At 52.2% G+C, this 72,089-nt stretch overlaps 1 long non-coding RNA gene across 2 annotated transcripts; it reads left to right on the plus strand.

Moving 5' to 3' along the window:
* The first annotated feature begins 9,947 nt into the window (after positions 1–9,947).
* LOC140425559 (uncharacterized) lies at positions 9,948–38,904 on the plus strand. Of its 2 annotated transcripts, XR_011947886.1 has the most exons (4): positions 9,948–10,053; positions 12,600–12,766; positions 25,763–25,894; positions 38,720–38,904. It is a non-coding gene; the product is annotated as an uncharacterized lncRNA (long non-coding RNA). The 2 variants fall into 2 exon arrangements; XR_011947885.1 differs by lacking the exons at positions 25,763–25,894; positions 38,720–38,904 and adding an exon at positions 24,264–24,381.
* The last annotated feature ends 33,185 nt before the right edge of the window (positions 38,905–72,089 follow it).

Consider the following 72,089-nt stretch of genomic DNA (forward strand, 5'->3'; position numbering starts at 1 on the left):
CGAAGATGTAACTGTCCTGGTTCATTACCAAGTAGAAAATCCAATATTGCCTCCCCTCTGGTCGGACAATCTACGTACTGTGTTAGAAAAGCTTCCAGGACACACTGCACAAACACCACCCCCATCCAAACTATTTGATCTGAAGAGTTTCCACTCAATATTTGGGAAGTTGAAGTCACCCATGACTACTACCCTGTGACTTCTGCACCTTTCCAAAATCTGTTTCCCAATCTGTACCTCCACATCTCTGCTGCTATTGGGAGGCCTATAGAAAACTCCTAACAAGGTGACTGCTCCTTTCCTATTTCTGACTTCAACCCATACTACCTCAGTAGGCAGATCCTCCTCGAACTGCCTTTCTGCAGCTGTTATACTATTTCTGATTAACAATGCAACCCCCCCCCCCCCCCCCCACCTCTTTTACCACCCTTCGTAATCTTATTGAAACATCTATAACCAGGAACCTCCAACAACCATTTCTGCCCCTCTTCTAGCCAAGTTTCTGTGATGGCCACAACATCGTAGTCCCAAGTACCGATCCATGCCTTAAGTTTAGCCACCTTATTCCTGATGCTTCTTGCGTTGAAGTATACACACTTCAACCCATCTCCATGCCTGCAAGTACTCTTCTTTGTCAGTGTTCCCTTCCCCACTGCCTCATTACACGCTTTGGCGTCCTGAATATCGGCTAGCTTAGTTGCTGGACTACAAATCCGGCTCCCATTCCCCTGCCAAACTAGTTCAAACCCTCCCGAAGAGTACTAGAAAACCTCCCTCCCAGGATATTGGTGCCCCTCTGGTTCAGATGCAACCCGTCCTGCTTGTACAGGTCCCACCTTCCCCAGACTGCGCTCCAATTATCCAAATACCTGAAGCCCTCCCTCCTACACCATTCCTGCAGCCACGTGTTCAACTGCACTCTCTCCCTATTCCTAGCCTCGTTATCACGTTTATTTGGACTTTCATAACGCCTTCGACAAGGCCTCATGTAGCACATTACTATGTGTGGTGGTATGTATTAGGGGTATTAAGGTACCCTGTGATGCCGAGAGGCTATTGGTGGATAGAAGCTGGGTCCCGATTGGATCAGCCGCCTGCTGGCTCCACCCAGTAAGGCGGAGTATAAGAGCCCGGGTTCTCCCGGCAGCCGCATTCTGTAACTGCTGCTGGGGAACATGTCTGCGTAATAAAGCCATCGTTCAACTCCTTCTCATCTCGGCTCGTGAGTGATTGATTGTGCAACAATTTATTACGCAAACTTTAAAGGACATGGAGCTCCGAATCACTCCGGAGTGTCTGCGAATCAGCCCCCACGTGGCAAACGTAGCGGCCACTTTTAAACATTGGTTAGCGTGTTTTCAGGGATACCTCCAAACAGCCCCCGGCATACCGACAGAAGACCAGAAAATGCAGGTCCTGCATGCCAGGGTGAGCCCGGAAATCTACACGCTCATAGAGGATGCGGACGATTTCCAGGCGGTGCTCGCCATGCTGATAGGAATCTACGTTCGGCCCGTAAACCAGGTCTACGCACGCCACCAGCTCGCGACGAGACGGCAAATCCCCGGGGAATCGCTGGGCGAATTCTACAGTGCGCTGTTAATACTGGGGAGAAACTGCAACTGCCCATCGGTTGCGGCGAATGAACACACAGAGCTGTTGGTCCGAGATGCGTTCGTGGCAGGTATGCTTTCAACCCAAATTCGCCAGAGATAACTGAAGCGAGACACACTAGGCCTCAAAGAGGCATGGGCCCGTGCGGCCTCGTTCGATGTGGCATCGCAGAACGCCTGTGCCTACGCCCCCGACCACGCGGCAGCCCCTTGGGCACCGTGGACCCCCGTCGCGACCGAACCCCCGGGACCCCCTGCCCCGCTGCAGGCCTGCGCTGCCAGAGCAGCAGATCACCCGGATGGGCCCCGCTGCTACTTTTGTGGGCAAGGGGAACACCCCCGAATGTGCTGCCCGGCCCACTCGGCCCTCTGTAAAGGGTGCGGCAAAATGGGGCACTTTTTAGCAGTGTGCCAGGGCCGGGGGGTAGCCACAATCTCCGGGGGAGAACCCCAAACTCACCCCCCCCCCCCCAGCGATCCATGTGCGGCCAACGGGCGCCGCCATCTTGGGTCCCGGACTCCATTTGGGAGGGATGGGCGCCGCCATTTTGTGGTCCTCCGGTAACGTGCGACCCATGGGCGGCGCCATCTTGTCCACCCCCGACCGTGTGCGACCCGTGGATGCCGCCATCTTGGCTGACGGCTAAGGACTCCGGGATGGACGGCCCCATGGGGCCTGAAGAAAACACCCCGATGCAGCAACTACGACTGGCTTCTGTGACCCTGGACCAGTCGCGGCCCCGAACGCTCCAAACAGCAACAATAACAGCATTTATAAACGGGTACGAGACCTGCCTGATCGACTCTGGGAGCACGGAGAGTTTTATACACCCCGATACGGTAAGACGCTGTTCCCTTCCGATCCACCCGAGTAATCAAAACATTTTTGTGGCGGCAGGGTCCCATTTGGTAGAGATAAAAGGGTTCTGCATCGCCAACCTCACGGTGCAGGGGAGGGAGTTCAAGAACTACCGGCTGTAAGTCCTTCCCCAACTCTGCGCTGCCACACTCCTGGGATTGGATTTGCTGTGTAACCTCCAGAGTTTAACGTTTAAATTCGGCGGCCCTATACCCCCACTCACTTTCTGCAGCCCCGCGACCCTAAAGGTCGATCCGCCTTCCCTGTTCGCGAACCTCACCCCGGATTGCAAACCCGTCGCCACTAGGAGCAGACGGTACAGCGCCCAGGACCGATCTTTTATTCGGTCAGAGGTCCAGCGGCTGCTGAGGGAAGGCATAATCCAGGCCAGCAATAGTCCCTGGAGAGCTCAGGTGGTAGTTGTAAAGACCGGGGAGAAGCCAGAGGATGATCGTAGACTATAGTCAAACCATCAATAGGTACACGCAGCTGGATGCGTACCCTCTCCCCCGCATATCCGACATGGTTAATCGGATTGCACAGTACAAGGTCTTTTCCACGGTGGACCTTAAGTCCGCCTATCACCAGCTCCCCATCCGCCCGAGCGACCGCAAATACACTGCTTTTGAAGCAGATGGGCTGCTCTATCACTTTTTAAGGGTTCCGTTCAGCGTCACTAACGGGGTCTCGGTCTTCCAATGGGAGATGGACCGAATGGTTGACCGGTACGGTTTGCGGACCACGTTCCCGAACCTCGACAACGTCACCATCTGCGGCCACGACCAGCAGGACCACGACGCCAGCCTCCGCAAATTCCTCTAGACCGCGAACGCCCTGAATCTCACATACAACAGGGAGAAATGCGTGTTTAGCACCGACCGTCTCGCCATCCTCAGCTACGTAGTACAAAATGGAGTTATAGGCCCAGACCCTGAACGCATGCGCCGGACGCATGACCCGGAACTCATGGAGTTCCCCCTCCCTCACTGCTCCAAGGCCCTGAAATGCTGCCTGGGCTTTTTCTCTTAATACGCCCAGTGGGCCCCAACTACGCGGACAAGGCCCGTCCACTAATCCAGTCCACAGTTTTTCCCCTGTCGACAGAAGCCCGCCAGGCCTTCAGCCGCATCAAAGCGGATATCGCAAAGGCCACGATGCACGCGATCAACGAGTCCCTCCCTTTCCAAGTCGAGAGCGACGCGTCCGACGTAGCTCTGGCGGCCACCCTCAACCAAGCGGGCAGACCCGTGGCCTTTTTTTCACGCACCCTCCACGCTTCAGAAATCCGCCACTCCTCAGTGGAAAAGGAAGCCCAAGCCATAGTGGAAGCTGTGCGACATTGGAGGCATTGCCTGGACAGTAGGAGATACACTCTCCTCACTGACCAACGGTCGGTTGCCTTCATGTTCGATAATGCACAGCGGGGCAAGATCAAGAACGACAAGATCTTGCGGTGGAGGGTCGAACTCTCCACCTATAACTATGAGATCTTGTATCGTCCTGGAAAGCTGAACGAGCCTTCCGATGCCCTATCCCGCGGCACATGTGCCAACGCACAAGTGGACCGTCTCCGAACCCTCCACAAGGACCTCTGCCACCCGGGGGTCACTCGGTTCTATCACTTCGTAAAGACCCGCAACCTGCCCTACTCCATCGAGGAGGTCAGGGCCGCCACCAGGAACTGCCAAATCTGCGCAGAGTGCAAGCCGCATATCTACCGGCCTGATAAAGCGCACCTGATAAAGGCTTCCCGCCCCTTTGAGCGCCTCAGTCTGGACTTCAAAGGCCCCCTCCCCTCCACTGATCACAACACGTACTTCCTGAACATGATTGACGAATACTCCCGGTTCCCTTTCGCCATCCCCTGCCCCGACATGACCGCGGCCACGTTCATTAAAGTCCTCTGCACCATCTTTACACTGTTCGGTTGCCCCACCTACATACATAGCGATAGGGGGTCCTCCTTCATGAGCGACGAACTGCGTCAATTCCTGCTCAGCAAGGGCATCGCCTTGAGCAGGACGACCAGTTGCAACCCCCGGGGGAACGGTCAAGTAGAGAGGGAGAACGGTAAGGTCTGGAAGACCGTCCTGCTGGCCCTACGGTCCAGGGACCTCCCAGTTTCCCGCTGGCAGGAAGTCCTCCTGGACGCCCTCCACTCCACCCAGTCGCTGCTTTGTACAATAACGAATCAAACTCCTCACAAACGCCTCCTTGTCTTCCCTGGGAAGTCCTCCTCCGGAACGTCACTTCCGACCTGGCTGGCAGCCCAGGGACCCATCCTGCTCCGAAAGCATATGCGGACGCACAAATCGGACCCGTTGGTCGAGAGGGTTAATCTCCTCCATGCGAACCCTCAGTACACCTATGTGGTGTACCTGGCACCCGCCGGAGCTCCACCGCCCCCCCCCCAACACCAGTCACCCAGTCTGGAGCTCCACACTCCCCCCCCCCAACACCGATCACCCCCTCCCTCCCACCAGCGCACCCCACAGCCGCCCCCTTCCCGGGTGGATCGGTCCTTCCCCAGGCCCCCGCCCCCTTCCTGGGTAGATCGGTCCTTCCCCCGGCCCCGAATAGGGGTATTGGAGCGGGAAGAGGCATCGCAACGCTCCCAGAGACGACGGGGCCCGAACCAGCGCCTGCATCACCACCGGGGCTAAGACGATCGGCGAGGACGACCAGGGCACCCATTCGACTCATCAAATCAGTATAGTAAAGCAAGAAATGCCTCTGTAAATAATTTTTTGGGTTGCCCAGTAAAAGCAGCATTGTAAGTTGTACTAGTAGTTGATATCAGAGCATAGCCGCCGTGTTAGTGGCATCCTAGGTACCGACTCTGTAAACCCCTACCACCATACGGCCCACTACCCCGCCGGGTTCTTTTTTAACAAGGGGTGAATGTGGTGGTATGTATTAGGGGTATTAAGGTACCCTGTGATGCCGAGAGGCTATTGGTGGATAGAAGCTGGGTCCCGAATGGATCAGCCGCCTGCTGGCCCCACCCAGTAAGGCGGAGTATAAGAGCCCGGGTTTCCCCAGCAGCCGCATTCTGTAACTGTGCTGCTGGGGAACAAGTCTGCGTAATAAAACCATCGTTCGACTCCTTCTCATCCCGTCTCGTGAGTGATTGATTGTGCTACACTATGTAAAGTTAAAGTGCATGAGATTACAGGTCGTGTCTTGAGATGGATAGAAAGCTGGTTAGCAGACAGGAAGCAAAACTTGGAATAAATGGGTCTTTTTCTGATTGGCAGGCAGTGACTAGTGGGTTACTGCAGGGATCTGTGCTAGGACCCCAATTGTTCACATTATATATTAATGATTTGGACTAGGGAGCTAAGTGTATTATCCTCAAATTTGCACATGAAACAAAGTTGGGTGGGAGGGTGAGCTGTGAGGAGGATACAGAGCTGCTTCAGAGAGGACTTGAGTATAGGAATAGGGATGTTTTACTGTAATTGCAGAGGGCATTGGTGAGGCCACACCTGGAGTATTGTGTGCGGTTTTGGTGTCCTTATCTGAGGAAGGATGTTCTTGCTATGGAGGGAGAGCAGCGAAGGTTTACCAGGCTGATTCCTGGGATGACGGGACTGTCCTATGAGGAGAGACTAAGTTGGTTAGGATTATATTCATTGGAGTTTAGAAGAGTGAGAGGGGATCTCATAGAAACGTACAAAATTCTAACAGGATTAGACCGGGTAAATTCAGAAAGAATGTTCCTGATGGTGGGGGAGTCCAGAACTAGGGGTCATAGTTTGAGGATAAGGAGTAAACCTTTTAGGACATGGGTGAGGAGAAATGTCTTCACACCGAGAGTGGTGAATCTGTGGAATTTGCTACCACAGAAAGTAGTTGACGGCAAAATGTTGTGTAATTTTAAGAAGGAATTAAGTATAGCTCTTGGGGCTAAAGGGATCAGAGGCTATGGGGGAAAGGCAGGATCAGGGTATTGAACTTGAGGATCAGCCATGATCATAATGAATGGCAGAGTTGGCTCAATGGGCTGAATGGCTTTCTCCTGCTTCTACGGTCTATGTTTCTATGATCTTTCTACAGGACTCATAATTTAGAGGTTTGGCCCTTTACAACAAGAACTTACATTTGTATAGCACCATTAAGGTAAGAAAACATCCCGAGCCCTTCGCGGTAACATTATAAAATATATCATGGTAATTGCCGCATATTAGGTCAGATGACCAAAGATTTGGTCAGAGGTTGGCTTTAAAGAGTGTCTTAAAGGGATAAAGCGAGGTCGAGAGATGGAGAGGTGTCGGGAGGGTATTCCAGAGTTTGAGGTCCAGTTTGTGGCATGGTTAAGTTCGGGGATGCTCAACAGGTGAGAACTGGAGGAGAGTGGATATCTTGTGTGGAGGGGGGAGTGTGAGGGTGTATTTGAGGGGGGGGGTGGGGTGCTAGAAGAAATTTCGGAGATGTGGAGAGACAAAGGGATTTGAAACCAAGGATGATCGTTTTAAAATCAGGACATTGGGAGCTAATGCACGTCAGTGGACACGGAGGGGGTGATAGCGGTTCAGGGCCTGGTGTGAGTTTGGGCACGGGCAACTGTTGTATGTGACCTCAGATTTACTGTGGGTAGAATGTGGGGGAGCAGCCTGGAGAATGTTGGAATGGTCGAGTCTAGAGGTAGAAAGGCCTGGATAAGGGTTTTGACAGCAGATGAGCTGAGATGGGGACAAAGTCAGGCCATATTGTATCCATGGTGACAGACCTAGTGCTGGAAAATGGGATTGGAATAGATACGTGCTTGAGGGCCGACACAGACACCATGAGCCGAAGGGTGTTTTGCTGTGCTGTAAAATTCTATGACCCTAGATTACTGAGGTGGAAAAAGGCAGCCTTCACGACAGGAGGATTATTTCAGAAACAGTCACTATCCAATGACAATAAATGATTATCAAAGGTTTTGACCCAACGCCATGTTCTGCGAGTGCCACCTGGGTGTTCATATTTGGTAGTCACCTGGGAGTTGATGAGAGGTCAACATTTGGGCAAGGCTGTTGGAGAGGTCCGCCCAGAACCTCCGGACACCAACAGGATTTGCTAATCCCACTAGATGACCCACAAGGAGTTCCTGCCCCATCCATATTTCCAAAGATAAACCTGGTTGGCATGAAGTAGAACCAGAAATGGAGGCGATGCCGGGGACAGTCCAGGGTTTTGGGGAGACTTGACCATGTTTGATGATCAGCACTGCATTGTGGGACTCTTCCTCCTATTGCCGCCTCGTCTTGACTCCTACCTCAGACTCTCACAAGATTGGGGGACCTACCTTCCCACATTGTGCAAATACAAAGTGGTCCCATCTGCCCTCTCAAGTGAATGCTTTGTCTTTATTCATTCACGGGATGTGGGCGTCGCAGGCAAGACCACCATTTGTTGCCCATCCCTAATTGCCCTTGAACTGAGTGGCTAGCTTGGCCATTTCAGAGAGCAGTTAAGAGTCTACCACATTGCTGTGGGTCGGGAGTCACATGTAGACCAGACCAGATAAGGACGGCAGATTTCCTTCCCTAAAGGACATTTGGGAAGTGAACGAAGAAGATTCTATGGGGGCATAAAAGGAAGATGATCCCGTGGCAGCTATTCGAAGGAGAGAAGGAGTGATCTTCCCCCAGTGTCCTGGCCAATAATTATCCCTCCGCTAATGTCACCAAAAGATCTGGTCATTATTTAATTGCTATTTGTGCTGTGTACAAATTGGTTGCAGCATTTCCTGCACTACAATGGTGATTGCACTTCGGAAAGTACTTTGCCGGCTGCAAATCCCTGTGGGAATTTCCGAGGTTGTGAATGATGCTGTATCAATTCCATTTTTTTGGAGGGGAGTGGAAGTGACAAGAGACCTAAACCCCAGAAGAATGTTGACAAGGACTGAGGCGAACAACAGCACTTTGGTGGGGTGGGGAGAGTAGGCGGGGGGCACAGCACAGCAACACCATGGTGCAGGAGGTGGGGGGGCAGGGGCACAGAATTCCTGAGTGCTGCAGGAGGGTAGTGTTCCGGGAGAGGGTGCTGGGGAGGTTGGAGGAGTGGAGAGGGATAGGACAAGAGGGAAGGACAAACGGTCTGAGTGCGTGACCAGCTCAGTGAAGCAGGCAGGGAGTGAGCAGGCCAGTGTTACCGGGACACGAGCTAGTGGAGTAACAGTCCAAAGTTCAGGACAGGAGTAAAGGGCTTGCTTGACGTTTTGGGGGTGGATGGAAGAACGTCACAGGATTACAGGGTGTTGGAAGGGAAGTATCTTCTTGAACTCTGTGGGGGGATTAGAGACAAAGAGAGTGGGATTTTTGGAAGATCCCACTGGTGTTAGGACGGGGAAATCCCGCCCAGAATGTGAATGTAAACAATGAGAGACTGACGCTTGTGGAAGCTTTTATGGGAGAGGTGGACTTGTTAACTTTTTCAAAACCCAAATGGCTTCTTGGTTTTTCACTCCTCCTCAGCCCCGTTGATGCAGCCAGGGTTAAGTATGATACTTTGCTTCCTGAAGTCAATGACCAGCTCTTTAGTTTTGCTGGCATTGAGGGAGAGATTGTTGTCGCTGCACCACGCCACTAAGTTCTCTATCTCCCTCCTGTATTCTGACCTGTCGTTGTTTGAGATCCGACCCACGACGGTCGTGTCATCAGCAAACTTGTAGATGGAGTGGTGATGGGTGGTTCCAACACTTGTCACTAACAGCTAGTCAATTTGTTGTTGCCGATCTGGGCTGTCTGGATTTGGGACCTGTCTGGTCCAGTCCTGGGGGCAGGTATCCACTTGGCGTGTTGTAGTTCCGGGCCGTACTCGCTCACCTTGATGGAAAGAATATCTCTTGGACTTTGTTTCCCTTCTGGACATCTGGGCTAATTGGTTCCTTTTGACAATCTTGAGAGTTGCTTCAGGTGCTGGAGGAAAGATGTGGTTCAAACTGGTTTTACCAGCATGTCTCCCAGCGAATTCTGGGTTGTGACAAGATGTTTAGCACAGAGAAATGTGATGTCCTGGATTTTCAGAGGAAGAATGAGGAGGGGCAATATGTATAAATATATATATGTGTAGAATCATAGAATCCCTACAGTGCAGAAGGAGGCCATTTGGCCCATCAGGTGTGCACCAACTCTCTGAAAGAGCACTCGACCCAAGCCCATTCCCCCGCCCTATCCCAATAACCCTTTAACCTAACCTGCACATCTTTCTGACACTAGGAGGCAATTTGGCACGGCCAATCCACCTAACCCGCACATCTTTGGACTGTGGGAGGAAACCGGAGCACCCGGAGGAAACCCAGGCAGACACGGGGAGAACGTACAAACGCCACACAGATAGTCACCCGAGGTCTGAATTGAACCCGGGGCCCTGGCACTGTGAGGCAGCAGTGCTAACCACTGTTCCACCGTGCCGCCCTTGTATACGGAATGTTTATATATATATATTTATGAAATTGAACATGATTCTAAATTTATTTTTATTCCAGCACGATAACCTCTGCAAAGATAGAGGTTAATGGGGTTCACCTCCATTATCAACAAACAGGGAAAGGGGATCATCCACTATTGCTACTCCCTGGGGCTCTGGGTAAGTTTACAGTTTGTTCATTTTTATAATTTGGTTTTATTTAAAATGTTTATAATTACATGTCAACAACCATTCTTTCCTTTTTTCCCGCACTTTTGACATAATGGCCGGGATTCTCCATTCTGGAGATTAAGACCTCGCGGCAGTGGAGACTCCGGACTGCTCTCCACTGACGCTCGGAGCGCCAACCAAATGTGAGTCTCACTCCTGAACCGTGTAGATTTCTGAGTGGCGGAGAGATTGCCGGATTCCATCGGGATCCTGGTATCGGGCCGCCATCTTGCACGGGCGGCCCAATCACAAAGATGGATGGCAGGCCCCCCTTCCCCCGTAATGCAAATCCTGCAACCCCCTCCCCAACTGACATGGAGGGTTACCCCCCCCAACCCACCCCACCACAGGAATGATTGGTCACCATCCCCCTACCAACCACGTTCAAATGAGTGTGACTCGGCCTCCCCCACTTGACCCCTTTCAGCTACGCCCTTCAATCCCTGTCCCTGGCATTAGTGCCCTGCCCCCTGGCACCATGGCACCTACACCCTGCAGTGACACCCGCACATGGCATGGTGGAACCCAAGGCAGGTCAAGCCATAGGTCATATGCCCCTCTGCCCTTGCCAGACTGCAGAGGGCAGGTCCCCCAAATGTCCTGGGTGAGGCCTGTGGGTGAGGGGTTGACCCCGGGACTTCCTCCGGGATGGGGGTCCCGTGTCTTGTCTGCCCTTTCCAGCCCTGGGCAACCTGAAGATCACCGTTGGCATGGTGATCTCAGGCAGCTCTCTGCTCCACAGCATCCTCCTGGTCTGGCTTTTTAAATTCTGATGTGGCCTCCTCAGCCTGAACTGCTCTGCCTGACATCTGATGAGCTGTCCAGGCAGTTCAGTAAGAATCAATGTAGCAACACTTACCCTTTCCTGACATCTCCCTCAGACAAAAACTTTAAAACAGCAGCCATTCAATTTCACAGAGCAATACCTCACTAGCCTGGGATTGACAGTTACATGGTTTGGATACAGCTGCTTGGTTCATTGTTTATTTATCTTTCCCTTCATGCTTGAATGCATCTCAAGTACCCTGCATTGATGCTAACCACAATATTTATAAACAGTCTTGTTATGATTGACAGCCCCTTATCACGTCAAAGGAACGAAGTGGTATCACTTCCTCTTTTCTCGCAGCACAATGAACTTTGCATTTCAAAGGCTGTCAGGCGTTTTGAAGCTTTTTCAAGCATGTAATAATAACAATAATAATCGCTTATTGTCACAAGTAGGCTTCAGTGAAGTTACTGTGAAAAACCCCTAGTCACCACATTCCGGCGCCTGTTCGGGGAGGCCGGTACGGGAATTGAACCCGCGCTGCTGGCATTGTTCTGCATTACAAGCCAGCTATTGAAAGCTTTTGGGGAAGCTACTGACACTTGTAACAACTGCTGTTCTAAAGGCTTTTGTCTGAGGGAGTAGATATTAGGTGTGTTCCTCCACTCTTAAGATTGCTTTGTGCACATCTATGCTGGATCGTGTTGTTTGATGATCCCTTTGGTAATTTGCACTGCTGTCTCAGGTTTCCATTTGACTGGGGATAGTGTGGGGATGATGCACAGTGCTGAAATTCCCAATCATTCGTGAAGTGTCTGAACTCTTCGCTCATGAACTGAGGCCCGCTGTCACTTATTACATTGTTGGGAATTCCATGGCGAGTGGAGGGTGCTTTCAGCCATTCTATGGTCCCATTGGTAGTCACTGACTCTCAGTTGTGACTAGTAGTCAACAGTGATGAGATGGTCAGTTTCAATGAATGAAGAGATGTAATCAAAGGTTTAGCTGTGGTCAGTGTGTGATGACATGAGCGGTTCTTTGGCTTGCTATTCATTACAAGAACTGCACTGGCTGATGTGGTCCTTGATCTTATTGCTCATATTTGGCCGCGCTTCTCATGTCTTCCTCAGATGGCTTCCCAAAGGGGTGTGTGGAAAGTGTAGAGATCGGGTGGATAGCTCTCTGAAAGAGCTGTCATGAGTATGAGAGGCTGAATGGCCTCCTTCTGGGTATTATCATTCTATGATTCAGTGTGCCATCATTTATATAAATGGGTTGCTACAATTCAGTTTGTGCTGCTGGGGTGGAACCTCCCCAAATTTGTGCCTCTCTGTTCCGGAGCAGGATCTAATGAACCCGGCTGAATGTGGACTTAAACAGCTGATGGATGGAGCAGAGGACGAGTCCTGCTCAGAAATCCACTGGGAAACTGATTGAATAACTGAGAGACAGACAGTCTGGGCTGGTACCTGAGAAACAGGCCAGGGGACATAAATTACTGCCCCTGCAATAGGTGAATGAGAAAACTGAGGGCTATCCAGAGGGATAAAAATCTATTTTAATCATTGCCAAAGAGCGCTGTGTGGACAGCAGCAGTTGGAGTAGGTTTTGTCACATGTTGCTCCTCTGAGTGCTGTAGAGTAGTAAATGCAGCACTAACGGAAGCTGCCATTCTGAGTGGAATTTGAAGATTGGGCAGATTTACATTTCTGTTTTCCACTTCCAGGCAGCAGTCAGACTGATTTTGGACCTCAGCTGAAGTCTTTGAACAAGGAACGTTTCACAGTTGTTTCCTGGGACCCTCGGGGCTATGGGCGCTCCATCCCTCCGCAACGGGAGTATCCTTTGGATTTCTATCACATGGATGCACAGGATGCAGTGGATCTGATGAAGGTTTGTGTATCGGATAAATACCCTCACCTTCCGGCCACAGTGCTTTCTGTGGTCACAGTTAGGTTCGGCACAGGGCTTCAAATAGCAAACTGTGAATTTAGATGGAATTGGAAAAGTTGTAAAGTCGAGAGGCAGGGCAGAGCTGTTGTCCGTTATGTAACTGGGAGCATTTGGGAAATGTGCGACTCCAAACAGCATTTCCGGAAACATTTGTTCAGCTATTTTGTTTCCATTTACGCCTCGCTTTAAAATCGATATCATTCCAAAATTAAAGGAGTGAAATTCCAATAAGATGGAGTGAAAAAAGAGATGGAAAACGAAAGGTTTTTATTAGTTCAATAATGAAAGGAGAATTGTTATTTATGCTCAGCGACAGAGATTTACATTTTACATCTGAATTTAAAACCAGTAAGCAGCCAGAGAGTGATTAGAATCCAGAATGTTCTGTCTCAGAGGAGGTCGAGAGAGATTAGAAGCCGGAATGCACTAACGCTGGCCTATCTGCCAATAGGCTAATGGATGGAACTCCTCCGCAGGAGCTCCTTAAACATAGAGACACTATAAAGAAGGAGATTGTGGTTACAGATGTTTCGCCCCCTTCATGGAGGCGATAGAAAGAACAGAGGGGCCAGTGTAGGAGGTCGAGAAGGCAGCTACTGACCAAGGCGACCGCATCATCTCATTGGAAGCGGAGGTGGCCATGTTGCTGGTGACCCAGGGAACACTCAAGGGGAAGGAGGAGGACCAAGAGAACCGGTCTCGCTGTAGTAACCTCTGAATTGTGGCTATACCGAAGGGCACTGAGGGCAGAATCCCCACACAATATGTGGTACAAATGCTGGGTAAGCTGCTCAGGGGCGCAAGCTTCCGCAAACCCCCAAAAGTGGACAGGGCCCACAGGTCACTCTGGCAGAGGCCAAAATCAGGAGAACCACCGCGGGTCATCAGCGCCAAACTCCACTGCTTCCAGAACAAGGAGAAGATCCTGAACTGGGCAAGGCACAAACAATCTTGCAAATGGGAAGGGCATACGATCCACGTGTGCCAAGACATTGGGGCAGACCTAGCTGAGCGCCCGGCCAAACTCAATGGAGTCAAAAGCAGCTTTGTTTAAAAGCAAGGTGCGATTTAGGATGCTGTACCTGGCCAAACTGTGGGTGGCCTATCGGAACAGGGAACACTATTTCAGGCGGCATGGTGGCACAGTGGTTAGCATTGCTGCCTCACGGAGCTGAAGGCCCGGGTTCAATCCCAGCTCCGGGTCACTGTCCGTGTGGAGTTTGCCCATTCTCCCTGTGTCTGCGTGTGTTTCGCCCCCACAACCCAAAGATGTGCTGGTTAGGTGGTTTGGCCACGCTAAATTGACCCTTAATTGGAAATCGTTTTAATCAAGGAACACTATTTTACCACACTAGGTGAAGCGGAAGGGTTCATCCGCAAGAATAGGCCGGGAAGGCAACAGCAGTAATGGACACAAAAGAGCAATTGCACGGGATGATGATGCCTTGCTTCTACACGAATGTTAGTCCCAGGAGTGCAGGGGCCCGATCTAGAAGTGGTATTCTGTAAAGTAAGAAGGGATGGAGGCTAGGCCAGTTGCATGCTCCTCCTGTAGTATGTGGGTGGTGAGGGATACCATCGGCGTCCCTGCTGACTATACCTACGGGAAGTGCACCCAACTCCAGCTCCTCAAAGACCGTGTTAGGGAACTGGAGCTGAAGCTGGATGAAATCCGGATCATCCGTGAGGCAGAGGTGGTGATAGAGAAGAGTTACAGGGAGGTAACCGCACCCAAGGTACAGGACAAGAGTAGCTGGGTTACAGTCAGGGGAAATAAAACAAACAGGCAGACAGTGCAGGGATCCCTCGTGGCCGTTCCCCTTCAAAGCAAGTATACCATTTTGAATGCTGTTGGGGGGGATAGCGGCCAGGTCTCTGGCACTGAGTCTGGCTCTGGGGCTCAGAAGGGAAGGGGGGGGAGAATAGAAAAGCAATAGTAGCAGGAGATTCAATGGTTAGGGGAATAGATAGGAGATTCTGTGGTCGCGAGCGAGACTCCCGGAAGGTATGTTGCCTCCCGGGTGCCAGGGCCAGGGATGTCTTGGATCGTACCTTCAGGATCCTTAAGGGGGAGGGGGAGCAGCCAGAAGTCGTGGTGCACATTGGTACCAATGACGTAGGTAGGAAAAGGGGTGTGGAGGTAATAAACGAGTTTAGGGAGTTAGACTGGAAGTTAAAAGCCAGGACAGACAGAGTTGTCATCTCTGGTTTGTTGCCGGTGCCACGTGATAGCGAGGCTAGGAATAGGGAGAGAGTACAGCTGAACACGTGGCTGCAGAAATGGTGTAGGAGGGAGGGCTTCAGGTATTTGGATAATTGGACCGCATTCTGGGGAAGGTGGGACCTGTACAAGCAGGACGGGTTGCATCTGAACCAGAGGGGCACCAATATCCTGGGAGGGAGGTTTTCTAGTACTCTTCGGGAGGGTTTAAACTAATTTGGCAGGGGAATGGGAACCGGATTTGTAGTCCAGCAACTAAGCTAGCCGATATTCAGGACGCCAAAGCGTGTAGTGAGGCAGTGGGGAAGGGAACACTGACAAAGGAGAGTACTTGCAGGCACGGAGATGGGTTGAAGTGTGTATGCTTCAACGCAAGAAGCATCAGGAATAAGGTGGGTGAACTTAAGGCATGGAACGGTACTTGGGACTACGATGTGGTGGCCATCATGGAAACTTGGATAGAAGAGGGGCAGAAATGGTTGTTGGAGGTCCCTGGTTATAGATGTTTCAATAAGATTAGGGAGGGTGGTAAAAGAGGTGGGGGGGGGGGGCGGGGGTGGCATTGTTAATTAGAGATAGTATAACAGCTACAGAAAGGCAGTTCGAGGAGTATCTGCCTACTGAGGTAGTATGGATTGAAGTCAGAAATAGGAAAGGAGCAGTCACCTTGTTAGGAGTTTTCTATAGGCCCCCCCAATAGTAGCAGAGATGTGGAGGAACAGATTAGGAAACAGATTTTGGAAAGGTGCAGAAGTCACAGGGTAGTAGTCATGGGTGACTTTAACTTCCCAAACATTGAGTGGAAACTCTTTAGATCAAATAGTTTGGATGGGGTGGTGTTTGTGCAGTGTGTCCAGGAAGCTTTTCTAACACAGTATGTAGATTGTCCGACCAGAGGGGAGGCAATATTGGATTTGGTACTTGGTAATGAACCAGGGCAAGTGATAGATTTGTTAGTGGGGGAGCATTTTGGAGATAGTGACCACAATTCTGTGACTTTCACTTTAGTAATGGAGAGGGATAGGTGCGTGCAACAGGGCAAGGTTTACAATTGGGGGAAGGGTAAATACGATGTTGTCAGACAAGAATTGAAGTGCATAAGTTGGGAACATAGGCTGCCAGGGAAGGACACAAGTGAAACGAGGAACTTGTTCAAGGAACAGGTACTACGTGTCCTTGATATGTATGTCCCTGTCAGGCAGGGAAGAGATGGTCGAGTGAGGGAACCATGGTTGTCAAGAGAGGTTGAATGTCTTGTTATGAGGAAAAAGGAGACTTATGTAAGGCTGAGGAAACAAGGTTCAGACAGGGCATTGGAGGGATACAAGATAGCCAGGAGGGAACTGAAGAAAGGGATTAGGAGAGCTAAGAGAGGGCATGAACAATCTTTGGCGGGTAGGATCAAGGAAAACCCCAAGGCCTTTTACACATTTGTGAGAAATATGAGAATGACTAGAACGAGGGTAGGTCCGATGAAGGACAGTAGCGGGAGATTGTGTATTCAGTCTGAAGAGATAGGAGAGGTCTTGAACGAGTACTTTTCTTCTGTATTTACAAATGAGAGGGGCCATATTGTTGGAGAGGACAGTGTGAAACAGATTGGTAAGCTCAAGGAAATACTTGTTAGGAAGAAAGATGTGTTGGGCATTTTGAAAAACCTGAGGATAGACAAATTCCCCGGGCCTGACGGCATATATCCAAGGATTCTATGGGAAGCAAGAGATGAAATTGGCAATGATCTTTTTGTCCTCACTGTCAACAGGGGTGGTACCAGGGGATTAGAGAGTGACGAATGTTGTGCCCCTGTTCAAAAAAGGGACTAGGGATAACCCTGGGAATTACAGGCCAGTTAGTCTTACTTCGGTGGTAGGCAAAGTAATGGAAAGGGTACTGAAGGATAGGATTTCTGTACATCTGGAAAGACAATGCTTGATTAGGGATAGTCAGCACGGATTTGTGAGGGGTAGGTCTTGCCTTACAAGTCTTATTGAATTCTTTGAGGAGGTGACCAAGCATGTGGATGAAGGTAAAGCAGTGGATGTAGTGTACATGGATTTTAGTAAGGCATTTGATAAGGTTCCCCATGGTAGGCTTATGCAGAAAGTAAGGAGGCATGGGATAGTGGGAAATTTGGCCAGTTGGATAACGAACTGGCTAACCGATAGAAGTCAGAAAGTGGTGGTGGATGGCAAATATTCAGCCTGGATCCCAGTTACCAGTGATGTACCGCAAGGATCAGTTCTGGGTCCTCTGCTGTTTATGATTTTTATTAATGACTTGGATGAGGGAGTTGAAGGGTGGGTTAGTAAATTTGCAGACGATACAAAGATTGTTGGAGTTGTGGATAGTGAGGAGGGCTGTTGTCGGCTGCAAAGAGACATAGATAGGATGCAGAGCTGGGCTGAGAAGTGGCAGATGGAGTTTAACCCTGAAAAGTGTGAGGTTGTCCATTTTGGAAGGACAAATATGAATGCGGAATACACAGTTAACGGTAGGGTTCTTGGCATTGTGGAGGAGCAGAGAGATCTTGGGGTCTATGTTCATACATCTTTGAAAGTTGCCACTCAAGTGGATGGAGCTGTGAAGAAGGCCTATGGTGTGCTAGCGTTCATTAACAGAGGGATTGAATTTAAGAGCCGTGAGGTGATGATGCAGCTGTACAAAACTTTGGTAAGGCCACATTTGGAGTACTGTGTACAGTTCTGGTCGCCTCATTTTAGGAAGGATGTGGAAGCTTTGGAAAAGGTGCAAAGGAGATTTACCAGGATGTTGCCTGGAATGAAGAGTAGGTCTTACGAGGAAAGGTTGAGGGTGCTAGGCCTTTTCTCATTAGAACGGAGAAGGATGAGGGGCGACTTGATAGAGGTTTATAAGATGATCAGGGGAATAGATAGAGTAGACAGTCAGAGACTTTTTCCCCGGGTGGAACAAACCATTACAAGGTTTGTTAAATTTAAGGTGAATGGCGGAAGATATAGGGGGGATGTCAGAGGTAGGTTCTTTACCCAGAGAGTAGTGGGGGCATGGAATGCACTGCCTGTGGAAGTAGTTGAGTCGGAAACATTAGGGACCTTCAAGCAGCTATTAGATAGGTACATGAATTACGGTAGAATGATATAGTGTAGATTAATTTGTTCTTAAGAGCAGCACGGTAGCATTGTGGATAGCACAATTGCTTCACAGCTCCAGGGTTCCAGGTTCGATTCCGGCTTGGGTCACTGTGATAGACTTGTTAGTGGGGGAGCATTTTGGAGATAGTGACCACAATTCTGTGACTTTCACTTTAGTAATGGGGAGGGATAGGTGCGTGCAACAGGGCAAGGTTTACAATTGGGGGAAGGGTAAATATGATGTTGTCAGACAAGAATTGAAGTGCATAAGTTGGGAACATAGGCTCCCACATCCTCCCCGTGTGTGCGTGGGTTTCCTCCAGGTGCTCCGGTTTCCTCCCACAGTCCAAAGATGTGCAGGTTAGGTGGATTGGCCATGATATATTGCCCTTAGTGTCCAAAATAGCCCTTAGTGTTGGGTGGAGGTGTTGACCTTGGGTAGGGTGCTCTTTCCAAGAGCTGGTGCAGACTCAATGGGCCGAATGGCCTCCTTCTGCACTGTAAATTCTATGATAATCTAGGATTAATCTAGGACAAAGGTTCGGCACAACATCGTGGGCCGAAGGGCCTGTTCTGTGCTGTATTTTTCTATGTTCTAGAAGGGTACAAAAACAGGAAAAGAGAGGTGGGGTAGGGGTGGGGGGGTGGGGGGGGGGGGGGTGGTGGGGTGGGGTGGGGGCATTGGCAGGGGGGGCGGGGAGAAAGAAACACCAAGGGCAGGAAAAGGGGAAATCGCTCCCAGGGCGGTAGCCACCACATTAGTGAGCATGCTAGCGCGAGGAAGTAAGGAGAGATGGGGTGTCCGTGGCACGGCTCCCAACAGGGAGAGAGTGCCTGATAGAAGGGGGGCACAACACTTGGGTGGGGTGCAAGGAGGGGGGATGAGCAAGCGGGGTTGAATTTCGGGAAGGAGGGGACCCGAGGGGTAGAGCCGGGGGTGGGGGGTCAGGGGGTAGAGAGGGGGAGTAGTGGGGAGGGTAGAACACTGGTTGCAACAGGTCACACATTGCGACATTGAGAATAAAGGCATCTTGGACGGCCTCCAGGCGAAGGGAAACCACAGAGTGTTTTTGCCTCAACTACATTTGGTGGTAGCGAATTCCACAGATTCACCACTCTCTGGGTGCAGAAATGTCTGCTCACCTCAGTCCTATAAGGTTTACCCCTTATCCTCAAACTGTGACCCCTAGTTCTGGACTCCTCTGCCATTGGGAACAATCTTAATCTACCCGGCCTAATCCTGTTACAAATTTCTAAGTTTCAATGAGATCCTCTCTCACTCTTCTAAACTCCAATGAATATAATCCTAACTGACTTAGTCTCCTCAAATGACAGTCCCGCCATCCCAGGAATCAGTCTGGTAAACCTTCGCTCCACTCCCTCCATAGCAAGAACATCCTTCCTCAGATACGGACACCAAAACCACACACAATACCCCTGGTGTGGCCTCACCAGTGCCCTACATAATTGTAGTAACACCCCCTCCCTATTCCTGTACGCAAATCATTTCGCTATGAAGGCCAACATACCTCCTTTACTGCCTGCTGTACCTGCGCACTTACTTTCAGCGTCTGATGCACGAGGACACTAAGGTCTTGCTGAGTATCCGCCTCTCTCAATTTACACCCATTCAAATAATAATCTGCCTTCCTATTTTTGTTACCAAAGTGGATAACCTCACATTTAGACACATTATACTGCATCTGCCATGCATATGCCCACTCACTCAGCATGTCCAAATCCCACTGAAGCATCTCTGCATCCTCCTCACAGCTCACCCTCCCACCCAGCTTTGTATCATCTGCAAATCTGGAAATACTACATTTAGTTCTCTCGTCCAAATCATTAATATATAATGTGAACAGTTGGGGTCCTAGCACAGATCTCTGCGGTAACACAGTAGTTATGCTTGCCAATCGGAAAAAGACACATTTATCCCATGTGCAAACCGGCCTTGTATCCATCTCGAGGAACTACCTGCAATCCCATGCGCTTTAACTTTACATAGTAATCGGGACGGCACGGTGGCGCAGTGGTTAGCACCGCTGCCTACGACGATGAGGACTCGGGTTCGATCCCGGCTCTGGGTCATTCTCTGTGGAGTTTGCATATTCTCCCTTTGTCTGCGTAGGTTTCACCCCGACAACCCAAAGATATGCAGGTTAGGTGGATTGGTCACACTAAATTGCCCCCAAATTGGAAAAAAAATAATTGGGTACTCTAATTTATTTAAAAAAAACTTTACACAGTAATCTGCTATGTGTGACCTTGTTGAGAGCCTCCGGAAAGTCTAAATAGACCACATCCACCGGTTCTCCCTGGTCAACTGTACCAGTTTAATCTTCAAAGAATTCCAGTAGATTTGTCAAGCATGATTTGCCTTTCGTAAATCCATGCTGACTTTGTCTGATTTCACCACTGTGTTCCAAATGCTGTGCTATCAAATCCTTGATAATGGACTCCAGCAATTTCCCGACTACCGACGTTAGGCTCACTGGTCTACTGTTCCCTGTTTTCCCTCCTTCCTTTTTGAATAGTGAGGTTATATTAGCTACCCACCAATCTGTAGGAACCATTCCAGAGTCCAAAGAATTTTAAAAAATGACTGCCAATGGATCTACTATTTCTAGTCACCTGGAACACCAGGGGACTTAACGGCCCAGTGAAAAGATCCATAGTCTTCGCCCATCTGAAAAGCATGAGGGTCGACGTAATCTTCCTCTGAGAGACGCATCTGAGGGAGAAGGACCGTCTGAAGATAAGAAAAAGATGGATGGGACAAACTTTCCAAGCATATTACAGCACGAGGGCTTGGGGGGGCGGGGGGATACTGTCCAACAGGATCAAGCCTTCACGGTGACAAACCCATCTGGTACGTCATTGTTAGCAGTGCCCTGGAAAAGGCACTCGTGATGCTTGTGAATGTGTACACCCCTAACTGGGATGACCCAGTCTATATAACAAAACTATGGTAGAAATCCCCAACATGGGGGGGGGCGGGAGGAAATGCCAACTGTGTACAGGCTCCAGGGACGGACCAATCCAACCCCAAATCGGGGAAACAGTTGAACGTGGCTAGAGATCGGAACGCTTGATTTGATTTATTATTGTCACGTGTATTAGTATCCAATGAAAAGTATTGTTTCTTGCATGTTGTACAAACAATGCATACCGTACATAGGGAAGGAAGGAGAGACTGCAGAATATAATGTTACAGTTATAGCAAGGTGTAGAGAAAAGATCAACTTAATACGAGGTAGGTCCATTCAAAAGTCTGAAGGCAGTAGGGAAGAAGCTGTTCTTGAGTCGGTTGGTACGTGACCTCAAACTTTGGTATCTTTTTCCTGACGGAAGGAGGTGGAAGAGAGTATGTCCGGGGTGCGTGGGGTCCTTAATTATGCTGCCTGCCTTTCCGAGGCAGCGGGAATTATAGATAGAGTCAATGGATGGGAGGCTGGTTTGCGTGATGGACTGGGCTACATTCACGACATTTTGTAGTTTCCTGTGGTCTTGGGCAGAGCAGGCTCCATACCAAGCTGTGATACAACCAGAAAGAATGCTTTCTATGGTGCACCTGTAAAAGACGGTGAGAGTTGTAGCTGACATGCCAAACGTCCTCAGTCTTCTGAGAAAGTAGTCGTTAGTGGGCTTTCTTAACTATAGTGTCGTCATGGGGGGACCTAGACAGGCTGTTGGTGATCTGCACACCTAAAAACTTGAAGCTCTCGACCTTTCTACTTCGTTCCCATTGATGTAGACAGGGGCATGTTCTCCACTACCCTTCCTGAAGTCGATGACAATCTCCTTCGTTTTGTTGACATTGAGGGAGAGATTATTGTCGTCGCACCAGTTCACCAGATTCTCTATCTCATTCCTGTACTCTGTATGGTCATTGTTTGAATTCCGACCCACTACGGTGGTGTCATCAGCAAATTTGAAATCGAGTTGGAGGGGAATTTAGTCATAGTCATTGGTGTATAAGGAGTATAGTAGGGGCTGAGGACACAGCCTTGTGGGGCACCGGTGTTGAGGATGACCGTGGAGGAGGTGTTGTTGCCTATCCTTACTGATTGTGGTCTGTGGGGTAGGAAGTTCAGGATCCAGTCACAGAGCGAGGAGCCGAGGCCCAGGCCACGGAGACGAGGCCCAGGCCATGGCGACGAGGCCCAGGGAACGTCTTCATGCAGCAGATGGGGCAGTGGACCCATGGAAGTTCACACACCCAAGGGAAAGGGAGTTCTCCTTCTCCCCAAGTCCCAGGTGCACCATTGAAAGCATTCTTTCTGGTTGTATCACAGCTTGATATGGTTCCTGCTCTGCCCAAGACCTTCTTTGTAGTGGAAATATTGGTGCTTCCAGAGATGGTAGGGGAGGAATACTCTGCAATAGTGCCCTCTGACCATGCACCACACCGTTTGGATGTGAGATTGGAGATGGGCTGTCCCAACCCCCCCCTTTCCCCGAGGGCAGTGAAGTTGGTGATGAGGGGGGAGATTATAGCATACACGGCTCTCAGGAATAGGAAGGAGAGGGTGACTAGGCAATAGTTGCTCGACTCCATACTGGATGTGGATTGGTGGTACTCCACCATCCCAACCGTGGAACTAGCGGAGAGGAAACATTTACAAATGGAAGTTGACTTGCTCTCCACTGGGAGAGCAGTAAACCAGCTCTGCCAGACGTGGAGACAAGGCCAGCTGCCTGCTAGCTCACCAGCTGAGGAAGCCGGCAGCCCCGAGGGAAATAGCGCAGGTGAAGGACAGGAACTGCAAACTAGTTGCAGCGCCAGGCGAGATTAATGATGCCGTCGCAACATTCTACTGGAAATTGTACATCACCGAGCCCCCAGAGGGGAGACTCGAAGATGAGGCAGTTCCTCGATGCACTGGACATTACAGTCTTGAGGGAGGATAGGAAACGGGGCCTGGGAGCACCACTAGAACTGGGAAAGTCATGGAGAGTAACTCCATGCAGGCGGGGCAGGCGCCGGGGCCGGATGGATTACCGGCGGGCTTCTACAAAGATTCACGGCGGCACTGGCCGTGCACCTGCGGTACATGTTCGTTGACTTGCTATCAAGGGGAACACTGCCACCAATGCTGTCTCAGGCCTCGCTATCACTGCTCCCTAAAAAGGACAATGACTCGATGGAGTGTAGGTCATATTATTGTAATGGTATCAACTGTCCTGCAAACGTCTTATAAAATTCCACCAGGAACCTTTCTGCCCCCGGGGACCTTGCCTGTCTGCATTCGCCCTGTGGCTGTCAAGACCTCCTCTGCTCCCTATGGCTCGTCCAACCCTTCCCGCTCTTCCTCCTCCACCTTGGACTCACTAGGCCCTCCAGGAACTCCAACATACCCGATCACACCCCAGGCGGCTCCGACCTAGAATTGTTCTTGTAGAACGCTTCAAAAGCCCCACTGGCTTTGTCGGACACAGACACCAGCCCACCAGCGATCCTGAATAATCTCTCGCGAGGCCGCCTCCCATTTCAACTGGCAAGCCAAGAGACGACTGGCCTTCTGCCCATTCTCGGACATAATAATAATAATCTTTATTGTCACAAGTAAGCTTACATTAACACCGTAATGAAGTTACTGTGAAACGCCGCTAGTCACCACATTCCGGCGCCTGTTCGGGTACACAGGGAGAATTCAGAATGTCCAAATTACCTAACTGCACATCTTTTGGGGCTTGTGGGAGGAAACCGGAGCACCCGGAGGAAACCCACCCAGACATGGGGAGAACGTGCAGACTCCGCACAGACAGTGACCCAAGCCGGGAATCGAACCCGGGTCCCTGGCTTGGGAAGCAACAGTGCTAACCACCGTGCTACGTGCCGTCCGACTCTGTGGAACTTCTTGCCTCGGAGGGTGAAGGAAGTGGAGACAATCGATGATTTCAAAGGGAAATTGGATGGACCCTCGAGGTAAATAAACTAGCTGGATGACGGATTGAGTGGAGAAATGGCACTGACTGGGTTGCTATGCAGAGAGCTGGCAGCGGCTTGATGGGTTGAATGGTTTCATTCTGTGCCGCAATGACTCTATATCTATATTCTCATGCCATGGCAAACTCTCATGAATCTTGCCATTCTTTCCAGGCATTGCACTTCAGGAGATTTTCTCTTCTGGGTTGGAGTGGCGGTGGAATCGCCGCTCTAATCACCGCCTCAAAATATCCCAGCCTGGTTTGCAAACTGGTTGTGTGGGGGGCAAATGCCTATATTTCTCAGGAAGACATAGTAAGCCTTGATAAGAGTGAGTATGCTCGTTTGGTGGTGGTGTTATAGGAAATACTTATAGACAAGAATCCCACAACCTCCCCAAACACACTACACGCCTGCGGGGCCTAAAATCCGATTCCCCAGACAGGTGAGCCTCCTGTGGAGGTACAAAAGGCATTTGTATCTCGTTGAACCTGTTGAAATGAAGCCTGAGGCCTAGTTTCGAACTGGCCTCTGGCTGTTGGTTTGCGCCTGCGTAACCTCTGGGTCGAAAATAATTTTACGCCATGAGCTTTAAATATCCCTCATGGCAGTCACTCAGAATTCAAGGCCCTTAACTTATGAGAGAAGATTCCTTCTCAGTGTGAATTTCAAAACCCTGGGATTAATGAAACAAAATCAGTGACTGGCAGTTGAAAAGTGAACAGTTGTATTCTTGCAGGCACAGGGTTTGCATCTTACTCTTTCAGTTTCCCTCGTGTGTTTTTTAAATCCCATTTGGATCCATAAGAACGAGGAGCAGGAGTAGGCCGCCTGTCCCCTCGAGCCTGCTCCGCCATTCAACCAGATCATGGCTGATCATTTTGTGGACTCAGCTCCACTTACCCACCCGCTCAGCATACCCTTAATTCCTTTACTGTTCAAAGATATCTCCACCTTTGCCTTCAAAACATTTAACAAGGTAGCCTCAACTGCTTCACTGGGCAGGGAATTCCACAGAACCCCATAGAACAGAGCTCCCCAAACTGGGGTCTTGATTCCTCCCCAGTACGGTTATGAGATGGGATTTTGAGGTTGCGAGTCTGAAGGATTAATGGTTGCCATGGAGCTCCGACTCAAGTTTAACAGCTGCCAAGTCCCTTAAAATTCTACTTTCTTAAAAAAATGGTTCTTGGCCTAAATGATCAACGAGGTCTGAATCCTGCAAAAGGCAGTTATAAAGGTACATTGTTAAAACTCCGTGAAGATTAAACGCTCCAACCCTGGCCCCTCTCACAGGCCAAGTGGCAGAAGCTGGTCCTTCCTGACAGATTGATTCCTAATTTATGAAACTAGATGCAAATCTTTTCCTTTATAATTGGTTTATTTACAGAACGCAGCATCACATTTGCCCTCCTCTACCTACCAAATAAAGTGTCCCAGCAGTCTCTCTTCGTAAGTACTCAAAGTACTTAATAACCAACGCCCTTCACCTGTGTACCTTAATATAATGAACATACCATTTTAACACTTTATATCATTTCTCTGGTTATCCCACCATTTTCCCAACAAGGTTACAATGGGAGACTGGGCGAACAGCCTCGAATTTCACCATTAATTTGTGGCAGTGTTATTTCTCCGGAATATCGATCTTCACCAATCCTGCTTGATTCCAGGTGTTCGCGATGTCTCAAAGTGGAGCGAAAAGATGAGAAAGACCATGGTGGAGATGTACGGGGCTGAATATTTCACCAAGACATGGGCTGCCTGGATAGATGTCATCAATGCATTTGGAAAAGAACCAGATGGTAAGATCATTGTGGGAGATGAAGATGATGCAACATTTGAAAGATCAGGAAATGCGGATTTATTTTCAATAGTTTCCTGTTAAGTTCTTGCAGTACAAATACAGCAGAAAAATAATACAGATACTGGAATTCAGAAATAAATACAGGAAATGCCGGAAATACTCAGTAGGTCAGGCAGCATCTGTGGAGGAAATCCGAGATAATGTTCCAGGTCAATATTCCAATAAAAATAATAACCTTTTATTGTCACGAGTATGAAGTTACTGTGAAAAGCTCCATGTCGCCACATTCCGGCGCCTGTTCGGGTAAGCTGGTACGGGAATTGAACCCGCGCTGCTAGCCTTGTTCTGCATCACAAACCAACTGACTAGCCCACTGAGCTAAACCAGCCCACAGCTGGTGAACTTGTGTTCTGACAGTGTCAAAGGAGCACACGGAAAGACAATGGATCAAATAACCCCCCTCCTTGCTTGAACCTTCTGTGTATCGGCAGAACATTGTAGACTCGCGAGTGTTGATTCCTTGTCTGAAATGAGTTACCTGACTGAAGGTGATCGTGGGGTAAACACTCCTCCATTCACCAATGTTTAGTTACAAAGTTGGTGTAAATGTGGACCGGGGGGGGGGAACGGAACCTGTGAATGTGAAGAAAACAAGGTCCGAGTATACCAGAGCATCGGAGCGGAGCTGGCAACAAGGCGTGCTGGGTTTAACAGGGCCGAGGCGGCTCTCTGTCGACGGCAGATCAGGTCGGGGTGCTGTAACCGGCGAAACTGTGGGTGACCTTCGAAGGCCGGGAGTACTATTTTGAAACCGCAAGGAGGCCAAAAGATCATAAACTGGGGGAGAACTGAACCTTGTTGGGAGACAGAGGTGTTGGCACAGCAGAATTCGGAGAACACGGGTAGAGTGGGGATTGGATGGTGGGGGGGCTTTTCTTTTTTCTCGGGCGGGGGGGCGATTTCATTGGGATGACTATTTGTTAAGGGGCATTAGCTTTGTAAGGGGGCGACTGCCCCCCCACCCCCCTCCTGCCGCCTGTGGTGGTGTTTATTTTTTGGAGGAGGTGACCTGTAGTTTTGGATGTGTCTTTGTTTGGGTGGGGGAGCGGGAGGTCCACAGGGAGCTGCTTGCACGGATCAAGGAGGAAGGAGTGGGGGAGGGGTAGATAGGAGGAGCCTTCGGGCAGGAGCTGCCAAGCTGTCAGGTAATGCTGGTGAACAGAAGTGAGGTGGGGGCGATGGCAGAGGATAGAGGGGTGGGGGGGGGAGGGAGGGGCAGGGAGATGCGACTTGGCAGTGTTGGAGTTGGACGGGAAGCGTGGTCATGGGTGGAGAAGGTGGCCAACTTCGATGGGCCCGGTTCAGGGTGAAATTAAAGGGGACTGAATCAGTGAGGGAGGATGGTGGATGTAGAAGGGAATGGAGGCGCAAGCGGCTGGTAAGGCTCATAACATGGAATGTGCGGGGGCTCAACAGGCCAGTGAAGAGATCTCGGGTCTCTCCGCTCCCAAGGAGTTTGAAGGCGGGCGTGGTCTTCCTGCTCGAAACGCACTTCCGGGCGAGGGGTCAGGTTAGGCTGAGAAAGGGGTGAGTGGGTCAGGTACTTCATTGACTCGAAGTCACGAGGGGTGGCCATTTTGCCGGGTAAAAAGACGGGTTTTGAGAGTGCTAAGGAGTGCGGAACCCGGGTGGGAGATACATGATAGTGAGTGAGGTGCTGGAGGGGACACCGGTGGCGTTGGTGAATGTATATGCACCAAATCGGGTTGATGGGTTTGTGAGGGGGTTGTCGGGAGCGATTCCGGACTCGGCCACGCATCAGATGATTATGGGAGGCGTCTTTAATTGTGTGTTGGAGCTGAGGGTGGACAGGTCGAGCCCCTGGACAAGGAGAAAGCTGTGGGTGGCGAAGGAGCTGGGAGGGTTGATGGAAAGGATGGGTATGGTGGACCCGTGGAGGTTTAAGAACCCGGGGGAGAGGGCGTACTCCTTCTTCTTGCACGTGTATAAGATACACTCCAGAATCGATTTTTCTTTTTTGTATTGAGCCACGAGGTGTTGGTGAGGGTGGTGGGGGCAGAGTACGTGGGGATAGTAATCTCGGACCATGTCGGCTGGAGGTTCGACTTGGCTCAGGACGGAAGCAGAGGCCGGGATGGAGGTTCGACACGGGGCTGTTAGCGGGCCAGGGATTTTGCGATAAGGGGCAGGCAGTGATTAAGGATTACCGGGAGTTGAACCAAAATGGGGAGTTATCAGCGACCACATTCTGGGAGACATTGAAGGCGGTGGTTCGGGGAGAGATTATCTTGTTCAAGGCGCATGGAGATCGGAGTTCTTGGATTGGCACATTGTCACATGTACCGAAGTACAGCAAAAAGTATTTTTCTGCAGCCAATGGAACGTACACAGTATGAGGGAGGTAATGGAGAGTATAAGAGGGATGAAGTCGGGGAAGGCCCCAGGACCGGACGGTTACCTTACGGAATTTTATAAGGAGTTAGCGGCGGAGCTGGCACCACACCTACTAGTGGCATTTAGTGAGGCGCTGGAGAAGGGGGAGCTGCCGAAGGCAACGGCCCAGGCGATGATTACGCTAATACCAAAGAAAGGGAAGGACCCGTTAGAATGTGGGTAGCTGCTTCCGGATGTGGACGGGGAGGGTAGGACTGGGGACATGTATAGGTGGCTGGGGGAGCAGGGGGGTACGCAAGTGTGAGGATCAAGGAGAAATGGGAGGAGGAGTTGGGAGGGGAGATATGTGGGGGAATGTGGAGTGAGACAATGCGTAGGGTGAATTCGACCTCCTCGTGTGTGAGGATGAGTTTGATAGAGTTTAAGGTGGTACATAGGCTGCACATGACTCGGGCGAGGATGAGTGGGTTCTTCCAGGGGAGTGACAGATGAGTGTGAGAAGTGTGGATGAAGACCAGCAAACCACGCGCATACGCGTATATCCATCGATTCCGGCTTGGGTCACTGTCTGTGCAGAGTCTGCACATCCTCCCCGTATGTGCGTGGGTTTCCTCCGGGTGCTCCGGTTTCCTCCCACAGTCCAAAGATGTGCAGGTTAGGTGGATTGGCCATGATAAATTGCCCTTAGTGTCCAAAATTGCCCTTAGTGTTGGGTGGGGTTACTGGGTTATGGGGAGGTGTGGACCTTGGGTAGGGTGCTCTTTCCAAGAGCTGGTGCAGACTCGATGGGCCGAATGGCCTCCTTCTGCACTGTAAATTCTATGAAATCTATGTTCTGGGACTGTGAGAAGTTAGAGAGATATTGGGCGGGAGTGTTCTGAACGCTAGCAAAGAATGTGCAGGAGGAGGTCCGGCCAGACCCGATGGTGACAAATTTTGGGATATCGAAAATGCCAGAGCTGATGGAGGGGGGAAGGCCGATGTTGTGGCCTTCGCCTCTCTGGCCCAGTGAAGTATTTTGCTGGAGTGACGGTCGACCTCGTCACTGGGGGTGGTGGCCTGTCTGGGCGATCTTTACAACTTACTTCGGTTGGAGAAAATTAAGTTTGAATTGAGGGGTTCAGCGGAGGGCTTTGAGGCGCTGTGGGGGTTGTTCCTGCGGGCAGACATTTCGAGGACAGTGATTATGAGGATACTTTTCCTTTCTCCCCTTTCTCCAGCGCCTCACTAAATGCCACCAGTAGGTGTAGTGCCAGCTCCGCCGCTAACTCCTTATAAGATTCCGCCAGGTAACCGTCCGGCCCTGGGGCCTTCCCCGACTTCACCCTCTTATACTCTCCATTACCTCCCTCAAATGTTCGAGGAATTGTTCGTTGCGGGGGCGTGAAAAAGGGGGAACACTTGTGCAGACTGTAAAACTGAGAGTTGGGGAGAGTGTTCCCTGGATTATTTATGTCATTGTACTTTTTCATTATGTTTGGAAGAATGAAATACATTCAGAAAAAACAAAGGTCAGAATTCACAGGATCCCTACAGTGGAGAAGGAGGCCATTCGGCCTGTCGAGTCTGCATTGACCCTCTGAAAGGGCACCCTAGCAATGCACTCTCCCCAACTCTATCCCCCTAGCCCCACCTAACCTGCACCTGTTTGGACTGTGAGATGAAACCGGAGCACCCGGAGGAAACCCACACAGACATGGGGAGAACGTACAAACTCCACGCAGTCACCCAAGGCCATAATTGAACCTGGGTCCCTGGCGCTGTGAGGCAGCAGTGCTAACCACTGTGTTACTGTGCCATCCATTTGAGCCACGTTCTTTACAAAGTGGGGTTTGCCGGAAACGATCACTATAGACAATGGATCGCAGTTTGTTTCTGGTCAGTTCACAGAGTTCCTAGCGAGCTGCAGAATTCACAACCATCTGACCTCGCGCTGCAACCCACAATTGTATGGTGGTGTCGAACAATTCAACAGGCTAATCAAGGACAATCCATTCAAACCCTATTACGCGCATATCGATCTATCGCTGAGTCTTTGACCAGAAATACATTGGCAGATGATATGACTGGTCGTATGTTTCATACGCTGCTGACCATACATAAGCCGTTCACTGCTGTCCAATGCGAATATCAGGGCGAAAGTAGCAGAAATCGCAAAGTGGCAAGGTAAAGCAAAAGTGTACTTTGTCACGCAAACAGGTACAAGGGAACATGATTTGACGTTGCAGGTTAGCTTCCCATCAAATGGCCAAATCGTGACCACAATCCCCTATCATCTCTATCAGGACCAAAGCAGCTCAAACATTTGCTCAGCGCCAATGCTTATTGGCTGGATGACGAGATGAAGTGAAACGTAAGATGCTTGATCGCGAGTCACCGTGATGTTGATCATGTTTACAAAGGGGAAAAGATGTGTTCAGCTTTTTGATATTTGATTGTGTGTGCCTGTTGACTGTTCTCTGCGCTGTGTGCTATTAGTCAAGCCTCTGGGTATGGTTACAGAGAAACTGGAGGAAAGCTTGTAGCGGCAGAGAATTTTATTAAAAACTTTGGTAAGAAAATCCTGTTCACACATAAAACCTGGTGTGTGTCATCTCTACATATCTCCTCGGTACAAAACCCAATACTTACTTGATTTCAACTATATTCAGCAGAAATACTGGTGCGATTCTGGTCTCTTGTGAGACCCATAGCATTAGTCATGAATTAACCTTGTGCCAGGATGCCATTAGCTAGAATCCTATTCTAGACTTGAGAACAAAGGAGTAACCCCTCCATTGCTGGCATGGGGCTCATAATGTGGACACTTCCTTTTCTTCTGGTGTGAATCCCCAAACTCCCAGTTACCACTTGTCTTCTGAGTTCTTTTTTAAAATTCATTTATGGGCCGTGGATATCGCCGCGTAAATGGATAACTAGCGAAAGAGTGGTGCCATTAAGGTCCACGGTGGGTAATTGGTGTGTGGAGCTGGGGGACGTAGGTAGGTTTCTAAATGAATACTTTGTGTTGTGTTCACTCCTGAGATGGACAGTGTGGGTATAGAAATCAGGGAGAAGGATTGTGATAAAATTAAAGAAATTAACATAGATAGAGAGGAGGTTCTGAGTGCTCTGGGCAGGCTTCAACGTCAATAAATCCACATGAAATGTATCCCAAGCTGTTGGAGTGAGGCAAGCAAGAAAATAGCAGGATCGCTGGCAATAATTTTCAATTTCTCCCTGGCCACAGGAATGATACTGGAGGACTGGAGGATAGCCAGTGTGGTTCCATTATTCAAGAAGGGAGGAAAGGATAAACCAGGAAACTACAGGCCAGTCAGTCTAACCTTAGTGGTGGGAAAACTATTGGAAACTATTCTGAGAGACAGAATTAATCTGCATTTGGAGAGGCAGGGATTAATCAAGAACAGTCAGCATGGTTTTGTTAAGGGAAGGTCATGTCTCACCATTTTCAAAGAGGTGACCAGGTGTGTAGATAAGGGCAATGCGTTTGATGTAGTCTACGTGGACTTCAGAAGGGCTTTTGATAAGATCCTACATGGGAGACTGATAGCGAAGGTAAGAACCCATGGGATCCGAGGCAAATTGGATCGAAAATTGGCTGAGTGGCAGGAAGCAGGGGGTGATGGTCGAGGGGTGTTTTTCTGACTGGAAGCCTGTGTCCAGTGGGGTCCCACAGGGATCAGTGCCGGGGCCCTTGCTGTTTGTGGATTATATAAATGATTTAATAATAACAATAATAATAATAGCTTATTGTCACAAGTAGGCTTCAATGAAGTTACTGTGAAAAGCCCCTAGTCGCCACATTCCAGTGCCTGTTCGGGGAGGCTGGTACGGGAATTGAACCGTGCTGCTGCCTTGTTTTGCATTTGTTCTGATTTAGATATGAATGTAGGAGGGTTGATCAGTAAGTGCGCGGATAATGTGAAAATTGGTGGGTGGTAAATAATGAGGAGGATAGCCTTGGATTACAGGCGGGTATAGACGGGCTGGTCATACGGGCTGATCAGTGGCAATTGGAATTCAATCCGGATAAGTGCGAGGTGATGCACTTGGGCAGGACAAACAAGTCAAGGGAATACATGATAAACAGGACCCTGGGAAACACTGGGAATCAGAGGGACCTTAGTGAGTATGTCCACTGGCCCCTTAATGTAGCAGGGTAGGTGGAAAAAGTAGTTAAGAAGACATATGGTATACTTGTCTTTATTACTGGTGGGCCGTAGGGCCTTTCCTATGCTGTTGACCTCTATAACTGTAATGGTTATGTTGTTAAAATTTACATTCATAATTACCAGATTTAACTTTGTGGCAAGTTTAATGGAAAGTTAATGTGCAAATTCAGCAGGTCGGTAACGGCAGGGGGGAGTTGGATGAAGGATTGTGGGGAAGCAACAAATTCTGGGGATTCCCAACTCGCAGCGTATTGCTCCATCCGCGGAGTTTGCGGAGAGATTTTCACGTTAATAACGGCCTGTGTCATGAACAGGCCCGTTACTTTTTGAACAAGTTTCTACTCGCGAGAAATCCAAGGAAATTGGATGGGCCCCTGAGATAAATAAACTTACTAAAGGGTTACGTGGATAGAGCAGGAGGAATGGGCCTGAGTACAGAGAGCTGGCATCGCATCAATGGGCTTAATGGCCTCCTTCTGTGCCATAATGATTCTATAATTAAAAGCTGTGTGCAAAACATTTGTAAAGTAACACTAAAACTGGATCTTTTAATTGGTTTTGAATATGAGAGAACCTGTCAGCATAAAAAGCGTGAGTACTTTTTAAAATTCTGCATTGTCATCTGACACATACTCACTGTCGTGTTGGGTGTTCCGATACACAAACGAACCAACAGGTACAACTCTATTTTATTATTCTGTACAATAATAACTATCAACTTCTGGCTGTGGTTCGTACTTCACCAGCTAACCTGGGGACCCAGCCCTAGCACTATCTTAGTGAGGCACTCAGCACATGGCGTATGTCTGAGTGGCACGCTGTGAGCTCTGTGCTCTGAGCTATCTCCTGTTAGAATGAGCGGGAACTGTGGTGTTCCCTGTTTTATAGTGCGTGTGCTCTCACTGGTGATTGGCTGTGATGTTGTGTGTGTGTTGGTTGGTCCATCTACCTGTCCATCAGTGTGTGTGTGTGATTGCATCATGATATGTTAATATGGATATCGTGACATCCCCCCTTTTCACAAGAATATGTGCCTACATGGTAATACATATTGGTGTGTACTGAGTGCATCTGAGTATGTGTGTGCAATATTTACAACATGTACATGAGGCTAAACTATATACATAGGAAGGTGTCAGGTGCAACATAGCAACGAGGTTGTACCACAAACAAAACAAGTGCAATCATCAAATATCGAAAGAGAACTCCTGGAACGACAAAAAGAGAAACACGTTAACATTATTGCACAACAAATCGGTGAGTCCAATGTGCAAGCAGGCTCATAAGTCCAGTCTATTAGGTGGGCGACGAATTCGGGTTGACCGCCTCAAGGGTCGGTCAGGATCCACCGGCTGAGGAATGGGCCTGGCCACGGGCGAGAGAGGAATAGGTAGAGTGGCAGGAAGCTCCACAAAGTCAACATCAGGGACAACAGGAGGGCGTGGCACCGGGGCATGATCACGTAGCGAGCGCAGAAGCTGCTGAAGGGCCCGCCGATTACGCCGGCGAATGGAGCCATCAGGCATGCGAACCAGGAACGAGCGGGGAGCCATGCGGCGGAGAACCTCGGCGGTTGCCGACCAGCCACCCTCCGGTAGGTGTATGCGGACGTTGTCTCCAGGCGCCAGGGCAGGAAGATGAGGTGCCCGAGCGTCATGTGCCACCTTCTGCTGAGTACGCTGTTGTTGCATCCTCCGCAGTACTGGAGCATGGTCGAGTTCAGGAACATGAATGGACGGCTCAGTGGTCCTGAGGGTGCGACCCATCAACAGCTGGGCTGGCGAGAGGCCTGTGGACAGTGGGGCCGAGCGATAGGCCAGCAGTGCTAAACAGAAGTCAGATCCGGCATCAGCAGCCTTGCAGAGGAGCCGCTTCACGATATGGACACCCTTTTCCGCCTTGCCATTCAACTGGGGATGTAAAGGGCTGGACGTCACGTGTGTGAAGCCGTATGAAGCGGCAAAAGAAGACCATTCTTGGCTCGCAAAACAGGGCCCGTTGTCAGACATGACGGTGAGCGGAATGCCATGGCGAGCGAAGGTTTCTTTGCATGCTCTGATGACAGCTGATGATGTCAAGTCATGCAGGCGTATGACCTCCGGATAATTTGAAAAATAGTCAATTATAATGAAGTAGTCCCTGCCGAGCGCATGAAAGAGGTCCACACCCACCTTTGCCCAGGGGGACGTGACCAACTCATGGGGCTGAAGTATCTCAGGGGGTTGCGCCGGCTGAAACCTTTGGCAGGTGGGGCAGTTGAGCACCATGTTGGCGACGTCGTCGCTGATGCCCGGCCAGTACACAGCCTCTCGGGCCCTCCGCTTGCACTTTTCAACCCCGAGATGGCCTTCGTGCAATTGTTCGAGGACAAGCCGGTGCATGCTGTGTGGGATCACAATCCGGTCCAACTTTAGGAGGACACCATCAATGACGGCCACATCGTCCCGGACATTGTAGACTTGTGGGCACTGACCCTTGAGCCACCCTTCCGTCATGTGGCGCATCACACCTTGTAGAAGGGGGTCAGCCGCAGTCTCACGGCGAATGTGGGGCAGACGTGCATCAGTAGCCGGCAGATTGGCCGATGTGAAGGTTACTTGTGCGTCGACCTGACAAACGAACCCCTCCGATTCGGGCGGTGTGCTCACTGCTCTGGACAGGGCATTCGCGATGATGAGGTCCTTTCCCGGGGTGTAGACAAGTTGGAAGCCGTACCTCCGGAGCTTGAGAAGAATGCGCTGGAGGCGTGGGGTCATATCGTTGAGGTCCTTCTGAATGATGCCGACCAGGGGGCGATGGTCGGTCTCCACAGTGAACTGCGGAAGACCATACACACACATAGTCGTGGAATTTGTCGATTCCGGTTAACAAACCTAGGCACTCCTTTTCTATCTGCGCATAGCGCTGTTCTGTGGGGGTCATGGCCCGCGTGGCATAGGCGACCGGGGCCCATGATGCAGTGTCGTCCCGTTGCAGGAGTACCGCCCCAATGCCGGACTGGCTGGCATCAGTCGAGATCTTTGTGTCCCGAGTAGTGTCGAAGAATGCCAATACCGGGGCGGTGGTGAGCTTGATCTTGAGCTCCTCCCATTCCTTCTGGTGTGCAGGCAGCCACTGGAATTCCGTTGTCTTCTTGACCAGATGGCGAAGAGTCGTTGTGTGCGAGGCCAGGTTGGGAATAAACTTCCCCAGGAAGTTGACCATCCCTAAAAAGCATAGCACTGCCTTCTTGTCTGCCGGCTGCGGCATGGCTGCGATAGCTGCCACTTTGTCGGCATCCGGCCGCACCCCTGACCGGGATATGTGGCCCACAGAAACTTTAGCTCAGTTTGGCCAAAAGAACTCTTGGCTCGGTTGAGGTGCAGGCCGTGCTCTCGTATCCGAGCAAAGACACGCTGGAGACGACTGATGTGCTCCTGTGGTGTGGTGGACCAGATGATAATGTTGTCTACATAGACGCGTACCCCTTCGATGCCCTCCATCATCTGTTCCATGATGCGATGAAACACCTCGGATGCCGAGATGATGCCAAACGGCATCCTATTGTAGCAGTATCTGCCAAAGGGAGTGTTGAAAGTGCACAGCTTCCTGCTGGATTGATCCAGTTGAATCTGTCAAAAACCCTTTGAGGCATCAAGCTTGGTGAAAATTTTAGCCCGGGCCATTTCGCTCGTGATTTCTTCCCGTTTGGGTATGGGGTCGTGTTCCCTCATGATGTTGTTGTTCAGGTCTTTCGGGTCGATGCAGATCCGGAGCTCGCCAGAGGGCTTTTTTACGCACACCATGGAGCTGACCCATGGCGTTGGCTCCGTGACCCGGGAAAGCACCCCTTGGTCCTGCAGATCCTGCAGCTGCTGCTTGAGGCGGTCCTTGAGTGGTGCTGGGACCCTACGAGGTGCGTGAATGACCGGGGTGGCGTCCGGTTTGAGCCGTATTCTGTAAGTGTAGGGCAGTGTGCCCATGCCCTCGAAAACCTCCTGGTTGTGGGCGAGGAGCGAGTGGAGCTGCGCCCTAAAGTCTGCATCCGGGAAATCGTACGTGCCTTCTGGAGACAGAGTGTGTACCCGCTGAACGAGGTGGAGGATCTTGCACGCCTGTGCGCCTAGCAGGGAGTCCTTCGAGGATCCAACTATCTCAAAAGACAGTGTGGCTGTGTATGAATTGTGTGCAACCTCGAGCTGGCAGGACCCCATGGCCAGGATAACGTTTCCGTTATAATCAACCAGCTGACAGTGGGATGGCAGAATCGGTGGTTTAACCTTCAAGGTGTGGAAGTCTGACCATGCAAGAAGACTGGTGGAGGCACCAGTGTCTAAGCGGAATGTGATTGGTGATCGGTTGACCGTTAGGGTGGCACACCATTCATCGCCCGGATTAACGCTGTGCACTGGCATCAGCTGGTGGGTCCTACTTGGGGACATCCGGTTCCTGTCTATTACCGCAACGCGGAAGCCTTCCCGGTCGTCGGTATCACCGGTCTGTACGTCGTCAGTGTATGACTCGGTGTATGTGGGCTGAATGGCCCGCACGTCCCTGCGAGGCTGTCGGAATTGCGGAGAGTTGGCAGGTTGAGCTGCTCGACAGCAGGCAGCGTAGTGGCCCATCCTGCCACAGCGGAGGCATTGTTGAGTTTTGGCTGGACATTGCCGCTTTAAGTGTGCGGATCCACAGTTGCCGCACGTTGTGACGTCATGGCGTTGGTTGCGCCACCGCCGCGGTGCGGTCCTGTGTAGAGCACGCCTGCGCATCACGTCCCTCTGCGTCAACGTCCCCTCTTTTGGCGTGTACAAGCGCGGGAGGCCTCGGAAAGCGTGCGAAATGGCCGCCCTCGTCCGGGCCGCGGGCCGGGAGGAACTCGATCGACTGGACCCACTCGGCCTCGTAGGACCCCTGCCGTGCCGATTCGGCCACCTGGAATTAGGAGTACCGGCTGGTCATGTTTTCATGGAGGACGCAGGTTTCGATGGCGGTGGCTAGGGTGAGGCGCTTTATTTTGAGGAGCTGCTGGCATAGGGTGTCCGAGGTGACCCCAAAAACTATCTGGTCCCGAATCATGGAGTCGGAAGTGGCCTCATAGCCGCAGGACTGCGTGAGGATACGGAGGTGTGTCAGATAAGATTGGAAAGGCTCATCCTTACCCTGCAGGCGCTGCTGGAAGAGGTACCTCTCGAAGCTCTCATTAACTTCCACGCTGAAGTGTTCCTCAAATTTTAGAAGGACCGTCTTGTACTTCGTCTTGTCCTCGCCTTCCGCGAATGCCAGGGAGTTGTAGATGTGGATGGCGTGTTGCCCCGCCGTGGAGAGGAGGAGGGCGATCTTCCTGGTGTCCGATGCATTCACCCTGTCTGTGGCTTCGAGGAAGAGCTGGAAGCGCTGTTTAAACAGCTTCCAGTTGACGCCGAGATTTCCAGCGATTTGGAGCGGCTGCGGCGGGCTGATGGTGTCCATGGCGCAGGATGGCGGATCTCTGAAGAGTTGCAGGTAGGTCTCACAGTCGCTGGCGAGTTTCCAGTCCTGGTATCATGTCGTGTTGGGTGTTCCGATACACAAACGAACCAACACGGTTGTAGATGGTACAACTCTGTTTTATTATTCTGTACAATAATAACTATTAACTTCTGGCTGTGGTTCGTGCTTCACCAGCTAACCTGTGGACCCAGCCCTAGCACTATCTTAGTGAGGCACTCAGCACATGGTGTATGTCTGAGTGGCACGCTGTGAGCTCTGTGCTCTGAGCTATCTCCTGTTAGAATGAGCGGGAACTGTGGTGTTCCCTGTTTTATAGTGCGTGTGCTCTCACTGGTGATTGGCTGTGATGTTGTGTGTGTGTTGGTTGGTCCGTCTACCTGTCCATCAGTGTGTGTGTGATTGCACCATGATATGTTAATATGGATATCGTGACACTCACTTTGTTCACGTGTGCTTCCGCAATAGGAAATATTTGTAGAGATATTCTTCCGCAAGTCAAATGTCCGATACTCATAGTTCATGGAGAGAAAGACGCTGTGCTGCTTAGAGATCACGCAGACTACCTGCACGAGCAGATCAAGGGGTCCAGGTGAGGCTGTGTTCATTGTGTTGTTGATTTAATTGGATGGGAGGCTGGTTATTCTGGGATTCCACAAAGGGCCTCTTTCCCAGCCCTTGAAATTTCTCTTGAAATTCATTCTTGAAAAACACTCGCCATCTCTTAACTGTGATTCTGTGGTTTTTTTTACTGTTTCTGTCTACAGACTGCACCTGATGGCAGAAGGAAAACACCACCTACATCTGCAGTTTGCTGAAGAATTCAACAGTCTTGTGGAAGAGTTTTTAATGTCGCAAGACTGACCGGTTGCGTGTTAATGCCGGCATCGTAATCAGAACACAGTCACAGTCTGTAACCGGGGCATTGTCAATTAAAGATGATTTTACGCTATGCTGTGGTCTGTATGATGCACAGAAGACAACTGAACTGCAGATCCTCCTGTTTAACCCCTCTGTTCCCTGTTTCTCCTTTTGATTTCTGTTAACCTGTTTGCTATTGCTATTTTTTTTTCCATGGATGGTTAATGCCTTTAAGACCAAGCAGCTTACCTTTAATTTATAAACAAGAAACTCCAGCAGGATGTGCTGACCCCAGTCAGTGATGACCTGGACTTAACTGGCTTGGCCGATGGCCAATGAGCGATTCTCAAGAGCCGGCTTCGTCTCGGGGACGAGGCAGGGATTGGTTCTGCTGTCCTTGGAATCTTCTTCAGGGAGACCGGGTTTTACTTTCATTTTGATCAGAAGTTGGCGAGTCACGGGCCTGATCTCTCTTTCTCTCATCTAATGGATTCTTCCTGAAGGCCCAAAGTAAAGTTGTGGGATTCTCCCAGCAGCAGGGTCCTCCGCTTCGCCGGCGGCGCACCCACGCCCAGGGGTATCCCGACGGTGTGGGATGGCCACAATGAGAAATCCCATTGGCCAGCTGCCGGAACGGAGGACCCTGCTGCCGGTGGGGAGCGGACCACGCTGGAAAACGGGGCTGGTGGGACGGAGAATGCTGCCCACGCCATTGCTCTCTCCACAGCCAGATTGAACTATAGGGGGGATTCAGACCAGCCACTAGCTGCAGGCAGGGTCAGTCGTTTAAAAACACTTTCAAAAATCATTCGGGGAACCCTGTTCTTATCTCAGTAAGGTTGTTGGTCGTTCTGGTGGAGTTGGAAATAAGTAGGAATTAAACGGGCCTGAGGCGGATCCTCCTGAGTGAAGGCCCAGGTTAATAAAACTTAATGTGACTTCCCAGAGGGAATCCTACAGCCTGGGAGTTCTGACTGACTGCTGCTGGCAGAAGATCCTCGTTAGCAATCCAACCGGTGGTTTCAGTCACTCCGCGCCCTTTGAGGACAGCGTGTTGCAATAAGCTCAACATTGGAAACAAGGACACTCCTCTCTCTCTTTTCATCTTAATCCCTCTTCTTTTTACCCCTCCCTCTCTGCTTGTCCATATTGGGTGTGTTTGGGTAGAGGGTGGGACGGTAAAAGGTGGTGGTAGAGTAACTGGCCATTAGTCCATTATAATGATTGCATATTTCAACTTTTTTCCTGTTATAAATAAACATTTATTGTGATCAAACTACAAACCTGGTATTTATAATTTATTGAGTAGTCAATAAATCAAGTCAAGACTGCAAACTTTATATAAATTATTGGCTAATTCACTTGTGTTGGGGTTCCGGGGTCTGTGGGGCTGAAATCAAGGGCCACTAGCCCAGGATGTAGTAACAAGGTCAACCATTTAAAAATGAAAACATTAAAAATTCATTCTGCCACTGAGTCTTTCAAGTCCGTCAATTATTAGTTCCACCAGTAGAAATGGTGAAATTTAAACTTGTCACTAATGCGTTCTCTTGCTATGTATAAAGTATATGTTATATACTATACCATATATATAGAATATATGATTCCTGGTGGACAGCAACTTGATTTTAAGGTTCTTATCCTCGCTTCCAAATTCCTCCTTGGCTTCACCACTCCCTATCCCTGTAACCTCCCATAGTTCTCCAACCCTCTGAGGTCTTGTTGCTCCTCGATTTTCAAAGCTCTACCCCTGGCAGCCGTGTATTCAGCGGCCGAGACCTCCTGCTCCAGAATTCCCTCCTTAAATCTTTTCACGTCCTCTCCCTCTTTTCAAATGCTCCTTAAAACCTATCCCCCTGACCAAACATTTGATCGCCTATCTTCATATCCTGCCCCACGTGGCCCATTGGCAGATATTACTGATTGTCACTCCTGTGACGCACCTTGGGATGTGAAAGGTGCAATCTAAATGCAAGTTGTTGTTGTGACTGTGTGGGTTTTGGCCTTCTGCTAGGCCTGCAATATCTGCCTTGAATAGAGCTTCAGCAAAACCGCCAGGTGTAAGAGCTGAAATCATTAAGATAGATCAGCTAAGTTGTTCCAATTTTTCCCCATGTTAACGAACCAATAAAATCAATTCTGAAAATGCACAAATATCTGGATAGCAATAAATATATTAAATTATTATTGTCCACTTGCTTAACCCGGGGGTCATGATTTTTGATTCACATTTTGTGGTCGGCTCAAAAGTAAAATGGCAACAAATCCGAACCAAAACAGTGACGGAACGAAGACAGCAACAAGACGGCATTTATAGAATAGTGCCTTCAGAATGAAATGTCCCAAGCTGCTTCACATCAGAATGATTAAACAAAATGTGGCGCTGAGCAACAGATGTGGCAGATGGCCATAACTTGGTCCAGGAGGTAGGTTTTTAAGGAGGGTCTTCGAGGGAGAAAGAGAGGTGCAGGGAAGAAATTCCAGAGCTTGGGAACAATAGGAAACTACACGGCCACCAATGATGGACCGGTTAAAATGTGACTGCGCAAGAGGTCTAGAGTTAAGCGGAGCACGCTTATCGCAGAGGGGCTTGGGACTGGAGGAGATTACAGAGATGGGGAGGAGAAAATCCAAGGGATGAATTGAAAACAACTTTGAGGATATTAAAATCAAGACATTGCTTGACCAGGAGCCAATGGAGGTTAGTGAGGTCATAGGGAAACAGGACTTGCTGCAAGTTAAGAACTAGGGGTTGCCTTTTTTAGGCCCAAGAGGACGATAAACCTTTTATCTCAGAGGGTTGTGCGACTCTGGAACTCGCTGCCTCAGAAGGTGGCGGGGGGGGGGGGGGGGGGGGGGGGGGGGCGGGGGGGGGGGGGGTGGGCACTGAATATTTATAAGGCAGAGGTAGATAGATTGTTGTTAGGCGAGGGTTCGAAGGTTATTGGGGGTAGGTGGGAATGTGGAATTCTAAACACCCAGTGATCTTATTGGGTGGTGGCACAGGCTCGAGGGGCAGAATGGCCGGCCTACTCCTGTTCCTCTTTTGTATGATAGTAAGACACGAGCAGTTTGGATAACCTCCAGTGTACAGAGGGAGGAATGTAGGAGGCCAGCGGGGAGTGCTTTGGAATAGTCGAGTCCAGAGGTAACAAAGGCATGGGTGAGGGTCTCAGCAGCAGATGGACTGTGATGGGCGAAGTCAGGAGCTGTTACAGAATTGGAAATGTGTGGGCTCAATGGCGGCACGTTTATGAGTTCAGAATCTCGGCATCAAATGTTACGGCAAGGCGGTGAACAGGTTGGCGGAATCTCAGCTTGTTGCCAGGGAGAGGGATGGAGTCGGTAGCTAGGGAGCGTAGTTTGAGGACGGAAAGCTGTGCCTTCAATCTTTTCAATATTTAACCTGAGGAAATATCTGGTTATCCGATACGGGATGTCGGAGAAGCAGTCCGATTGGAAACCAGTGGAGGAGTTGTGAAAGATGGTGGCAAGGTAGAGCTGGGCCTTATCTTTCATCCCCTTGTTAGTCAAGAATCTATCTAATGCAGCCTTAAAAATAGTCAATGACCCTGCCTCTGCCACTCTCTCGGCTAGGGGGAGAAAGATCCACAGACTCACGACCCTCTGAGAGAGAAATAAATGTCCTCATCTCTGCCTTAAATCTTTAATGTCGTCAAGGGGCAGCATGTAGCTGATAAATAGAAAGGGGCCAAGGATAGATCCTTAGGAGAATCCCAGAGGATATCCTCCTGAAGGAGCAGGAAGCCATTGCAAGTGACACCCTGTCTACAATTGGATTAAATCAATCGAAAGCAAAGTAATTAAGTAGTAAACAGTCAATGAGAATCATTAAGAGTTTGCATTTATGTATCACTTTAATGTGTCCACAGGATGTCCGAGCGAGCTTCACAACCAATGAATTATCTTTAAAGTGTGATCACTGTTAAATAGGTAAAGACCACAGCCAAATTCTGCTAATATCCAGCAGACAGCAGCAATTGGTTAACAAGCAGACTTAGCTCAGTTGGCGGGATTGCTGGCTCATGATGCAGCGTGACGCTAACAGTATGGGTTCAATCCCTACAGCGGCTGAGGTTAGTCATGAAGGCCCTACCTTGTTCCTCACCTTTTTTTAAAGGGCAATTTAGCGTGGCCAATCCACCTACCCTGCACCTCTTTGTGTTGTGGGGGTGAGACCCACGCAGCCACAGGGAGAATGTGCTACACATTATTTATATTCAACTCATCATCTAATGTCATCTTGAATGCTGCAATGGAAGCTGCCTCCACCACACTCCCAGGCAGCGCATTCCAGGCCCGGGCCACTTGCTGTGTGAAAATGTTTTGCAAATCACTTTAAACCTGTGGCACCTGGTTCTCGATCCTTTTACGTGCAGGAACAGTTTGTCCCGGTCTATTCTGTCCAGCCCCCTTGTGATTTTCAACATTTTCATCAAATCTCCTCTTAGCCTTCTTCACTCCAAGGAGAACAGTCCCAAACTCTCCAATCTATTCTCACAACTGAAGTTTCCCATCCCTGGAACCATTTTTGTAAATCTCCTCTGCAAGCTACAAGGTGAACTGCAGCAACTCGCCAAGGCTCCTTTAGCAGCACCTTCCAAAATTAAGACCTCGGCCACCTCGAAGGACAAGAACAAACATCACCCCCCCACAGAGCCACTCAGCATCCTGACTTGGAACTAAATCGGCCGTTCCTTCACTGTTGCTGGCTCAAAATCCTGGACAGAATGGTGGGCACATGGACTGCAGCGGTTAAAGAAGGCAGCTCACCACCACCTTTTCAAGGGCAATTATAGGGGTGGTCATACCCACGATTACAGCCTCAGAGGTAAGAGCTGCCTTCTTGAAAGTGAATCTGCGGAAAGCGATGGGCCCCTACAGAGTCCCTGGGCGAGCACTCAGAGCCTGCGCAGACCAGCTGGCGAGTGTATTCGCAGATTATCTTCACCACCTCACTCCTCCGCTCTGAGATCCCCACCTCCTTCAAGAAGGCCACTATAATACCAGTACCAAAGAAGAGCAAGGTAGCCTGCCTCAACGACTACCGACCGGTGGCCCCATGAAATGCTTCGAGCGGCTAGTCATGAGACGGATCACTGCCAGCCTCCCAGACGGTCTCGATCCACTGCAGTTTGCCGATCACCGCAACCGGTCCACAGCAGACGCTATCTTCCTGGCTCTGCAATCTCGAACACCGCGACAACAAGGACACCTATGTAAGTCTGCTGTTCATAGACTACAGCTCCGCCTTCAACACCATTATCCCAAGAAGACTAATAACCAAATGAATTCCGGTGGCGTTTGCGAGCGGGTCGGCCGCATCGAGAGGAGCTCCCGCCAGTGGCCTCTATTTGCAGAGCTTTTGGGGGTCTCCCTGATTCTTCGCTCTCCCCCCCCTGATTATTGTCGGCCTTTGGGGCTGTCCCAGGCATCAAGCGGGGCCGGTTTGAAAACTGGCGAGGAACCCCACGCGGGTGTTGGGCGGCTGGTGCTGAGGCGTCCAGCCGCGGGCCCAGCGAGCGCGGAGGTCGGAGCAGCGGGGGCGGAGCCAAACGGAGGTCGAGACGGCAGGCCCGAAGCCAGGGCGCGATGTCCCACATCGGGTGGCTCCCGCCTAGGTTGTTGTAAGAAGTATGAAGTCCGGTCCAATGGAAAATTCTGGAGGAATACAAAAAAGAAGAGAAAGAAGTTTTAAAGAAACTTGGTGAAAGTTTTTTTTCTTTTTTTTGAAGGAAGAATTTTTTGTTTTCCTATATAAAAAAAAAAGATTGAAGAAGGAAAGAAGGGTGAAATAAAAAAGGAAAAAAAAGAAGTCGTTAAAGGATGCGAAAAGCAGCGTCGAAGAAGGGAGGAAACGCGGGTTCGCCGTTGAATGAGAGGATTAAAAGTGATGACAAGATGGCGGATGCTGGACCGCATTGTGGGGCGCACTACTTACGGTGGGGAAGATGACCGAGATGATGGCGGTGAAGCTGGAAAAACAGTTTGCGAGGCACATGGAGGCTTTGAGGAAGGAGATGGCGGTCGCATTGAAGTCATTGGTCGAGGAGGCAATCGCCTCGGTGAGGGTAGCGGTGGCAAAGATATCGGCCGAGGTGAGAGAGCAGGGCGAGGAGATGAAGGAAATGGAAGAGGCCGTGTCGCAGCACAGCGACCAGTTCACCTCGATGGGGGATGTGCTGCGGAGGGCGGTGGAGGTCAACAGAGGACTCCGAGCAAAGCTCGAGGACTTGGAGAACCGAGACGGTACAATCTGAGAATTGTGGGCTTGCCCGAAGGGACAGAAGGCCCAAGGCCAACAGAGTACGTCACTAAAAAGTTGGCGGAGTTGATGGGGGAGGGTGAGAACCCCTCCCGGTACGAGCTGCACTGAGCTCATCGGTCATTAAGGCCGAAGCCCAACGTGAATGAGCTGCCAAGAGCAGTAATTATCTGCTTCAATAAGTACTGCATGAAGGAGAAGGTGTTGACCTGGGCAAAGCAGAAGCACGATCGGGGCTCACCGGTCCGTGGGCGGGCCTGTGCCGTGGGGGCATTCTCCGCACCGGCGGCTGTACCGGTCGGCCATTGCCGGTGCGGAGATGAACCCCTCTGCGCATGCGCCGGGATGACGCCACCACACGCTGGCGCTCCCGCGCATGCGCCAACTCGCGCCGGCTGGCGGAGGCCCTTCGCCGCTGGTTTGCGTGGCGCCAAGCCCCTTCCCTGCCAGCCGGCGCGGCGCAAACCACTCCGGTGCTGGCCTAGCCCCTGAAGGTGCGGAGGATTCCGCACCTTCCGGGCGGCCCGACGCTGGAGTGGTTCACGCCACTCCTTCCCGCCGGAGTTGCCCGCCCTGCCGATTCCCGCAGAATCCCGCCCCATGTTATTGGTCCTTAACCGGATCACCACCCCCATGACCCAGCGTCTGGACAAGGGTCACAACACCCTTCAAGTCACTCACCATCCTGACTTGGAAATATATCACCGTCCCTTCACTGTCGCTGGTTCAAAGACCTGGAACTCTCCCCTTAACAGCACCGTTGATGCTTTATATAGTGGCTGTGAAGTGTTTAAGGACATGTCGTTTGGGTTAGAGGTGCTATATCACATTTATGATGTACACAACAATTGATGCGTATGATGCGCTTAAACTCTTCTAAAGATCTAAAGATCTAAATCTAAAGATTTTCAAACAATTGGAAAGAGATTTCTAGAAGCAGTGAAATAAGTGGATTTTAACGGGACAATGTTGTGGAGATGCCGGCATTGGCCTGGGGTGGGCACAGTAAGAAGTCTTACAACACCAGGTTAAAGTCCAACAGGTTTGTTTCGAATCACTAGCTTTCGGAGCGCTGCTCCTTCCTCAGGTGAATCAAGTTTAACATGACTGTCATTTGTCAATAACCAATTTGTTATTAATTCCAGTTAGTTAAATGTTCCAATCAGATATTCAGGACATTGCAGAGCAGTGGCATGTCCAAATCTGATCGTATGAATTTTGTGAAATGGGCTATTTTTTCTACGCTATTGCAGATAAATTGTAACTAGTGACAGCAGACGTTAGTCTCTGGATGTCAGAGATGTTATAAATCTCTAATTGTGTCAGTGTTGTGGGCGGATGCTGATGTATCAATGCGAGGCTGGTTTCCCCGAATGTAGAACCGTTTTTTTTTCTTGAGTGTTATCAGTCAGATCACTGCATTTTTGTACAAAAGCTACAAGTTGGAAGAAGTAATATAAATGCAGTCACATGTACGATTAAGTACAGATCCTAGTGCATGCTACTGGGGATGAATAAAACACCTTTTTGTCGAAGCAAGTGTGAATTGGGCGGAGAGAAAGGATGGTTAATAACCCCGAGGCTACAGGCGTCCTTTGCATGATGTAGCTTCCATTTTGACCCATTCTGCTGTATTGAACACCTACTTATTATCCTGGTCAAAAAAGGTCGATGATTTAAAATCTGGGGCGGGATTCTCTGACCTCCCGCCGGGTCGGAGAATCGCCGGGGGGGGGGCGGCGTGATTCCCGCCCGGCCGCTCCGACGCCGGCTGCCGAATTCTCCGGCGCCGGTTTCCGGGCGGGGGGCGGGGATCACTCCCCGCCGGTCGGGGGCCATTGGTAGCAGCATCCCCGGCAATTCTCCGGGCCCCGATGGGCTGAGTGGCCGCCCGTTTTCAGCCAGACACGCTGGCATGAAATGGTCCATCCTGGCGCGGCCTGGCTTGTCGGCCGTCTAGCGTGGTCCTCGGCAGGGGCGGGTGGGGGGGGGGGATGCGGGGGGATGCGGCCCCCGGGGGGATGCGGGGGGATGCGGCCCCGGGTGGGCCCCCATGGTGGCCTGGCCCGCGATCGGGGCCCACCAATCAGTGGGCGGGCCTGTGCCGTGGGGGCACTCTTTCCCTCCGCGCCGGCCTCTGTAAACTCCGCCATGGCCGGCGCAGAGAAAAAAAAACCCTGCGCATGCGCCAACTCGCACTGGTCGGCAGCGGCCCTTCGGCGCCGGTTGGGGCGGCGCCAACCCCTCCAGCACCGGCCTAGCCCGCAGAAGTACAGAGGATTCCGTAACTTCCGGGCGGCCCAACGCCAGAGTGGTTCGCGGCGCTCTTGGCGCCGGCACGGGCCGCCCACCAATTACCGGGAGAATCCCACCCCTGTTTTCTTTTTGAAATTTGGGTCATGATATTGATAAGACCATAAGACATAGGAGCAGAATTAGGCCACTCGGCCCATCGGGTCTGCTCCGCCATTCAATCATGGCTGATATGTTTCTCATCCCCATTCTCCTGCCTTCTCCCCATTACTCCTGATCCCCTTATTAATCCAGAACCTATCTATCTCTGTCTTAAAGACACTCAGTGAATTGGCCTCCACAGCCTTCTGCAGCAAAGAGTTCCACGCCGACCAGTGTGGAGGTGAGTGACGGCCTGGGGAGTTGGCCGCTGGGCAGCCGCTGGCGTGGCCGCAGTCTGAATGTGTGGGGAGAGGTGTGTCTCGGGTTGTGTGTGTGTGTGTGTGCGGTGGGGGGGGGTGGTTAGAGTGGGCTGGGCTCCGGGGGAGTGCCGGGAGGGGGGTCCGTGTCGGGGAGGAGGATGGGGGGTCCGTGCCGGGGAGGAGGATGGGGGGGTCCGTGCCGGGGAGGAAGATGGGGGGTCCGTGCCGGGGAGGGGGATGGGGGGGGTCCGTGCCGGGGAGGGGGATGGGGGGTCCGTGCCGGGGAGGAGGATGGGGTGTCCGTGTTGGGGAGGGGGATGGGGGGTGTCCGTGCCGGGGAGGGGGATGGGGGGGGTCCGTGCCGGGGAGGGGGTTGGGGGGGGGGGGCCGTGCCGGGGAGGGGGATGGGGGGGGGTCCGTGCCGGGGAGGGGGATGGGGGTCCGTGCCGGGGAGGAGGTTGGGGGGGTCCGTGCCGGAGAGGGGGATGGGGGGGGGCCCGTGCCGGGGAGGAGGTTGGGGGGGTCCGTGCCGGGGAGGGGGATGGGGGGGGGTCTGTGCCGGGGAGGGGGATGGGGGGGTCCGTGCCGGGGAGGGGGATGGGGGTGTCCGTGCCAGGGAGGAGGTTGGGGGGGTCCGTGCCGGGGAGGAGGTTGGGGGGGTCCGTGCCGGGGAGGGGGATGTGGGGTCCGTGCCGGGGAGGAGGTTGGGGGGGTCCATGCCGGGGAGGGGGATGGGGGGTCCGTGCCGGGGAGGAGGTTGGGGGGGTCCGTGCCGGGGAGGAGGATGGGGGGTCCGTGCCGGGGAGGGGGATGGGGGGTCCGTGCCGGGGAGGGGGATGGGGGGGGGTCTGTGCCGTGGAGGAGGTTGGGGGGGGTCCGTGCCGGGGAGGGGGATGGGGAGGGGGGTCCGTGCCGGGGAGGAGGTTGGGGGGGTCTGTGCCGGGGAGGGGGATGGGGGGTCCGTGATGGGGAGGGGGATGGGGGGGTCCGTGATGGGGAGGGGGATGGGGGGTCCGTGCTGAGGAGGAGGATGGGGGGGTCCGTGCCGGGGAGGAGGATGGGGGGTCCGTGCCGGGGAGGGGGATGGTGGGGGGGTCCGTTCTGGGGAGGGGGATGGGGGGTCCGTGCCGGGGAGGGGGATGGGGGGGCAAGTGAGTTGGTCCACCTGGCCAGGTGCCAGCCTCCAACAGTTGGACCCATGCGGTCCATGCCACCTGGCTGGGGGGAGGAGGGGATATGGGCAATGATGACATGTCGTCGTTCCCCCCCACCAGGCCGTCATGTTTTCCGATCATCCAGCGATGTTGGCCGCCGTGGCGGCAGCCGCTCATGTCCATGTTGCCCTGGATGAGGAGGAGGAGGAGGAGTAGGAGGAGGAGCGTGCCAGAGAGGCGGCGCAGGCTGCTGCAGAGGGGCAGGCGGCAGCCGCCCAGGCTGGAGGGACACCCGACCGACAGGACGAGGAGGGGGAGGAGGACGTCGCGGCCCCACGGCAACGGAGGCACCCAAGGGCGCCCCGTGTGTACCGGCCCCGGCAGTCATACCAGGACCTCACGGACCGGGAATGCAGGAGGAGACTCCGGATGAGGCGGGAAACCGTGGCACACATCTGCCACCTGCTGGCACACCTGTCACCGCGTGGCACTGGCGGGGGACACCCTCTCCCCGTGTCCGTCAAGGTTACGGTTGCCCTGAACTTTTATGCAACGGGGTCATTCCAGGCACCGAGTGGGGACCTGTCCGGCATATCGCAGACATCGGTGCATCGGTGCATCCGGGCAGTGACAGATGCCCTATATGCCATGGCGCACCGCTACATCCGCTTCCCTGTGGACCGGGCCAGCCAAGATGCCCGGGCCGTGGGCTTCTCTGCCGTAGCCGGGTTCCCCATGGTCCAGGGCGCGATCGATGGGATGCACGTCGCCGTGCGGCCATCTGCAGATAACAGGGCCGTGTTCACCAATAGGAAGGGGACCTATTCGATGAACATACAGGTGGTCTGCGACCACCGCGTGATGATCCTGCACGTCTGCGCCCGTTACCCAGGCAGTGTACATGACTCATACGTGCTGTTGCGGTCATCCACCCCCGGCATGTACGAGGGACGCCATCCCCGGCTGAGGGGCTGGTTGCTGGGCGACAGGGGCTACCCATTGCGATCATGGCTGATGACGCCTGTACGGAGGCCATGCAATGAGGCGGAGAACCGCTACAACGATGCCCATGTAGCAACAAGGGGAGTGATAGAGAGGTGCTTTGGCGTGCTGAAGATGCGTTTCAGGTGCCTGGACCTCTCTGGGGGCGCCCACCAGTATCGGTCAGATAGGGTCGGCCGCATCATTGTGGTGTGCTGCGTCCTGCACAACATAGCCCAGCAGAGGGGCGATGTGCCGCAGGCAGAGGAAGGCGGAGTGGAGGAGCAGCAGAAAGAGGCGCAGTCCTCCCCAGATGAGGGGGATGGGGGCAATGGTCAGGGCAGACGGGCTAGACACAGGCGGGTGGCTGTCCACCGTTACCGGCTGGCCCAGCGGGCACGGGACAGACTGATAGCCGCCCGCTTCACTGACTAGATGGGCGTGGGAATCGGGTAGTATGGCCACAGACCGCACACCATGGCAACAGCCGACCACCCACACCCCCCCCACCCATCCACCCACCCAGCACCCTCACCCCCCTCCCCAACCCCACCCACCCCACCCACATGCACACCACCCCCCCCATTGCCGATCCACCTGCGGCACAATGGCCGGGCTCACATAATTGCGGGTGGACGCGTGTCTATCGCAGGCCATGGAGGATGATGACAACCCGCCCTGCGGGAGCTCCTGACTCCACATCGTTGGACTATGTCTGACCCATGGACACAGTACCACCATCCACCCGGACCATCCCTGCATGCGGCTGTGACACTGCAGCGCACGGTCCCGTTCTCTGCCCGGGGGGATGTTGATGGCGGCCCAGGGGGAAGGGGGCAGACTCACCTGGGGCTGAGGTAAGACCACCCCTCACACACACCCTTGCGCTCAACGTACATGACACCCCCGCACACTTTGGACAGAGCACAAAGGCAGCTTCGGTAGGTGTAACATTGACTTTAATAACCAAAGGAGTTCATGCACGTGCCCTAGCCCCTAAAACTCATCTGTGCCCTGCACCCGTGCCAACTTACTCAGTGTCTAATTGTTTGGCCTTACGGGCCCTTTGACTACGTCTACGTGGTTCCCCAGACGGTACAGCAGAACTGGAGGTGGACTCCTGTGATTCCTGCCCTCTGACACGGGATCCCTTTGGCGGCCGTTTCCTGGGGCGTCCTGGCCTCGATGGGCCAGGCTGCGGCCAGGCGACTGGGATGGCGAGCTGCCAGCCTGTCCTGCCTGTTGCCCACCCGATGCACCTGGGACGGAAGGGGGGGAGTCCGAGGTGTCGCGATGTACCGGGACCTCCCCTACAGGGGGAGCCGGGACGGACCACATCACCTCCTCCTCCCTCGGGGTGCCCGATGGCCCCCAGGCCTCTACATGGGTGGGGGATGCGAACGGACTGGCCATCCGACGCCCCCCGACATATGGCGCTGCCAGTCCTGGAAGCCCGTGCTGGTATCGACAGGGGTCTGCAGGTTTGCAGCCATGGAGCCCAGGGGGTTGGCAAACCCTGTCTGTGACAGTGCGACGCCGGCTCGCACATGGCCACTGGCGGCGATGCCCTCAGCGATGGCCTGCAGAGACTGGGCCATGGCCTGCAGAGACTGGGCCATGGCCTGCTGAGACTGGGCTATGGCCTGCTGAGACTGGGCTATGGTGTTGAGCGCCTCTGCCATCTGGCGCTGGCACTGGCTCATGGCCTCCTGTGAGAGGGCAGCCATGTCCTGGGCCACAGACGCCGCCTGCACGGAAAGCCCCAGGCCTCGCAAACCGTTCCCCACGTCTGACACCGTCGCACCCATTGCCTCCACCGCGGACGCCACCCGTGCGGTGTCGGCCTGGGTGGCACGCATGACCGGCACCACTCCCAGCTCCTGGACGCGGGTGGACTCCTCCACCTGCGACCGCAGCCGCCGCAAGCCGGCCGCCACCCTCTTCGCTCGTCTCCGGGTCGGTGGTTGCATCGGATCTATGTGTGGGTGTGGTAACTCCAGGAACCCGGGATCCATCTGGGCGGCAGATGTTCGCTTGGGCTGGGCTGCCCTCCGACCGCCCGGCCCCTCTGCTGCTCTTACCTCCACCTGCTGTACCGGGAAGGCTGTGTTGTGCGCACCAGTGAGTGTACCAGACGCCTCATCACTAAAGTGCCCAACCGAGGTGAGTGTTTCTGCGATGGTGGAGGGTGTTGGTGACAGCAGTGGCGTTGTGTCGTGCTCTTCGTCCCACTCTGAGTCCATGGCACTTTGGGGTGCGGGTTCGTCTCCACCCATCCACTCTGAGTCACTGTCCGGTATTTCGTCTTCCTGGGTAGTGCTGTCCCGGGTAGCGGTGTCCTGGGTAATGGTGTCCTGGGTAGTGGTGTCCTGGGTAGTGGTGTCCTGGCTCGGATGTGACGGGGGCCTGTGGCTGCCCCCCTCGTCGCTGGGTGGCACACGCCTGCCTCGTCGCTCCCGCACATGTCGGGGGTGTCGTCTCCCTGTTGCTCCAGGTCTCTCCGTCTCCCGTGGTGTGCGAGGGGCATCCTGTGGGCATCGCATGCCGGAGGGTCTGGGTCTCTCCGTCTCCCGTGGTGTGCGAGGGGCATCCTGCGGGCGTCGCATGCCGGAGGGTCCTGGTCTCTCCGTCGCCCGTGGCGTGCGAGGGGCAACCTGCGGACGTCGCATGCCAGAGGGTCCGGGTCTCTCCATCTCCAGTAGTCTCCAAGGGGCATCCTGCGGGCATCGCATGCCAGAGGGTCCGGGTCTCCCCGTCTCCCGTGGTCTCCGAGGGGCATCATGCGGGCGGTCTGCATCTGCGGGGATGGGTGCCTCGACGTTTGCTCCTGCGATACACAATGAAGCATGCATGGTTAGACACGCAGGCAGTGATCAGGTGATATGGGGAGGGGGATATAGGGGAGGGGGGATATGGGGACGGGCTGTCGGTGGCTCACTTGCTACTACGCCCCCGACCTCTGCATCAGCAACCTCCCGGTCGTCAGGTGCGCCAGCCAGTTCCAGGGCCCTTTCCTCGTGTTCGGTCAGTGGCCTCTCATCAGCGGGGCCTCCTCCAGTCCTCACATGCTCCCTGGTGTTGTGTGCGTGCTTCTCCTGTGGCGGGGGGGGTGGGTGGGGGTGGTGGCAGGGGTAAATGGCAGCAGTGTTAGGCAGGTATATGAATGCACGCCATCGGTTGCGCGTGCATTGCAGAGGTTAAGGTTAGGGCTGGATTCACTTGGGGATATGGGGGGTATGGGGGAGGGGGGGATATGGGGGAGGGGGGGTTATGGGGGAGGGGGGATATGGGGAGGGGGGATATGGGGGAGGGGGGATATGGGGGAGGGGAGATATGGGGGAGGGGGATATGGGGAGGGGGGATATGGGGAGGGGGATGTGGGGAGGGGGGATATGGGGGAGGGGGGATATGGGGAGGGGGATATGGGGGAGGGGGGATATGGGGGAGGGGGGATATGGGGGAGGGGGGATATGGGGGAGGGGGGATATGGATATCGGGCAGGGGGGGGGGTGAGGCTCACCCTGGCTGCTCTGACGAGGTCGTTCACCTTCTTGTGGCACTGGGTGCCTGTCCGTGGTGTCAGGGCCGCAGCGGTGACGGCCTCTGCCACCTCCCTCCACAGACGCCGGCTGTGGCGTGGGGCAACTCTGCAGCCGTGCCCGGGATACAGGGCATCCCTCCTCTGCTCCACCGCGTCCAGGAGCGCCTCCACATCGCGTGACTCGAACCTCGGGGCTGAGCGGCGGCCAGCCATCCAGTCGGGTGTTCCGGTCGGGTGGGGGGGAGCAGCGCGGCCTTATGAGCCGTCACGCCGTGCGGCGAGTATGACGCTGCACGGCGTGAACCACTGCGCAAGCGCGGATCCCGTTACGTCGCTGCTCGCCCATTTCGGGCCGGAGACTTTTGACCCATTTTTCCGACGTGACGCAAGTCGGATTTGCGCCGTTTTTTGCGCCAATTGGCGGACTTTGCGCCGATAACGGAGAAGTTCGCCCGAGAAGTCAAAACCAAGTTCCTGGTTTCATGTTTTCAGGTCCCCAGTTTTGGCAGGAAAGAAATTAAAACAGAAACTGCTGGAAATAGTCAGCAGGTCGGGCAGCATCTCTGGAGAATAAAACAGAGTTAACCTTTCAGGTCATGTCACATCTCTCTCTGTCTGTCTGTCTCCCTCTCTCTCTCTGACTCTCTCTCTCTCTGACTCTCTCTCTCTCTGACTCTCTCTCTGTGACTCTCTCTCTGTGACTCTCTCTCTGTCTCTCTCTAGGAATGCTGCCTGATCTGCTTTGCTTTCATCTCAGATGACCAGCACCTGCAGCATTTTGCTTCTGTAGTGGAGTCAATGGGGACCCAAGTTGGGGGGGGGGGGGTGAGGAAGGGACTAGAGGAGTGGTGGGGGGGGGGGGGTGGCGTTGAGGAAGGGACTAGAGGAGTGGTGGGGGGGGGGGGGGCGGTGAGGAAGGGACTAGAGGAGTGGTGGGGGGGGGGTGTGGCGGTGAGGAAGGGACTAGAGGAGTGGTGGGGGGGGTGGCGGTGAGGAAGGGACTAGAGGAGTGGTGGGGGGGGTGGCGGTGAGGAAGGGACTAGAGGAGTGGTGGGGGGGGTGGCGGTGAGGAAGGGACTAGAGGAGTGGTGGGGGGGGGTGAGGAAGGGACTAGAGGAGTGGTGGGGGGGGTGAGGAAGGGACTAGAGGAGTGGTGGGGGGGGGGGTGGCGGTGAGGAAGGGACTAGAGGAGTGGTGGGGGGGGGGCGGTGAGGAAGGGACTAGAGGAGTGGTGGGGGGGGGGGCGGTGAGGAAGGGACTAGAGGAGTGGTGGGGGGGGGGTGGCGGTGAGGAAGGGACTAGAGGAGTGGTGGGGGGGGGGTGGCGGTGAGGAAGGGACTAGAGGAGTGGTGGGGGGGGGGTGGCGGTGAGGAAGGGACTAGAGGAGTGGTGGGGGGGGGGGTGGCGGTGAGGAAGGGACTAGAGGAGTGGTGGGGGGGGGTGGCGGTGAGGAAGGGACTAGAGGAGTGGGTGGGGGGGGGGGGAGGATGGGCTGGATAGGCTCTGGGGAACGGGGGATAATAGAAGGAGGAAGAGCCGCATCACTTCCTCTCCCTTGGCCACGGTAATAATATTTGTTTTGTTATGTTTCCTTTGTAACATAAGCGGCTTCCTTGTGTTGCATTTGTCAAGGAAGGTCGAGACGTGTAAATAACTTCAATTCATTTATTTACACTATGTACACTTTTATAACTTGAGTTCGACACTACTGCTAATCCTATTATAGCTACCTAAACTGACTAACCAGCTGCTGTTTTCCACGTGGTGGGTGTGATAATGAATCAACCCTGTGCCTCTCCTCACTGACTGTCTCCACTGGCCAAAGGGCAGATCATGTGTGTGGTGTCCTTTATATATGGGTTGGTGTAATGCCCCCCTGTGGTCGTGTCACTGCTTTGTGTATCGTGAATGTCCATTGGTCGCCTCCTATCTAACTTATCTATTGGTTGAGTGTGTGTGTGTGTGATGTTTCTGGTGCTCCCTCTAGTGTCTGGCTAGCTTACATGTATTTACAGTGATGCACATTGCCACAATATTCAGAGGATAATCTTCTTGTCTTCCCCTCTGGAGCTAAAATGTGAAGAATTGTCGAGGGCTGTGCATCAGGCTGATTCTCCCTTCTTCCAGTAAAGGATGGGAACTACCATCCACCAAAGTTAAAACCAATTAAATCCAGCTGAATGATGTTGCTGCGTTGTGAGTGAGGATTGAGTGCAGGAGAAATCCCCCCCGACTTTTTCCCAGAGCTTACCTAGTCCTTTCTGAATCCAATCCCCCCCCACCCCCCTCTCCCCTATTCCCTTCCTCACTCCTCGCTCAACCTGGGCCCATTAACTCCACTACAGAAGCAAAATACTGCAGAAAGTCACAAGAAAGCTTAGACAAGAATCAGCTGTTCTTTGGAAAAAAAAACACCCGATTGGATTTATTCCTAAAACAAAATTCATAAACCTCCTCAACAACTTACCATAGAATGATACAATGTGGGCCGAAGGGCCTGTACTGTACTGTACTGTTCTATGTTTTGTATCTTAGATTAGGATAAATGGTCGGCACAACATTGTGGGCCGAAGGGCCTGTATTGTGCTGTACTGTTCTATGTTCTATGTTCAAACTTAAAGTTCTTCCTCTACAACGAGTGACGGCCTGACAACTGAATGGAAAATTCTCATTAAGCGAGTTACAGCTGTCACCAGGCAACTGTGCAATTACCATTGAAAAACTCAGGGAAGCTGTTGAGATCGGACCTTTAAATGGAATGATGACACAACGTAATAAAAATGAATACTAATGTACTCGGGAGAATTGCGGTAATATCTTCTGGCCATGAAGCTGATATTTTGAAACTTCTTTTGCTGTTTGTACAATTATCGACCCAAAGGCTTTATAATTGAGGAATTAGAAATTGGACAAAGCAACGCCAAAGGATAAATGCATTGAGTTCTGGCCAAGGTCAACAGATGTCTTCCCTTTTCAAATGATGAAGGACCTGCTGTGTGTTTTTAATCATAGTTTCCGACTTAATGGGCTAGATTCTCCCAAAATGTGGCTCTGTCCCCAATCCGGCGTGAAAACGCTGGCATTGCACACCCCAGTTTCCTGGGAAAAATAAAAGTCGATTCACTTACCTGCAGGGGGCTAGCAGGAACCCGGAGAGCTTCACGCAGCTTTGACTGCAGATACGGGCCCCCGCACTTCCGGTTCCGAGTCCACGCATGTGCACGGCAGACTCGGACCACGGCGGCAGCTCTGTAATATAGGGGGCATCGGCCGCACCCCCCTGCATCGGACCAGCCCTATCTGTGCCCCGGCCGCCCATAAGGCCCCACCTGGTGCCCGATCCCCCCCCCCGCCCCCCACCAGGGCGGCCACGGACTGGGTCTGCAGCCGTTACGCGAGAGTCTCGACCGGCCAGATATATTAGTTCCACGCTGTCGGCAACTCGGCCGTCCGGGAGCGGAGAATCGCTGGGAGGGTCTCCAGCAATGGCCCCCCCAGCCGCACGGCATAATTTGCGGACGTGCAGATATTCGGGGCCCGGAGAATCGCCGGAGCGGCGCCGGGTCCGATTCTGTCGGGAACGTTTATTCTCCACCCCCGCGCCAAACGCAATTTCAGCGCGGGGCTGCGGAGAATCCAAGCCAATATCCGGCAGTATCAGCTGTGATTTTGGTTACAAGATTCAGGTTGTGAAATTACACTTTTCCTGGCATTATCAAAGGAAGTTGGTTGTTGGTGTTGGTGTCTACATGCCACAGAAGGGTACATTACGCTTGCCCGATCACCATTGTTCGTGTTCACAATTGAATCCTGCGCTGTTATCTATTTTTGAACAGCAGCTTAGGGATGATGACCTGTCCAATTACTCCTTGGGCAATTTTCCCTTTTTTGGCAAGGATGTCCCGGGACCTTTGACCTGTGCTTCTCAGCCAAGTTCAGCTCAAATTCTGAAGGGAGTGAAGGATTGAATTTACACCTGCCTGATGTATGAAGTTACACACCAGACCCGCAGTGACTCTGTGGTAGTCACCACTAGTTGTATTACATGTATTACGGCACTGCCCGTATAGTAGAGGTACATGGGTAATTCCCTGCCTGCTGGCTCCGCCCAGTAGTCGGAGTATAAATGTGTGTGCTCGCCGGGGCTGCAGCCATTCTGGTTCCAGCTACAGGAGGCACAACACCTTTGCTCAATAAAGCCTCGATTATTCCACTACTCTCGTCTTTGTGGTAATTGATAGTGCATCAGACTCCCAAGTAGGCATTACAATAGAGCACACTTTAACACGTTTAAAACAAACATCTCACTGGATGTTGTTGGCTCTGAGCGAGTTCGGCCACTCGGAATCCTTCACTTACTTTCAAAAGTATGCGTAACTTAAATTGGATATTTAAATATTAAGGTTTCTGAACTGAGCTGCAATGTGGGTCACAAACGCACGCTGTGTGGAAAACAGTCACTCATTGTGACTTTCCCTGGGGCAGCCAATTAATGGCCAGAGGGTGGGCTCACTGTCCAATTGTGGATGGTGGGCGGGCTCTTGAAGCTGAAGAGCCAGTCAGAGGCATTACAGCTTGAGAGGTTCAGCAGGCAGCGATGGAGGGTAAATAAGAGAGGGTGTTTCAAAATGGAGGGCAAGTAACTGAGAGGGTGCTTCAAAAGTGAGAGGGTGCTTCCTATCTAAGGTGGCGCCGGAGCTTGGTGACTCTCTGCGAGCTCTCCCCGCAGATCCTCTTCCTACATCTTATAACCATGCTGATCTTTTAAAACTTATTTCTAAAATTAATACTGTCTCTAAGTATGCTTTTTTAATGTTTACTTACAGGTCTGAAGATCCTCCAATGTCCATGGTCTGGCCTGAGATGCCTGTCCAGTGCCCTGACTCACCAGCAGGAGGAGAAGAAGAAAATTTATGGGTAGGCCCGACCAGGCCTGGATCGAGGCCTAACATTAGGAACGCCCAACCCGATCACCAGTGCAGGAACTGACCTTGTGACCCGGCCCAACCTGACCCAGGAAGACCCTGCCAGCAACCCAAACCCAGTGTAAACATCCCCAAAACAATTAAGGCCCCACGCGAGGATACGAACACGCCAATAGGTAGACCTGTTCTCGCAGAACCCTGGGTCTGATTGGATTGCGCACATGCCCCCCCATGACCCCGCAACCAGCGCCTGGGATAAGGTCAGACTTCTCCCATCAATCCACCCAGAAAAAGCCACTGACCTATGAAGTGAAGGAAATGTGGTGGTCTGCAGGTGAGACTAAAACAATGCGGTTTCAAGTTTCCTCTCCCCTGCATATTCTTGGCAAACACCCAAGCAATCGAAAACAAGCTGGATGAGCTTAACACTAGACTTACCTCTTATAGGGAAGCGAGAGACTGCTGTGTGCTCTGTTTCACAGAGACATGGCTCACTCCTGCCTCACGGGATTGTGCCATATAATCCTGCGGCTTCTCAATTCACTGGATGGACCGCATGGCGTCATCGGGCAAAGCAAAGGGTGGAGGGGTTTGCCTCCTCGTCAATTCCTCCTGGTGCTCAGACGTTGCCACCCTGGCGACCTATTGCTCCACGGACCTGGAATACCCGACCGTGAAGTGTTGCCCACACTACCTTCCACGGAAGTTCACTTCTGCCCTCATCATAGCGGTCTACATCCCACCCCAGGCGGAAGTGAAGAAGGCGCTTGATGAATTGTACACCACTGTAAATAACAGCGAAAAAAAATACCTGGAGGCATTGTTCATCGTGGTCGGGGACTTCAACCAGGCCAATCTCAAGAGTGTACTGCCAAAATTCCACCAACACATCTCATGTCCCACCAGGGGCCCCAACATCCTTGATCACTGATACACAAATATCAAGTGCACCGCCTGATCCACCCCCGACTGCACTTTGGAAAATCGGACCACAAGATGGTGCTCCTTCTCCTGGCATATAAGCAGAAACCTAAGCGGGAGAATCCGGTTAAGATGGTCTTGCGATGCGGGCCCGAGGCAACAGAAGAGTTCCTACGCAACTGCTTGGAGTCAGTGGACCGGTCCATATTCAAGAACTCAGCGGCCAATCTGGACGAGTATACCACCACTGTCACAGACTCCATCAGTAAGTTTGTAGACGATTACGTGCCAAAGAAGTTAGTACATGCATTTGCAAACTGGAAACCATGGTTTAACCGGGAGATCCACGTCCTATCGAAGTCCAGGTCTGAGGTGTTCAAGACATGTGACCCTGACCTCTACAAGAAATCTAAGTACAATCTCCACATGAGGGATGTCAAGGGCCAATACCAGACTAAGCTAGAGTCCCAGAATAACGACGCAGACTCTCATTGGTTGTGGCATGGCTCAAACAACATGATGGGCTACAAAGCAAAGCCAAGTAAAATACATGGCAACAGAGGACCTCTCCCCGATGAACTCAATGCATTTTATGCTCGTTTCAAGCAGGAAGCCAAGAAACTGTTGCCAACTGCTCCACAGCCTCGGACACACCCATACTTACCGTCACAGCCTCAGAAGTCAGATCGGCCTTCTTGAAAATGAACCCACTGAAAATAATGGGTCCTAACGGAGTCCCTGGTCATGAATTCAGATCCTGTGCGGACCAGCGGGTGTGTTCGTGGACATCTTCAACCCTTCCCTACTCCGTTCTGAGGTTCCCACCTGCTTCAAGAAGACCACCATTGTACTGGTGCCAAGGAAGAATCAGGCAACGTGCCTCAACAACTACCATCCAGTGGCCCTGACATCGATCGGAATGAAGTGCTTTGAGAGTTTGGGCATCAGACATACTCCCAGAATGCCTTGATCCACTGCAATTCGCATACCGCCACAATCGGTCCACAGCGGACGCTATCTCCCTACACACATCCCTGGACCATCTCAACAACAAGACTACTACATCAGACTCCGCTTTCAACATCATAATCCCAGCCAAGCCCATGTCCAAACGCCAAAACTTAGGAATTGACTCCTCCCTCTGCAACTGATCATCGATTCCTGACCCATAGACTACAATCAAAGAACAAAGAAAAGTACAGCACAGGAACAGGCCCTTCGGCCCTCCAAGCCTGCGCCGACCATGCTGCCCATCTAAACTAAAATCTTCTACACTTCCCGGGTCCATATCCCTCTATTCCCATCCTATTTGTCAAGATGCCCCTTAAACGTTGCTATCGTCCCTGCTTCCACCACCTCCTCCGGCAGTGAGTTCCAGGCACCCACTACCCTCTGTGTAAAAAATTTGCGTGGTATATCTCTAAACCTTGCCCCTCGCACCTTAAACCTATGCCCCCTAGTAATTGACCCCTCCACCCTGGAAAAAAGTCTCTGACTATCCACTCTGTCTATGTCCCTCATAATTTTGTAGACCTCTATCAGGTCGCCCCTCAACCTCCTTCGTTCCAGTGAGAACAAAACAAGTTTATTCAACCTCTCCCCATAGCTAAAATCAGTGGTCTATGGGTCAGGACCTCCTCCACAATAGTTCTCAATACTGGGGCCTCGCAAGGCTGCATCCTGAGCCCTCTACTATATTCAATATATACACACAACTGTGGCAAATTTGGCTCCAACTCCATCTACAGGTTTGCTGATGACATGACTGCAGTGGGTTGGATCTCAAACAACGATGAGTCAGAATACAGGAGGGAGATAGAGAACCCAGTGATATGGTGTAACAACAACAATCTCTCCCTCAATGCCAGCAAAACTAAGGACCTGGTCATCAACTTTAGGAAGCAAAGTATTGTACACACCCCTGTCTGCATCAATGGTGCCGAGATGGTTGAGAGCTTCAAATTCCTAGTTGTGCACATCATCAACAATTTGTCCTAATCCACCCACGTCGACGCTACGACCAAGAAAGCACAACAGTGCTGATACTTCCTCAGGAGATGAAGGAAATTGGCCATGTCTGTCATGATATTCAGATAAACATCATGGTGCAAACATACATACACACTGATGGACAGATCAACGGACCAATCAATACACACACAGCATCACAGCCAATCACAGGCAAGGGCATACACACTATAAAACGGGAAACACGACACTTCCCGCTCATTCCAGCAGGAGACAGCTCAGAGCACAGATCTCACAGCGTGCCACTCAGACATTCACCATGTGCTGAGTGCTTCTCCAAGATAGTGTTAGGGCTAGGTCCACAGGTTAGAGGGTAATGAACGAACCACAGTAACCAGTTTTACAGATGTTGTTATTGTTAGTAATAAAACTGAGTTGTACCAACCACAACCGTGTTGGTTCGTCTGTGTAGCAGAGCACCCAACACGACATAGTACCAGGATTGGAACCCAGTACCTGTGAGACCTACCTACGCATTCTCAAGAATCCGCCATCCTGCGCCATGGACACCATCAGCCCGCCGCAGCCGCTCCAAATCGCTGGAGACCTCGGCATCAACTGGAAGCTGTTTAAACAGCACTTCCAGCTCTTCCTGGAAGCCACAGACAGGGAGAATGCTTCGGACACCAGGAAAATCGCCCTCCTCCTCTCCACGGCAGGGCAACACGCCATCCACATCTACAAATCCCTGGTGTTCGCGGAAGGTGAGGACAAGACGAAGTACAAGACGGTCCTTCTCAAACTCGAGCAACACTTCAGCATCGAGGTAAATGAGAGCTTCGAGAGGTACCTCTTCCAGCAGCGCCTGCAGGGTAAGGATGAGCCTTTTCAATCTTTCCTAACACACCTCCGTATCCTCGCACAGTCCTGCGGTTATGAGGCCACCTCGGATTCCATGATTTGGGACCAGGTTGTTTTTGAGGTCACCTCGGGCACCCTACGCCAGCGGCTCCTCAAAATTAAAAGCCTCACCCTAGCCACCGCCATCGAAGCCTCCGTCCTCCATGAAAACGTGACCAGCCGCTACTCTCAATTCCAGGCGGCCGAATCAGCACGGCAGGGGTCCTACGCGGCCGAATCAGCAAGGCAGGGGTCCTACGCGGCCGAATCGGCAAGGCAGGGGCCCTGCGAGGCCGAGCGGGTCCAGGCGATCGGGTTCCTCCCGGCCCGCGGCCTGGACGAGGGCGGCCATTTCGCACGCTTTCCGCGGCCTCCCGCGCTTGTACGCGGCAAAAGAGACGTCAACGCAGAGGGACTTGACGCGCAGTTTTGCTCTACGCAGGACCGAACTGCACATGCGCGATGGCGCAACGAACGCCATGACGTCACGACGTGCGGCAACTGTGGATCCGCGCATTTAAAGCGGCAATGTCCGGCAAAGAACCGACAATGCCTCCGCTGTGGCAAGATGGGCCACTACGCTGCCTGCTGTCGAGCAGCTCAACCTACCAACGCTCCCCAATTCCGCCAGCCTCGCAGGGATGTGCGGACAATTCAGCCTCCATACACTGAGTCAGATCCTGACGGTGTACAGACCGGTGATACCGACGACCAGGAAGCCTTCCGCGTTGCATTCATTGACAGGAACCGGATGTCTCCAAGCAGGACCCACCAGCCGATGCCAGTGAACAGTGTCAATCCGGGTGATGAATGGTGTGCCACCCTAATGGTCAACCGATCACCAATAACATTCCGTTTGGACAGTGGTGCCTCCGCCAACCTAATAGCATGGTCAGCCTTCTACGCCTTGAAGGTCAGACCACCAATTCGGCCATCCCGCTGTAAGATGGTCGACTACAACGGAAACGTTATCCCGGCCATGGGATCCTGCCAGCTCCAGGTGACACACAATACATACACGGCCACACTGTCCTTCGAGATAGTTGGATCATCGAAGGACTCCCTGCTAGGCGCATAGGCATGCAAGGTTCTCCACCTCGTTCAGCGGGTAAACGCTCTGTCTCCAGAAGGCACATCAGACTTCCCGGATACAGAATTTAGGGCACAGCTCCACTCGATCCTCGCCCACAACCAGGACGGCATGGGCACACTACCCTATACCTACAGAATACAGCTCAAACCGGATGCCACCCCGGTCATTCACGCACCTCGCAGGGTCCCAGCACCACTCAAAGACCGCCTCAAGCAGCAGCTGCAGGATCTCCAGGACCAAGGGGTGCTATCCCGGGTCACGGAGCCCACGCCATGGGTCAGCTCCATGGTGTGCGTTAAGAAGCCCTCTGGCGAACTCCGGATCTGCATCGACCCGAAAGACCTGAACAACAACATCATGAGGGAACACGACCCCATACCCAAACGGGAAGAGATCACGAGTGAAATGGCCCAGGCTACAATTTTCACAAAGCTTGATGCCTCAAAGGGTTTTGGGCAGATCCAACTGAATCAGTCCAGCAGGAAGCTGTGCACCTACAACATTCCTTTCGGCAGGTTCTGCTATAACAGAATGCCGTTTGGCATCATCTCGGCATCCGAGGTATTTCACAGAATCATGGAACAGATGATGGAGGGGATCGAAGGGGTGCGCGTCTATGTTGACAACGTCATCATCTGGTCCACCACACCACAGGAGCACATCAGTCGTCTCTGTCATGATATTCAAACACACACATCATGATGGACACACCAACAGGCAAATCAGAGCACACAACACCACAACCAATCACAGACAAGAACACCAACCACATAAAAAGCACGAGCACGACACCTGGTGGTCAGTAGGTCTGGGGACAAAGAAACAAGGAAGAGCTGTTAAAACATCACAAGCAGGGAACCCCCACGTGCAGAGTGCAAAGACAAAACTGTACATAGTAAGTTTGAATAAAATAGCGTTGTACCATATACAACCGTGTTGGCTCATCTGTGTGTCAGAATACCCAACACCACATGGTACAGGAGTGGATCGATACTTGCCTACTAACCTGCCATTCTGGACATGGACCACACCGACGGACCGCAGCCGTTGCAGGTCGCGGGGAACCTAGGTACCAATTGGAAGCTCTTCAGGCAGCGATTTGACCTGTACATCCGTGCCACCGAAAAACAGAGTGCCTCGGATGAAACGAAGATTGCAATGCTCCTCTTCTACGCAGGTCAGCACGCCACCGACGTCTTCAACTCACTGGTGTTCGAAGAGGGCGAAAACCAGTCCAAATATGACACGGTCATCCTCAAGCTGGACCAGCACTTTCAAGTTGAAGTAAATGAAAGTTTTGAAAGATACCTCTTTCAGCAACGCCTGCAAGGTAAGGAGGAGCTTTTTCAACCCTTCTTGACGCACCTCCGGATTCTAGCGCAGTCCTGCGGTTACGGCACCATCACAGAGTCCATGATCAGGGACCAGATTGTTTTTGGCCTTGCCTCTAGTGGCCTACGCCAGCAGCTTCTTAAAATAAAAAGCCTCACCTTAGCGTCTGCTGTGGAAGCCTGTGTCCTCCACGAAAATGCTACCTGCCGTTTTGCCCGATTTCAGGCGTCCGAGTTGGCACGGAGGGGGTCCCCAGCCGTCGAATCGGCAAGCCAGGCCGCCCACGACGTCGAACGCATCCAGGCCGTCGATTACTTCCCGACCCACGGCCCGGACGACAGCGGCCGCTTCCCGCGCTTTTCGCGGTCTCCCGCGCAGGTGCGCGCCAAAAATAACGGCCACAACGAGGGACGCACTGCGCAGGCGCGCCCACCGCAAGATCGCACTGCGTATGCGCAGTGGCGCAACGAACGCCGTGACGTCATGACGTGCGGCAATTGTGGAGCTCTACATTTAAAAGGGCAATGTCCTGCAAAAAACCGACAGTGCCTCAGATGTGGCAAGATGGGCCACTACGCAGCCCACTGTCGTTCGGCTCAACCCATGGATCCGGCGCATCCTCGACAATCTCGCAGACAAGTCAGGACCGTCCAGCCCACGCATCAAGACTTCCAGTTAAGTGATGCAGATGACCAGGATGCCTTCCGCGTTTCCGTCATCGATGTCAACAAGGTCAATGCCATCAATCCAGCCGATGAGTGGTGTGCCACCCTGACGGTCAACCGATCGCGCGTCGCCTTCCGTCTGGACACCGGCGCATCCGCCAACCTGATTGCATATTCTGCAGTCCAGGCCATGAAGGTCAAACCACCCATCACGCCATCCCGGCTCAAGATGGTTGACTATAACGGGAACGTCATCCCGTCCATAGGATCTTGCCAGCTACAGGTAACTCACAAGATGCACACGGCCACACTCCCCTTCGAAGTTGTCGGCTCATCAAAGGACTCGTTACTGGGCGCACAGGCGTGTAAGGTCCTTCACCTGGTACAGCGCATTATGTCTCTCTCTCCAGATGAGATATCCGACTTCCTGGATGCTGAGTTCCACGCAAATCTCCATTCCCTCCTTGCTCACAACCAGGAGGTTTTTGAAGGCATGGGGACATTGCCATACACGTACAAGATTCGACTCAGACCGGACGCCATCCCTGTCGTTCACGCACCTCGCAGGGTTCCTGCGCCACTCAAAGACCGCCTCAAGGTACAACTGCAGGTTCTTCAGGACCAAGGGGTCCTATCCAGGGTCACGGAGCCCACGCCATGGGTCAGCTCCATGGTCTGTGTAAAGAAGCCCTCTGGCGAGCTCCGTATATGTATAGATCCTAAAGATCTGAATAACAACATCATGCGGGAACACTATCCCATCCCGAAACGAGAGGACCTCACCAGCGAGATGGCGCGAGCCAAAATATTCACCAAATTGGATGCGTCCAAAGGATTTTGGCAGATCCAACTGGACCCGGCCAGCCGAAGACTATGCACATTCAACACCCCTTTTGGCAGATTCTGCTACAACCGGATGCCATTCGGCATCATTTCAGCATCTGAAGTTTTCCACCGCATTATGGAGCAGATGATGGAAGGCATCGAAGGGGTACGTGTATATGTGGACGATATCATCATTTGGTCCACCACTCCGCAGGAACACATGCATCGTCTACGACGTGTCTTCACCCGCATACGACAAAATGGCCTGCGTCTCAACCGTGCGAAGTGTGCCTTCGGCCAGACGGAGCTGAAATTCCTCGGGGACCACATCTCAAGGTCAGGGGTCCGTCCCGATACAGACAAGGTTAGCGCCATCACAGCCATGCCACGACCGGCTGACAAGAAGGCTGTCCTAAGATTCCTGGGCATGGTCAACTTCCTTGGGAAGTTCATTCCCAACCTGGCTTCTCATACAACAAATATGCGCCATCTCGTAAAAAAATCGACAGAATTCAACTGGCACCAATCGCATCAGCGGGAATGGGAGGAGCTCAAGCACAAACTGGTCACGGCACCAGTGCTGGCCTCCTTTGACACGACTCGCCCTACAAAGATCTCAACAGACGCCAGCCAATCTGGTATTGGAGCGGTACTCCTGCAAAAAGACAGCACGTCGTCATGGGCCCCGGTTGCATATGCCTCACGAGCCATGACCCCTACTGAACAGCGCTACGCGCAAATCGAAAAAGAATGCCTGGGCTTGTTAACTGGACTGGACAAGTTCCACGACTATGTGTATGGCCTGCCACGATTTACGGTCGAAACTGACCACCGCCCCCTGGTCAACATCATTAACAAAGACCTGAACGACATGACTCCTCGCCTCCAGCACATCTTACTTAAACTCAGGAGGTACGATTTCGAACTGATCTACACTCCGGGGAAGGATCTCATCGTGGCGGACACTCTTTCCCGAGCAGTGAGCACACCACCAGATGCGGAGGGGTTCGTGCGTCAAATTGAGGCACACGTAACTCTGACAGCAGCAAATCTGCCAGCTGATGATCCTAGTCTGGCCCACATACGCGCAGAGACGGCGACTGACCCCCTTCTGCAGCGAGTGATGCGCCACATGACGGAAGGGTGGCTCAAAGGGCAGTGCCCCCAGTTTTATAATGTGCGAGATGATCTTACCAACATAGACGGGGTCCTTATGAAATCAGACAGGATCGTTATTCCGCACAGCGTGCGCCAGATGATTCTTCATCAACTACACGAAGGCCACTTGGGCGTCGAAAAATGCAGACGAAGGGCCCGGGAGGCGGTATATTGGCCGGGTATTAATGAAGACATAGCCAACATGGTGCTCAACTGCACAACCTGTCAGAGGTTTCAGCCGGCGCAACCTCCGGAAACACTTCTACCACACGAGATGGTGACGTCCCCCTGGGCGAAGGTGGGTGTTGACCTATTTCACGCGCTCGGCAGAGATTACATCGTTATTATAGACTACTTCTCAAACTACCCGGAAGTCATGCCTCTCCATGATCTGACGTCGTCCGCAGTCATTGGGGCCTGCAAGGAAACATTTGCTCGCTATGGCATTCCAAGGACTGTCATGTCAGACAATGGACCCTGCTTCGCCAGCCGTGAATGGTCGTCCTTTGCCACAGCATATGGTTTCACTCATGTGACATCCAGCCCTCTACATCCACAATCGAACGGGAAGGCTGAAAAGGGTGTCCACATCGCCAAGCGGCTCCTGTGCAAGGCGGCTGCTGCCGGATCGGACTTTAACCTTGCCTTGCTGGCCTATCGATCGGCCCCGCTATCCACGGGTCTCTCGCCAGCGCAGCTACTAATGGGTCGCTCCCTCAGGACGACGGTACCTTCCATCCTGGCACCAACAACAGACCGTGAGGCGGTTCTTCGGAACATGCAAATGCAGCGTGATCGCCAGAAAAGTCGGTACGACACACGAGCGACGGACCTGCCCCCCCTGTCCTCCGGAGACAAAGTACGCGTCCATCAACCGTATGGTGGCTGGTCAGCACCGGCCGAAGTCCTCCGACAAGTGGCTCCCCGCTCGTTCCTGGTTCGCATGCCGGATGGTTCAGTGCGTCGCCGCAATCGGCGCGCCCTTCGCCCACTTCCACGCTCACAGCCACACAGTACGCACACGCCAGATCCTCAACAGGCTTCCGAGGATGACTTTGTGGAGCTGCCGCACATCACGCCCTTTCCATCGCCACCCATGGCCATGCCTGCACAGCAGCCGGTGGTTCTTGATCCACCCTTGAGGCGATCAACCCGAACTCGTCGCAAGCCCATTAGGCTGGACTTATAATACCGTTCATATGTTTAACAAGTTGCACAATTTTACATGATGACCTGTTGTTGTTTATCGTTCCAGATGTCGTCTGACTGGACAACTGTTCAAGTTTTTTTTCTTCTTCTCTCGTTCGCATTTATGTTATGTTATGGTACAACTTGGTTCATGTGACGCACCCGACATCGCCCCATGTACATAGTTCCGTCATATGCACATGCTGCACACGACACACACTCACTCTTAGATGCACTCACGACACGATCATATTTATTACCACGTAGGCACATATCTTTGTAAAAAGGGGGGATGTCATGATATTCAAACACACACATCATGATGGACACACCAACAGGCAAATCAGAGCACACAACACCACAACCAATCACAGACAAGAACACCAACCACATAAAAAGCACGAGCACGACACCTGGTGGTCAGTAGGTCTGGGGACAAAGAAACAAGGAAGAGCTGTTAAAACATCACAAGCAGGGAACCCCCACGTGCAGAGTGCAAAGACAAAACTGTACATAGTAAGTTTGAATAAAATAGCGTTGTACCATATACAACCGTGTTGGCTCATCTGTGTGTCAGAACACCCAACACCACAGTCTCCAGCGTGTCTTTACCCGGATATGGGAACACGGCCTGCGCCTCAACCGAGCCAAGTGTTCTTTCGGCCAAACTGCGCTTAAGTTTCTGGGGGACCACATATCCCGGTCAGGAGTGCGTCCAGATGCAGATAAAGTGAGCGCCATTACAGCCATGCCGCAGCCGGCAGACAAGAAAGCAGTGCTACGCTTCCTAGGCATGGTCAACTTCCTGGGGAAGTTTATTCCCAACCTTGCCTCCCACACAACGACTCTTCGCCACCTAGTAAAGAAGACCACGGAGGTCCAGTGGCTGCCCGCACACCAGAAGGAATGGGAGGAGCTCAAAATTAAGCTCACCACAGCCCCGGTATTGGCGTTCTTCGACACCTCTCGTGATACGAAGATCTCAACTGATGCCAGCCAGTCCGGCATTGGGGCGATACTCCTGCAACGGGATGACACTGCATCATGGGCCCCGGTCGCCTATGCCTCGCGGGCCATGACCCCCACAGAACAGCGCTATGCGCAGATCGAGAAGGAGTGCCTGGGTTTGTTAACCGGCATAGACAAGTTCCACGACTACGTGTATGGTCTCCCCCAGTTCACTGTGGAAACTGACCATCGCCCCCTGGTCAGCATCATACACAAGGACCTGAACGAGATGACCCCTCGCCTCCAGCGCATCCTGCTCAAGCTCCGGAGGTACGACTGCCAACTGGTCTATACCCCGGGAAAGGACCTCATCATTGCGGATGCCCTATCCAGAGCAGTGAGCACACCGCCCGACTCGGAGGGGTTCGTCTGTCAGGTTGAAGCTCAGGTGGCCTTCACATCGGCAAATCTGCCAGCTGATGATTCAAGTCTGGCCCGTATTCGCCGGGAGACTGCGGCTGACCCCCTTCTACAACGTGTGATGTGCCACATGACGGGAGGGTGGCTCAAAGGACAGTGCCCACAATTCTACAATGGCCGGGATGACTTGAACGAACCGCAGTAACCAGTTTACAGATGTTGTTATTGTTAGTAATAAAACTGAGTTGTACCATCCGCAATCGTGTTGGTTCGTCTGTGTAGCAGAGCACCCAACACGACAATGTCCACATTAACTCTTACCAACTTTTACAGATGCACCACAGAAAGCATCCTATCTGGCTGCATCGCAGTCTGGTGTGGCAACTGCTTGGCCCAAGACCGTAAGAAACTACAGAGTCGTGAACACAGCCCAGACCATCACGCGAACCCGCCTCCCATCCATTGCCTCTGTCTACACCTCCCGCTGTCTTGAGAAAGTGGGCAGCATAATCAAAGACCCCTCCCACCCGGGTTATCTTCTCTTTCAATCTCTTCCATCAGGTAGAAGATACAAACGTTTGAGAAGACGTACTAACAGATACAAAAACAGCTTCTTCCCCGCTGTTACCAGACTCCTGAATGACACTCTTATAATAATAATCTTTATTGTCACAAGTAGGCTTACATTAACACTGCAATGAAGTTACTGTGAAAATTTCCCAAGTCGCCACATTCTGGCGCCTGTTCGGGTACAAAGAGGGAGGAGTCAGAATGTCCAAATGACCTAACAGCACGTCTTTCGGGACTTGTGGGAGGAAACCGGAGCACCCGGAGGAAACCCACGCAGACACGGGGAGAACGTGCAGACTCCGCACGGACAGTGACCTAACTCAGGAATTATATTGGGATAGTTAACCCTCTATAAACCTGAGCCCATCCAAAACCTAACCTCCTGTAATTCACAGTAAATCCCGTTCCCATGACATGCCTGTTCTTGCTGACTTACATTGGCCTCTGCTCAAGAAACATCTTGGCCCGTAAATTCCAGGCTCTGTAGCATTGGATTTGGGAGCACCCCAAAGGTGCACTGGAGAATTCTTCTGGGATGCTCCCAGAGTAGCAGGTAAGTCCTTCACATCGGGAGCGGAGCTGAGCGGGAGAAATCGGGACTGCAGTCTGGGAAGTTGAGTGGTACTCTGTATCTGTCTCTCTGTGCTTTCAAATTGTGCGGGGGGGGGGGGGGAAACGGGGAAATGATGTCACATTGAAGCTGTGACCTGATTGGTAGGGAATCTGTGTTAAATTTGAAATAAAAACATTGAAAAAACGAATTACTTTATTAGGTAACTAAACCTGAGGGCGGAGATTAGTATTTAGTATTTAATTTTACAGTAAAAATCTAATGCCAGGTACCATATAGTTAATCGTAGCTTAATCAAATAACGATTTAAGTACTTATTTTGAATTAATTAACTGGTGCTTAAATGTCATTCAGCGGGGTGCAGTGCTCTAACTGTGAGCTGTGGAAATCCATGATGCTTCCAGCGTACCGGTCGACTACGTCTGCAGCAAGTGTAACCAATGGCAGCTCCTCACAGACCACGTGGTTCGGTTGGAGCAGCAGTTGGATGCACTTAGGAGCATGCAGGTGGCGGAAAGCGTCATAGATAGGAATTACAGAGATGTGGTCACACCCAAGGTGCAGGCAGACAGATGGGTGACCGCTAGAAAGGGCAGGCAGTCAGTGTAGGAATCCCCTGTGGCTGTCTCCCTCTCTAACAAGCATACCATTTTGGATACTGTTGGGTGGGATAGCCTATCAGGGGAAAACAACAACCGCCAGAACAGTGGCATAACAACTGGCTCTGTTGCTCAGCAGGGGAGGGTAAGGTGCAGCAGAGCGATAGTAATAGGGGACTCTATAGTAAGGGGTACAGAGAGGCGCTTCTGTGGATGTGAAAGAGACTCCAGAATGGTATGTTGCCTCACTGGTGCCAGGGTCAAGGATGTCTCTGAACGAACACAAGACATCCTGAAGGGGGAGGGTGAACAGCCAGAGGTTGTCGTACACATAGGTACTAATGACATAGGCAGGAAGAGTGATGAGGTCCTGCAGAAGGAGTTCAGGGAGTTAGGCAATAAGTTAAAAAGCAGGATCTCTCGGGTTGTAATTTCAGGATTACTCCCTGTGCCATGTGCCAGTGAGGCTAGAAATAGGAGGATAGTGCAGCTAAATATGTGGCTAAACTAGTGGTGTCGGAGGGAGTGTTTCAGATTTTTGGACCACTGGGATCTCTTCCGGGGCAAGTGTGACCTG

The sequence above is a fragment of the Scyliorhinus torazame genome, chromosome 6 (assembly GCF_047496885.1).
Source record: "Scyliorhinus torazame isolate Kashiwa2021f chromosome 6, sScyTor2.1, whole genome shotgun sequence".
In the NCBI taxonomy this organism is placed as follows: domain Eukaryota; kingdom Metazoa; phylum Chordata; class Chondrichthyes; order Carcharhiniformes; family Scyliorhinidae; genus Scyliorhinus; species Scyliorhinus torazame.